The sequence below is a fragment of the Lissotriton vulgaris genome, chromosome 7, assembly GCF_964263255.1.
Source record: "Lissotriton vulgaris chromosome 7, aLisVul1.2, whole genome shotgun sequence".
Classification (NCBI taxonomy): domain Eukaryota; kingdom Metazoa; phylum Chordata; class Amphibia; order Caudata; family Salamandridae; genus Lissotriton; species Lissotriton vulgaris.
The window spans coordinates 1,363,910,460-1,363,982,548 of record NC_141695.1 but is presented as its reverse complement, the minus strand read 5'-3'; the positions used below and the strand labels follow the sequence as shown (position 1 = coordinate 1,363,982,548).

Sequence of the window (72,089 nt, the reverse complement as noted above, 5' to 3'; positions counted from 1 at the left end):
CTCCATTTGTTCTAAATCGTGTCCTTTTTGGACACAATGACCTCAATACCATTTGCAATCTATTTAAATCTAATAAATTAGGCTCTCCTTTCGACCCTCAACCCTCTAAAATGATCAGGAAACTTGACTCTACCTTGTAATCTATGTTCAGAGATCTTCTTAATATCTTTCTTGGTGAGGGGCTGGTTCCCAAGAAGTAGAAACATGCTATGGTCCTTCCCCTCCTGAAAAAAAAACAACTTGGACCCAACCAATATGTCCAATTTTCATCCCATTCCCCTTCTTCAGCCATCTTATCGCGTTTGTGGAGACTCAGAATTTACATCATCATTCTCAGTCTGGATTTAGGGCTGAACACAGTATGGAATTCGCCCTCTTGGTCATTACAGAGTGCTAGAGGCAGCTCCTTTATGGCAGTACGGCTGCGTTCTTTTTGTTAACCTTAGCGTAGCCTTCAATACGGTGTCTTTTTCCATTTTGGAGGAGAGACTGTTTGGCCTGGGCCTTGAGGGCTCAGCCTTGGCCTGGCTTGGATCATTTTTGACAGATGGTACATTTCAAAATGTTCCCCCTATGCCAGATCTGAGACTCATGCACTGAGTTCAGTGCTGAGCCCTCTATTGTTTGACATCTACGTCCACCCTTTGGTTGATGAAGTATAGAGGTGTGGTCTGACACTTTTCTCCTACGCAGATGACACAGAGATCATCTTTATGTTGTCATCTAGACAGAAAAATGGACCCATGGATTTAAGCTCTAGCCTGAGTAGCATCTCCTTATGGATGAACAAAACCTCTCTAAGGTTCAAGACTGAGGTCATGATTCTGGGGAAAAACTCCTCCATCTGAGGACCTCATCACTGTACCAACTCTCTGGGGGCTCTGCCCATTCCAAATCAGAAAGTAAAAAATCTGCGTTTCCTTCAGGATGACAAATTGTCTATGAAGCCTCAAGTGGCTAAGTTGAATGCCACTAGTTTTGGGGTCCTCAAATGGCTTAAAAATATGGTTTGGATGATCCCTACTCCCACTCAAAGGACTGTGATCCAGGCTTTGATTTTAGCCTGACTGAACTACAGCAATTAGTTCTATTTGGGAGCAGACAAAGCTAAAACCTGCCGGCTACAATTAGTTCAGAATGCAGTTGTAATGTTTTACCAACTTCCAAAAACGTCCCCAGTCTCCAACGTTCTTCACGAGCTTCATTGGTTGACAATTCCTAAACGTATCATGTTCAAAGCCTTATGCTACATGTTCAAGCCTAAAGCAGGAACTGGATCAAGGTTATTTTTAAGACTTGATGTCCCTTTATCATCCTTCTCGATAAATGTGATCTATGAATCACTCTCTATTCAGTGTGCCTAGGTTCTACTTGACTCATATGACAGGTCATTCCTTTTCAGATTTGGGCCCGAAACTCTGGAATTCTCTCCCATAGTCATTGAGAAGCTGTACATCTATCCTCAGTTTTCGCAAAGGTTTGAAGACTCAGGGGTTTATTAGGATGGCGGGCAGACTGAAGTCCGCTCGCCACCCTAGCGGTGCTGGGACCGGCCGCCCGGCGTTCCGGCATAGCCAATTAGGATGCGCCTGCCAGCCTGGCAGTCGCATTACGCATCATTTACACAGCAGAACCCACCCTAATGCCAATGAGGCACCTTGTGCATGGCAATGAAGGGGGGCACCATTGGTACCCACCAAGTGCAGCCCCCCACGCCTCCCGGGGTCCCGCATGCAATTTCCGCCAGCCTTTCCATGGCTGTATCGCCGCCATGGAAAGGCATTCAAAATCCCTCATCATAATATGGCGGACGGTGCCTGCTAGGCACCGCCACCATATTATTTCCTAAATCTGCCCGGCCGGCAATTGTGGCGATTGCCGACCGACGGAAAAGCGGCGGGCGATTTTTTCGGCCGCCGCGGTACACCCCCATGGTAATATGGCGGGGGTAAATGGCGGGTTAGAGAGATTGTGGGCGGACCGCCACCGCCGGTCGAGCAGTGGCAATCCACCCGACATCATAATGACCCCCTTAGATCTTTTAATTGAGGAATCTCTCACCTCCCTTCTTTGCCCCGCGAAACCCCTTGAGGTAGCTGTTCGCATTACAAATTCAAATAGTAATAATTAACCGTGAGAGATAGACACACAAATTATAATATAGTCAGGACTTTAACATATAGGCATCAACACAGCAGTAGCCTTGTTAGAGGGACAACAAGGTGATATGTGCATGTACACTAAAAAAGAGGGTAATCAGAGAAGGTCTAGTAATCAATTTGTCAAACTTTGGAAGGCAGAGATCCTGTCAAATGTGTAAAATGATACGGTGTGTGATATTCTCATAATTTGTTTTCTCATAGTTATGCGAATTTAAAGGAAAATTATGTGAAATCACATGCAATTACTCAAAATAAGAATCCATCATTGAGTGCGATATTGGAGCACAAAATACATGCTGTGGTAAAAACAAAGCATAAAAACACAGGCAGCACAAGCAACAGCCGTACATGTTCTGACATTTTCATTATTCTCATGTACTAGCAGTAAAATGTTGCTGCAAATGATGCAATAGCATTTGAAGTGGTGCAATTTTGTACATTTTGCTTAGAAAATTTAGAGCAAAGTTCCAAAAACTATGTGACTTTTGCTGCTTTATTTAAATTTCTTGTGGTCTAAAAATGATGGTAAAATGTAATAATGGGAGTTGGTGATATGAGAAGTAGCAATGCACCTTTTATATAAGGCAGGGCACTGCCTAGTACTGTACGATTATATGTCGTTGACTTGGGGAAGAACACCATGATGTGGAAAGACTAATGCTCTGAAAGATTTTCAACTAAAAGAAGTGCTGCTCAAGCGATGAACTTATAAAGAGTAGGGCATATTATGATAAAAAGAAGGCAATTGCACTATAAAGGACCTGCTTCTAAACATGACAAAAACCTCTCAAACATAGCAATCAGGCAGCATCCGAGGGACCTCAAGAACTTCCGGCCCATCTTCCTGCTCCCGTTCCCACAAAAGGGCCTCGAGAAAACCGCCAACAAACAGCTGACCCACTACCTCGAGGAGAACAACATCCTGGACCCGTCCAGGTCAGGGTTTCCCAGCAACCACAGCACCGAAACTGCCCTCATCGCTGCCACCGCCGCCGCCTCATCCCTGCTAGACAACGGGGAAACCGCAGCCCTCATCCTCCTGGACCTTTCAGCCGCCTTCGACAGGGTCTGCCACCGCACCCTACGCACACGCCTCCACAACGCAGGAATCCGAGACACGGCCCTGGATTGGACCACCTCCTTCATCGCCGGCAGTACCCAGTGCATCCGTCTCCCCCCTTTCCGTTCTGAAGCCTCCAAGATGATCTGCTGCGTAACCCAGGGATCATCCCTCGGCCCGACATTGTTTAACATCTACATGGCCCAGCTCGCCCACGTCCCCAGACTGCACAACCTCAACATCATCTCCTACGCCGACGACACCCAGCTGATCCTCTCCCTCACCAAGGACCCCCTCACCACCAAGACCGACCTCCACGAAGGAATGATAGCCGTCGCCGAATAGATGAAGAACAGCCTTCTGAAGCTGAACTCGGACAAGAGGGAGGTCCTCATCCTCGGCTCCACTCCCTCAGCCTGGTACGACTCCTGGTGGCCGACCGCCCTGGGAACAGCACCAACGCCCACCGACCATGCACGCAACCTGGGGTTCATCCTCAACTCAACACTCTCCATGACCAAGCAAGTCAACGTCGTCTCATCCTCCTGCTTCAACACCCTCCGCATGCTCCGCAAGATCTACAGATGGATCCCCACCGACAAGAAAAACGCTTACCCAGGCCCTCGTCAGCAGCAGGCTGGACTATGGAAACGCCCTCTATGCGGGAGCCCCGGCCAAACTACTGAAACGTCTGCAACGCATACTGAACGCCTCGGCCCGCCTGATTCTCGACATCCGGCGACACAGCCACACCACACCCCACCTGAGAGACCTGCACTGGCTGCCCATCAACAAGAGGATCACCTTCAAGCCCCTCACCCACGCACACACAGCATTGCACGACAGCGGACCGACCTACCTCAACAGACGACTCACCTTCTACAACCCGAACCGCCAGCTTCACTCTGCCGACCACGCCCTCCCCACTGTCCCCCGCATCCGAAGAGCAACCTCTGGTGGCAGATCATTCTCCTACCTCGCCGCCAAGACCTGGAACACCCTCCCCATCCTCCTACGGCAGACCCAAGACCTACTACCCTTCAGGCGGTTTCTCAAGACCTGGCTGTTCGAGCACTAGCAGCATCCCCCCCCCGTGACTTGAGACCCTCACGGGTGAGTAGTGCGCTTTACAAATCCCCTGATTGATTGATTGATTGATTGGGTATGGGTTTTTGGGCAGCCCAAGAATTTTTGGGGTTTAGGGTGGGCATAGGTTTCTGGGTGGCAGGGGAATTTTTAGGGTTTAGAGTGGGTAGGGGTTTTTGGGTGGTTACAGATTTTTTAGGTTTTAAGGTAGGTATGGATTTTTAGGTGATATGGGCTTTTTTAGGTTTTAGGGTGGGTATGGGTTTTTGTGCGGCAAGGGAATTTCTAGGCTTTAGGGAGGGGATGGGTTTTTGGGTGGTAAGGTACTTTTTTAGGGTTTAGGGTGAGTATAGGTTTTTAGGTGATAAGGGCTTTTTTAAGGTTTAGGGTGGGTGTGGGTTTTTGGGTGGCAAGGGCATTTTTAGGGTTTAGGGTGGTTATGGGGTTTTGGGTGGCAAGAGAATTTTTAAGGTTTAAAGTGGGTGTGGTTTTTTGGGGGCAAGGGACATTTTATGCTTTAGGGTGGGTATGGGTTTTTGGGTTGTGAGGTTTGTCTTAGGTTTTAGGGTGAGCATGGGTTTTGGGTGACATAGGAACCTTTAGGGTTTAGGGTGGGCATGGGTTTTTTTGTTGTAATGAATCTTTTCGGGCTTAGTGTTTGAATGGATTTGTGGGTGGCAAGGAATTTTTTAGGGTGGGTACTGGTTTTTGAGTGGCAATAGCAGCATCCCCCACCCCCAGCGCCTTGAGACCCTCACGGGTGAGTTGTGAGCTTTACAACAAATTCCCTGATTGATTGATTGATTGATTGATTGATTGATTGATTGGATATGGGTTTTTGGGCAGCACAGGAAGTTTTAGGGTTTAGGGTGAGTATGAATTTTTTAATGGTTAGGGATATTTTAGGGTTTAGGGTGGGTATTAGTTTTGGGGTGGCATTTGATTGTTTTGGTTTTAGGATGGGTGTAGGTTCTTTAGTGGTAAGGGATTGTTTAGGGTGGGTATGAGTTTTATGGGCAGCAAGGTAATTTTTATCTTTTAAGATGCGTGTGGGATTTTTGGTGGCAAGGGATTTTGTAGGATTTACGGTGGGAATGGGATTTTGGGTGGCAAGGGAATTTTTAAGGTTTTGAGTGGGTGTGGGTTTTTGTGGGGCAAGGGATATGGTATAGTTTTGGGTGGGTATTGATTTTTGGGTGATAATGAATTTTTAGGGTTTAGAGTGGGTATGGGTTTTGGGTGGCAGGTAAACCTTTAGGGGTTAGGTTAGGTATGGGTTTTTGGTCAATAATGATTTTATTAGGGTTTAGCATTTGTATGGGTTTTTGTGTGGCAAGGGAACCTTTAGGGTTTAGTGTGGGTATTGGTATTTGGGTGGTAATATATTTTTTAGGGTTTAGCATTTGTATGTATTTATGGGTGGCAAAGGATTTTTCTGGGTTTAGGGTGGGATTTGGGTGGGTATGAGTTTTTCGGATGGCAACAGAATGTTTTAGATTTAGGGTGGGTATGGCTTTTTGGGTAGTAATGAATCTTTTAGTGTTTAGTGTTTGTATGTATTTTTGGTGGCAGGGATTTTTTTAGGGTTAATGGGCATATGGGTTTTTGAGTGGCAAGGGATTTTTTAGGGTCACGGGTGGGTATAAGTATTTGGGTTGTAAGTGGATTTTTAGGGTTTAGGGTGGGTGTATGTTTTTGTGTGGTAAGGTATTTGTTTTAGGGTTTAGGGAGTGTAGGGGTTTTATGGGTGGCAAGGGAATTTGTAGCATTTAGGGTGGGTGTAGGATTTTTGGTGGCAAGAGATTTTTGTAGGGTTTACAGTGTTTTTGGGTGGCAAGGGATTTTTTAGGTTTTAGCTTGGGTATGAGTTTTTAGGTGATATGGGCTTTTTTAGGTTTTAGGGTGTGTATGGGTTTTTGGCTAGTAGAGGATTTTCTTGGTTTGGGGGTGGGTATGGGTTTTGGGTGGCAAGGGAACCTTTAGGGTTTAGGATGGGTATTGGTATTTGGGTGGTAATACATTTTTAGGGTTTAGCATTTGTATGTTTTTAAGGGTGGCAAAGGATATTTTGGGGTTTAGGGTGAGCATGGTATTTTGGCTGGGGATGCAAATGTTTTTTGTGTAGCAATGGAATTTGTTTAATTTAGGGTGGGTATGGGTATTTGGGTGGTGAGGGATTTTTTTAGGGTTGAGGGCGTGTACATGTGTTTTTGGGTGGCATTGAATTTTGTACGGTTTAGAATGGGTCTGGGTTTTTATGTGGTAAGGGATTTCTTAGGGTTTAGGGTGGGTTATGGGTTTTTGGATGGCAATGGAATAATTAGAGTTTAGGGTGGGAGAGGGTATTTGGGTGGTAAGGTGTATTTTTAGGGTTTAGGGTAGGTATGTGGCTTTGGGTGGCAAGGGTATTATTAGGGTTTAGGGTGGATATGGGTTTTTAGGTGGCAAGTGAATTTTTATAGTTTATGGTGGTTATAGGTTTTTGGGTGGTAAGGGCTTTTCTAGGGTTTAGGATGGGTGTGGGTATTTGGGTGGCAAGGGAATTTTTAAGGTCTATGGTGGGTGTGGATTTTTGGGGCGCAAGGAAAATTTTTGGGTGGCAAAGGATATTTTGGGGTTTAGGGTGGGTATGGTATTTTGGCTGGGGAGGAAATGATTTTTGTGTGGCAATGGAATTGGTTTAATTTAGGGTGGGTATGGGTATTTAGGTGGTGACGGAATTTTTAGGGTTTAGCATTTGTATTGGTTTTTGGGTGGAAAGGGATTTGTAGGGTTTAGGGCGTGTGTATGTGTTTTTGGGTGGCATAGTATTTTTAAAGGTTTAGAGTGGGTCTGGGTTTTTATGTGGTAAGGGATTTCTTAGGGTTTAGAGTGGGTATAGGTTTTCGGGTGGCAATGGAATATTTAGAGTTTAGGGTGGGGTGGGTATTTGGGTGGCAAGGGCATTTTTAGGGTTACAATCAATCTATCACAGCATTTGTATAGCGCGCTACTCACCCGGAAGGGTCTCAAGGTGCTTGGGGGAAGGGGCCCGCTACTGCTCGAACAGCCAGGTCTTGAGTTGTCTCCTGAAGGCGAGGTGGTCCTGGGTCAGCCGGAGGTGGATGGGGAGGGAGCTCCATGTCTTGGCCGCCCTGTAGGAGAAGGATCTGCCTCCGGCGGTGGCTCTTTGGATGCGAGGTGCGGTTGCGAGGGCGAGGCTGGTAGACAGTAGCTGGCGGGTGGGTGTGTAGAAGGTCAGGCGGTCGTTGAGGTACTTGGGGCCCAGGTCATGGAGAGACTTGTGTGCGTGAGTGAGGAGCCTGAACGTGATCCTTTTGTCAACGGGGAGCCAGTGCAGGTCCCTCAGGTGGCCGGAGAAAGGCTGCGTCGGGGGATGTCCAGAATGAGTCGGGCGGAGGCGTTCTGGATGCGTTGGAGTCTTTTCTGTAGCTTGGCTGTGGTTCGGGCGTAGAGGGTGTTTCCGTAGTCCAGTCGGCTGGTGACGAGGGCCTGGGTGACCGTCTTCCTGGTTTCGGTCGGGATCCATCGGAAGATCTTGCGAAGCATGCGAAGGGTGTGAAAGCATGATGAGGATACGGCGTTGACTTGTCTGGTCATCGAGAGGGAGGAGTCCAGGATGGAGCCCAGGTTGCGTGCATGGCCTGTTGGCTTGTGGGCGGTGCCCAGGGCTGGGGGCCACCAGGAGTCGTTCCAGGCGGAGGGTGATGGTCCCAGGATGAGGACTTCCGTCTTGTCTGCTGTCACCGCCGTTATCTTTACAGTCTGCATGCGTTCAATATGGCATTGTTTACAATGATTCTTCATATGTGGTCATGTGTACAGTTACAACAAGCATGCTGTTCGTAATGTCTAATGGACCATATTGTGCATGTTGTACATGGTTGTGTATGTATTCTGTTGCTTGCTACACACAACGTGCGGCCTACAGCTGCTGACGCAGTGTGTCCTGTGCCCGGCTTGGCATTATGGTGACTTGTCCTGTGGCCGTGATGTTTGGTGACTGTTCACACATTTTTAGGCAGTGACCCATGGGTAACCAGCCACTCCAGGCTCACATATACATCTCACTTATTGTCTTGCAAGAATCCTTGTGTTGTGTGCCTGTTTAGCATGTTCTATCGCCCCTTCTGCCGTCATGTGTTTACTCCTCCCAGCTGCAGCATCCCCAGCCACAATGCTGCACCGCGTGGCCCAATCCAGCCACACACACACCTATGAGATACTCCTCCATCCATCCATCCATCCATTATTGAAGCATGCCGCAGCTTGTCTGTGCCACTGTTGCACAACCGCCGTAACAAAGGCAGGTCCGTCAGCATCATCAACATGCACACTGCATGACACTCAGCTCATTTGATGACACATGTGACAGCATCAGTAGAACGTTTAGCTAGCAAGTCCCTCCCCTTTTTAATAGTGGTGGCCGATTGGCTTTGCCTGTCATAGGGTTTCCAGGTGCACACACACTTTAGTTTCACCTTGATATGAGGGGACATAGTGGTTGTTTATTTGTGCACAATATTTATATTAGTTAGGGTATCACTATTTATATTTTCCTTTTCGTTCTTTACTCACACGAAGAGAGAGTGGCTGATGATGAGAGGTGGCTAAACTGCACATTGTCTGTCAGGAACCCCCTCGGGTGTTGCTACCGTGAGGCACTCTCTCTTTTCTCAGTTCATTTTCAATTTGTAGAGTGGGATCAGACCTTGGTGTAATTTTTGTGTAACCGTGAAACACACCATGACCCTATGGATTAGTGTCAAGGTAAACATCTGAGGCAGTAGTATAAATTTCCCATGTAACTCTGACATTTGTCGTAAGGAATTTGGTGTGAGGTGGTATAGGCCTTTTTGTGTTGAACAGTGTCTGAATGTGGGGTGGCATTTTCCCTTTGTTCCCCCTTGAGCTCTTTTTGAAGGAATGACACATGTGACACAACAGACTCATGCCCCAGCCAACCTCCACACAGTGAACACCAGACAATCATCCACCTGTTCACACACTACCACAAACACACCCATGACCTGCCTCTCAGGCTGTGTGTGCAACTCATACTGACAACACGACGCAGACACACTTAACAGTGCGTGTACGTACAACCAGGTCATGTGCCTAGTACTGCACACACACTACTTCCAGCAGCACCACATTGTAGTCTATTACCTCGTTGACACAATAGCACCACACATCGCCTCAAATGCTGTAACGTGGTAGGACGCAACCTCAGAACACCACTTCTGCCTAGCCATCACAGACGGATTGTCAAAATCCAACAGGAATCACACACCCAATCCAGGATTATGATTGGTCAGACTTAACGGGGTACACCCTCAGAGTCACATACAACACCATGGACACAGTCTGCATTGTCAAACGGCTGCACAGCCAGTTTCACACCAGCATCCTGACCAGCCTCATTGTAACTATCATCTACAGCTCTCCTATCCTGCACACAAAATTTGGCAAAGCCATCTATCAATCAATCGATTCATTGGCCAAACGCACTACCTACCCGTGACGGTCTCAATGCGCTGGGGGGGGCTGCTACTGATCACCTGGGCTTGAGAAGTATTGTGAAGGGCAGCAGGTCATGGGTCTGTTGTTGACTTGTAGCGAGGGTGTTCCAGGTCTTTGAGTCGAGGTAGGAGAATGATTTGTCACTGTCCGTGTTTTTTCCGATGTGAGTGACAGTGGCGAGAGCATGGTTGTTAGAGCAGAGGCTCCGGGTGGGTGCGTAGAAGCTGAGTTTGTGGTTGTGGTATGGTGGTCCTGCGTGGTGTAGAGCTTTGTGTGCATGGGTGTGGTTTTTTAAGCTGATGCTGTTGTTGGCAGAGAGCCACTGCAGGCCTCTCGGGTGTCGTGTGATGTGGCTGGGTTCTGGCAAACGAGGATCAGACGTGCCAAGGTGTTCTAGATGCGTTGCAGCAGGCTCAAGAATTTGGTTGTTGTAGCTGCGTAGATGGCGTTCCCTTACTCAAGTCAGCTGGTGGAGAGGGGCAGGGGGACTGTTTTTTGTGTATTTGAGGTGATCCTTTATAAGATTCTGCGGGGCATTCAGAGGGTGTTGAAGCAGAAAGCAGAGATGGCGTAGTCCTGTTTGTTCATGGTGAGTGAGGAGTCCAGGATGCCCTCCAGGTTGTGTGCGTGTTTGGTGGGTTATGGTGCTGTTCCTAGCGATGTTGGGCACCAGGAGTCGTCACAGGCTGAGCTGGTGGGGCCGAGGATGTGTACCTCCGATTTGTGAGGATTCTGTATCAGCCTGCTGTCCTTACTCCATTTTGCAACAGCCTTAATTCCTCTGTGGAGGTTGATTTTGCCAGTGTGTGGGTCTTTGGTGAGGGATATGATCAGCTGGGTGTAATTGTTATAGGAGATGATATTGAGGCTCTGTTGTTGTGCCACATGGGTGAGTTGTGCCATGTGGATATTTCAGCCCGTTGGGCTGTGGGACGATCCCTGTGGGACGCTGTGGATGGTGTCAGTGGTCTTGGAACAGTACTGTGGGAGGCAGATGCTCTGGGTTCTGCGGTGGAAAAGGATGTGGTCCAGACCAGGTCACTCTCTCTGATTCCTGCATCATGGATGCGTACTGTTAGAGTGCCTTGGGAGACCGTGTGGAAGTCTACTGATAGGTCCAGATGGATGTGGGCGTCTGTTTCTCCTTTGTCCATGAGGATGCTGATATAGTTGGTGGCGGCAATGAGGGCGGTGTCCGTGCTCTGGTTGATGTAGGATCCAGACTGTGTTGGTTCTATGATGTTGTTGTCTTTGAGGTAGCGGGTCAGCTGTCTGTTGATAATATTCTACGTGACTTGTTCTGGGAAGGGGGGCAGGGAGATGGGCAGTAAGTTCCAGGGGTATTTGTGGTCCACCTTAGGTTTATTCAGTAAGGCGGTGATCACGACATTCTCCAGGCTCACAGTGAAAGTTGTTGTCTCGAAGGAGGTGTAGGATATTTCTACGGAGAAGGGGTAAGATGGCTTATTTGGCTTGTTCTGAAATGTGGATATGCCATGGGTCAGATGGGGATCCAGAGTGAATGTAGTCCTTGCTCATGATGGTGTATTTATTGCTGACGTTGTAGCAGGCAATCAGGTGAATTTAGTGGGTGTTGGTCGTAGGGGGGTGGTCTCGGTTGTGGATGTGGGGCTAGTGGAGTAGAAGCTATTGTGAATGTCGATGATCTTACCGTGAGTGAAGTTGGCCAGTGAGTCACACAGATCTTGTGATGGAATGTCGTTGGCCATGCATTTGGCTTTTGAGAGTTGAATAGCAATATTGCTGTTCTATTTGCTGTAGTGTGCGTTGCTGTCTAGCCGGTCCTTGATGGCGGTCCTGTTGTCGGTCCTGATGAGTTGGTGGTGTCTGCGGATGGCACTCTTGTGTGCGTTGTAGCTTTCTGGTGATTGTTTGCAGTGCGTGATCCTCTACAGCTTCCGACAGGTGAACTCGGAGGTCCTGGGGTCTTTGGTGAACCATGCAGCAATGTTGTTGTTGTGTTAGGTGGCGGATTACTTGAGTGGGGCGAAGGTGTCTGCGCAGTCGTTGATCCACTGTTTGAGGCAGATGGCAGCGGTGTGGGGGTAGGTGGGATAGGCTTGTGGTCCCAGGGCATGGGTGGCTGTCAGTTAGTCCTTGGTGAGCTTGCACCAGCAGCGACGTGGCATGGTCTGTGTGTGGGGGTGTGTGGTGGGTTTCCTGAAGGTGAAGTGGATGCTTCTGTGGTCTGTCCAGTGGTGTTAGGTGTTGTTGTTGGATGAGGCGTGTGGATTTTCTGAGGAGATGGGGTCCTGTGTGTGTCTAGCGGTGTGGGTATGGGTTGTCTCGAGTTGTTGTAATCCAAGGTTGACAAGGTTGTCCATCAGGGCGGTGGAGTCTGCATCATTGTTGTTATGACGGTAGAAGTAAATTTCGCCAAGGAGGATGTAATTAAGCATGGGCGAATTTTGCACATTCGCGATCTGCGAATTTGAGGATTTGCGAATTTGCGATCCGCAAAATTCGTGAATTTGCGGATTTTTGTTTTTTTGCGTGTTCCTGGAGTTTTTTGCGTGTTCACGGGGTTTTTTGCGTTTTCACGGGGATTTTTGCGTCTTCGCGAGCCGCTTGCATAGCGAAGTTAAACATGCAGTCGTTTATGGGAGAGGGAGAGATAGATAGATAGATAGATAGATAGATAGATAGATAGATAGATAGATAGAAAGAGAGAGAAAGAGAGGGAAAGAGAGAGGGAGAGAGAGAACGAGAGAAAGAAAGAGAGGCCGGATCTCTGAAGGGCCAGATTCCTGAGTTGCCCCTACAGAACATACAGCTTTTTATTTTTAGTAAAATGCATATGAAAATTGTGCTGTAAAGGTCTCTTTTAGTTTAACCCCTCTTGACAACTCAAAATGGGTGTATTTGCCATCCTCTCCCTTCTTCATGTTTTTTATATCTGTAAGTGCTTCCTGATGAGGTTTAATTCCTTGGACAGGTGCCTCATTGCCTACTTGTAACTATTCTCTGACCCTGCTTCAAGGGTCAGAGCAGGGTCAGAGAATAGTTGCAAGTAGGCAACGTGGCGCCAGGAAGCAATTAGCAGCAGGTGTCCAAGTTGAAGTTAATTTGTTTGTAACCCTTTTGTAAAAGGTTACAAAGAAATTAGGTTCAACTTTTGCACCTGCTGCTGTAACCCTTGCTTGGCTGAAAATTCGTCCCCGCTGATTCGCAGATTTTACCGCGATTTCGCGAGATTCGCGGATCGCGAAATCGCAGAAAATACGCAAATTCGCCCGCGAAACAAATTTTACGCCCACCCTTAGATGTAATCTGTGTAGGCAAGGGCGTGCATGCTGATGAGGTGAGCGATGGAGTTGATGAATAGTGGTAGGACTCCAGGTGGTCTGTAGATGAGTGTTCCTCCGAGGGTGGTGTTGGTGTGGATCTGTAAATGCATGTGCTAGGCGGTGGAGAGGGTGTCAATGTTGTTGGTAGTGACTCTGGGAGTGTTAATATGGATGATGGCAATTCGTCCTACCACTCTGTAGGTACGGTGTTTGCAGGAGTTGTCATTGGCTTCTGGTATGGCTATGGTGATGTCTGTTGGCAAGGTGGTGTTCAGCCTGGTTGCCGTCCACAACACCAGCCAGCCCAACAACAGCAACAACCTCTACACAGGAACAAGAACCTGACTTCCAGAGTACTTGTGGAAATCCAGGATGCATGCACACACCTCATCCTCACCATCCCCTGCTACTGCCACATCACCATCCACCTGAGATACCTACAATGGTTCCACAGTCAAATGCAGGTTCACCTCCATACTGAGGAAATAGAAATTTTATGTGGCCAATGTGTCCCCTGCGTGTACCCCACGTTTAGTGCATGTGCATGTCACCCATGCATTTTTTCCCTCTCATGCCTATAATAATAATGCCTCTGTATTTCCGTCCCACATTAGAATGTCAGTTACCAAGTCCTCCATGAAAGAAACGTTAATTCTGCAATGAGGCCCATGTTGCCAATGTATTTGCATGGTGCACGTTTAATAAAAGTCGAGATGAACCCGTTTTGTGGCTCAGCCTAAGCCTCAGGTTTCTTGCCTCCAGACACTCTGAAAGCTGCAGCTCAGCTACGTATCCCTGACCTTTCGCATACTTCTGGCCCAGCCCGGCCTGCCAAGACAGTATTTTGCACACAGTTATCTACTTGCTCCACAGAATCACATTCCTGCTTAGTGAAGAAGGTAAACAGAACCCCGTCTGCAGAGATAGAGCCCAGCCTTCCTGTCTCCGTTAAGTAATTTGCAGAGCTCGCATCCATAGAAAGCCCATGGCCCCCACGCAATGCACGAAGAAATATATGCACACACTGGCTCTTGGTGATGAGCAATCTTTGCTCGAGCGACCTTTATTTCAGATAATACATCCTCCTAACTCAAGATATCAGATAATACCAGACGTACAGGTCGTCCTGACACTGAAGGCTTCTCTACTAGATCGAAAGTCAGCTCCCCCCAGCTTCCCCCAGTTACACATTAATTGCACGTCATGACCAAGTTACGCACACAAGTAGGGTAAAGGTTCCAACTGACCATGCAGACCCCCTCCATGAATCCACTCACCTATGACTCCTCAAGTGAACGAGCGCTCCGCCTTCTCTACGCAATGTAATGTATGTTTAATGTATAAATAATGTACTCTGTGAATAAAGTTTAGAAGACCCTTCCTGAGCCTTAGTGGTGATGGAACCCGATTCTCCCTTAACTCGAGTTACTGAAATAAAGCCCTTTTGAATCGGACACCACGGACTCTGCCTCTCATTATATGCATGACCCATTGTTTAAGTATAGAAATTCCGATAGGGTAATATTTTATTTACCACATAATCTGGCGCCCGAATAGGGACCAGTCCCCTTCCCCACGCGCCGGTGATGTAGGTCCAGCCCTTGCCCCCCTTTTTCAGCCGTGACGGACTTCAAAGTGTACACGCCAGCGGGTCTTCCTGCTTACTCCCTCAGGCCCACGAGGAGGTGGGGATTGCGGATCATCCCGACCAGAGCCCAAGCCGTGAGAGAGCAAGGTCCGAGGTATACAGAGACCCACCTGTTCCGAGGCGCATGCGCAGCACCGCAGTATCGCAGTACCAAGTTTCCGAGGCCTTCAAGTTCTGCTTCCCGGTGAGTACCGTTATAGGGAACGCATAAAGTTCAAGACGGGTTCATTTATTTGATCTCGGTAAAGACGTGTCTGTTCACACAGGCACGGTAAAGACGTGTCTCTTTATGAGACCGGTATGGCTGTACTGAATCCCAGTGCATAAAGTTAAACTGTTTTCGAGTTCATGTTTTTTCCATGTATTAGTTAGAATGTATCTGTTTTAGTGTTTTAGTGTTGTAGTGTGAATGGTTGTTTCAGTCAGTCTATTTTGGTGTATATTGTGTTTTCTGTTAAGACAGTTCCAACATGCCACTGTTTTCGAAATTACGTCAGATAGGGACCAGGAAAGGAATACTCGAAGAATCAGTTCCCGTCCCGCCTAGAGACACACCTGGACATTTTATGTATAACAAACATGGGCTAGATGCCATATTGTTTTTAGACTTATGGGTAGATTACACGAAGGATTTAGAGGAAAAGTACAGATGGCCTGCTTCAGGAACATGGGATTCTGAATGCATTATGAAAGTAGAGGAAGCGCTGTGGAAAAGCAAAGTAAGACCGTCTCAGAAAGATGCCATTGAGTTATGGCGTAAAGAGTCACATAGGAGAGCAGAGAAAGAATTCCACCAAGCAGAGAGAAGTAAACAAGCAGCGGAAAAAGCCAAAGAAAAAGAACTGCGGGAGGAGGGGGAACGGGTCAAGGCAGAACAGGCTGAAAGAGAAAGAAATGCCCTCGTTGCTGGTATTTATCCCATCCTCTCAGAAGAACTAGCTAAAGCGACCCCCTCAGAAGTACCCAGTAAGTTGCCACCACCAGTACCCTTTAGAGTACGTAGAGCGAAGCAGACAGCAGCAGAGGCTTTTATTTCCTCGTATCTAGAAGAGCCCGCACCAGACTATGTGAACGCAGAGTTCCCTCCGCCCCCACCAGCGGCTCAGCTCCAACAGCTTCCGCTCCAGCAGATCGTGAAAGACGACGTAGGGCCCGGGGCAGTGGGAGGGGGGTCACCGCCAATGCCACAAACACCGATGGGGCCGCTGCAAACACCACGAACTCCGCCAGCGACACGAACACCGTTAGGGCTAGGGCCACCACGTACGCCACAACTGACATCAACACCATTTAAGTATGTAGGTGTAACGATCCCACGTTGTATATACGATCCAGTACCAGGAGAAGGTGCAATGCTCGTGTGTTCACTAAGATTAAGACACGCCACCGACTATTTGATCACATTACCAGGCATGAAGGAACACCTAGATAAAATATACCATTTCGTTAGAACGGGGGAGGGACCCGAGAGTATAGAAGAGGCCATGGAACAAAGAAAGGTGGAGGTTAAGAACTTCATTTTACGTTTTTTGATTAACTGTCTGATCAGGGAACAAGACCAACCAGATAAGGAGGTAAAGAAAGGACTGATGGAGTGGAGTGATAACATAGCTGCCGGTCGGCATGATAAACAGGGACAGACAGAAAATATGTACAGGAAAATACGAAAGGCGATCATAGAAATACACAAGGAAGAGTCCGACGGGCAGTATGAGTCATCATCGGAAGATGTTGACCCAGAAAACGAGGAAAAGGACAAAATAAATTACGTAGGCTAAGCACGACAGTTTGACAGGCCAAAGTGTCTCGACTACCGTAAACAGGGACATGCGATAAAAGAAAGATTTTCCCTTGAAAATCTATTCCAAGCTACCAAAAAAGCTCTGAAACGACGGGTAGAGAGTGAGAGACCCCACACTCCACACGAACAGGAATTGGTCCGGTCAGCCGTCCAATAGGTGTCCAATTCTAACATATATAGCAGTGATATAGTGGCCCAGACTTTCTTGAGCCTTCCACCGAACGAACAGCGTTTGGCTGGTATTTACATGGTTCAACATTTGATCACCTTGTATGAAAGTCGATTTTCTGATCCCGGTCCATTGTATAAATTACTGGACGATATCCTTCTAGACAGATGGACAGGCCTGGGTACTGATTTAATTAATGTCATTCTGGACCAACGACATAAGTACTTGACTTCCCTGACCACATGCATGCTTCCTGCCCCACTAATTGGAAAAAAATGGGGACCCCTACATAATGTTTTAGTTTGCTATTGGTAGGGAAGAGAACAATATTTTTAGAGAAGGGAGACAAGTATTAAGCAAACCATTGATAATTCAAACGCCTTTATCTTGACCCACTATAACATATTGAATGCTAACACATAATAATTTACTGAGACAGTGATGTATCAAAATTATGAGTTTTTTTTATTATTTTGTGTTTGCTTAATACTTGTCTCCCTTCTCTAAAAATATTGCTTCCTGCCCCACACCACGACAGAAAGAACTTGTACATAGACAGACAGAATCCCCTACGAGAGGTGCATCCCGTCAAAAATGAAGCGGGTGAGCTTCAACGAGTGTATGTTTACACACCCTTGACAAAAATAGAAATACTGGAAATGAAAAAGATGTTGCCCTGTCATGATAAAGACCCGGGGGGGTTTCACCGAGAATTAAAAGACATTCTCCGCATCGGAGATTACACGTACGCTGATATTATAAAATTATTGAAAGTACTGTTGCCTGCTGGTATTTACGAAAAGCTTAAGGAAAAAGACTGGGAGGTGGGAGAGAAAAAGATAAGTTGGGCAGTATTGGAAACAGAGGATAAAGGCCGGCACCCGGGTGTTGGTCTTGGGGAAAAAGCTAAAGAACTACCTGAACTCCTGATACAGGTTTTGCCGAGACTATTGATTACTAAAAAGGAAGATTGGGATGCTATTTCAGCCTGTAAACAGAAGCAAGATGAGGACACGAGTGATTTCTATTCTAGATTCGAGAAATGTTTTTCTATTAATAGTGGCCTTAAGCCCAGCAGCGAGTCATATCCACATCTTTTCGTGAGCAAATTAGTAGAGAATTCCTTACCCCAGATCAAGAATAGAGTACTGAAGGTTGAGAGTACTTGGCAAGCAAATAGTCCTTCGCAAATGTTGCAAATGTTACAATATCACCAGAACAGAATTAGAAAGGAACAGGATCATGAAAAGAGACGTATGAAAGATACGAAAATGAAAGTGCTGGTTGCCCAAACGGTACCAGCCAATGCGAACAAAAAAGGCACGACACTTGTTACTGGGAACTGTAATTATTGCAAACAGCCAGGTCACTTTGTAAAAGATTGTGCTGTCCTGAAACACAATATAGCTACAGGCAAGACAAAAGAACGACCACACGTTCCAAGGCAGAATAGCACCCCACAGAACACAAACCAGACAGTAGCGACCTTACCACCCCCACCGCCACCTGTTACTGCCCCGACACAAATGTACCAGTACACACAGTCAGACTATCCAGAATACCAACAGTTCTCATGAAACAGCCTAGAGAGGGAAGTTGGCTTGCCCCTTATTAAGGTGCCTGTAGATCAAGAGGGTCCCTATGTACATAGTCGTGTATTGGGAAAGGACAGAAAATTTCTGATTGACACAGGGGCGAGCAAAACTACCATCAGTCATGACGAGGTTCCAGGGGCACCCTTTTCAGGCTCACAGAATGTTTCCCTGGGATTTTCAGGAAAGCCTATTGTTAATGAAGTATCGGAACCAGTTTCCCTAGGAGTTGGTCCATTGTCACGTACCACAGACTTGCTACTTACTAAGTCATGTCCTGAAAACTTGCTTGGTATAAAGACATTGAAAGAACTAGGAGCAGTTATATGTTGTTCTCCGGAAGGAGTACGACTGTTCTTACGTGATTTTAAGGGACATTATGTGTTAAAGGATTTTGACCACAGACTCCAGAATGTACCACAGCATCTATGGGCACAAGGTCCGACTGACGTAGGTTACATGCACATTACACCACACCGTGTCACTCTCAAGACAGGAGTAGTACTACCACGTATCCGACAATACAAGTTACCACCTGATGCCGTAGTAGCCTTACTGAAAATTGTTGACGAGCTCATTGCACAAGGAGTGGTAGTGGAGACTGACTCAAATGTATGTAATTCACCTGTCATCCCTATTCTTAAACGAACAGACCCTAATGCACCACCTGTTTACAGACTAGTTATTGACCTTCGAGAATTCAACAAATGTATAGTACCTCAATATCCAGTGGTCCCCGACATTTCTTCATTACTGACTGCTATTGATTCTGAGGCAGCGTTCTTTACTGTAATTGACTTGAAGAATGCCTTCTTTAGTGTTCCAATTCATCCAGATAGTCAGTACCTCTTCGGATTCAGTTTAAATGGACGCAGCTTTAAATTTACAAGAGCTCCTCAAGGTTTTACAGAAAGTCCTAGCATTTACAGCCAAGCATTAAAAAGACAACTAGACAGTATTCATATGCCTGTCAACACTGCACTGCTCCAGTATGTAGACGATATCCTAATTACAGCACGATCAGAACCAGACTGCGAAAATGCATCCCTGTCAGTTTTACACTTTTTGGCAGACAAGGGGCACAAAGTGTCCCCTTCAAAGTTGCAATTCTGTGCACAGCAAGTGGTATACCTTGGACACTTGCTGTCCAAGAGGGGTAGACAGCTGACACAAGAACGTATTCAGTTAATTGCTAACCTTTCACAGCCGAAGACACAAAAGGAAGTACGGGCCTTCATTGGCCTCACTTCATACTGCAGACAATGGATTCCCCAGTATGCCTATCTAGCCAAACCACTCATACAGTTGACAACACAGGAGGCAGCGTCTTCGACTGTCCTCCCTTGGACACAAGAACATACATTAGCATTTGAAGAATTAAAAAGAGCCTTATGTCAAGCACCAGTTTTAGCGACTCCTTGTTACAGCAAACCTTTTACGCTTTTTGTCACTGAACGAGATGGAACAGCATTATCTGTCCTTACACAAGATCAAGCAGGAAAACACAAGCCTTGCGCTTATTTTTCTAGTACACTAGACCCAGTGGCCCAGGCTCTGCCTGCGTGCCTGAAATCAGTTGCAGCAACAGCCCTAGCTATAAGACAGAGTGACTCCATAGTGTTAGGACACCCTCTGACAGTACAGGTACCACACGCAGTGGAAGTTCTCTTGAACAGGACACAGACACAGCACTTGACGGTAGCGAGACTGACAGGATATGAACTGACGTTATTTCAGCCACACATAGAGATCAGACGATGCAATATTCTCAACCCTGCCACACTCTTGCCCTCAAGCACATTAGACACTGCACCACATGACTGTGTGGAAGTAATAAATACAGTGACGAAACCAAGACAAGACCTGACAGACATTGCACTGCCAGACCCTGACCTGACACTTTATGTTGATGGTTCATGCATGAGAACAAGCACAGGAGAGTTAGTGGCCGCATATGCCGTGACCACTGATACTGAAATCATAGAGACACAGAGAATAGGCACATTGTCAGCACAAGCAGCAGAACTCATCGCTCTGACACAAGCCTGCAAAAGAGCCAAGAACTTGAAAGTGAACATATATACAGATTCACAGTATGCATTCGGTGTTGTTCATGATTTCGGAGTATTATGGAAGGAGAGAGGTTTCTTAACCTCTCATGGGGCTAAAATTCAGCACGGTCCACTCATTCAGGCTCTGTTAGAAGCAATATATTTGCCTACAGCCATAGCTGTCCTGAAATGCAAAGCACATACCAAAGTTACAGACACCATTTCCCAGGGTAATGACCTGGCAGACCGAACAGCTAAAATTACAGCCAGACGCCAACAGACACGACAAAGACAGAGGTGCCATTACTGACAAAACACATGACAGTCAGGGATCCTTCACAAGATGTACTCGACATACAGACACATGCCACTCCAGACGAAATAAAGAAATGGACTGAACAAGGAGGGGTCCAGACTGACCAAGGTTGTATGACTAAAAGCAGAGCTACATGGTTTCTCCCAGACTCTATGGTACAAGTGATCATAAACACAGCACATAGTCCAGCACACTTAGGAGAAAAGGCAATGCTAGACAGCTTACAGAATATCTGGTTTAACAAGCACCTACGTGCAGCAGCGAAACAGAAAGTACGTACCTGTATGATCTGTTGCCAGTTCAATCCAGGCAAAGGCATTCCGGTGGAACAAGGCGGATTTCATCCTCCTGACCATCCTTTTGAAGTCCTCCAGATGGATTATATCCAGATGGACAGATGTAGAGGTTACAAGTATGTCCTGGTAGTTGTATGTGCACTATCTAGATGAACAGAAGCGTACCCAGTCCCAGATTATACTGCTGTGACCACCGCCAGGCAACTGGTGCGTGAGTTTTTTCCCCGATATGGATTGCCTCGTGTCGTGTACTCAGATAATGGCCAGCCCTTTTCCTCTGAATTAATGAAACAAGTATCCCTTCTGTTAGGTTATCAGTGGAAATTTCATTGTGTACGACACCCTGAAGCAGCTGGACTTGTCGAGCGCCATAATCAGACACTTAAGACGAAACTAGCAAAACTTTGTGCAGAAAAAGGCGTGGATTGAATGGTAGCCTTGCCGGTTGCCCTCTTTTACATGCGTATGGTAGCTCATTCCAGAACAGGCCTATCTCCTTACGAAGTGGTTTTTGGAAGACCACCGAATATGTGGGGTACGCCTATGCTTAAGAAAATAACTGATGTTGACATTAACATGCTGACAGATTACCTGGCTTCCTTGATGTCTGCACTACTCTCTTGTCGTTCACAGGTTGCCACCGCCTTCCCTGACAACACCCAAGTCAAAGAGCACGCCATCGTCCCAGGGAATTACGTTTATATTCGGAACTTTGATCGTTCAAGCCCTCTTGAGCCGCGCTGGAAAACACCGAAATTAGTTTTGCTCACCACGAGGACTGCCGTCAAGGTCGAGGAACGCAAGGGATGGCTTCATGCCCAACACTGCAAGAAATTCTTTGGAGATTCTGGAACTTTGATCAAAACTAAAGACAGTCCCGATTGTACTGACTCTAAGCCCCCTTTGCTAGAAAAGACTCTGCAACAAGAATATAGGTCTAAGTTACGATCTAGTAAGTCAGACAGCTTTTAATTGTTTAAGTCCACTAGGTGGTGAATCGGTTAGACAGGTTCCTGACATGTATAAGATCGTAAACCCGAATAGTAAAAAGAGCAAGATGAGAGAGAAATACTGCAAGATATTACGCAGTAGATGTATAGTAACTCTGATTTTCATGTCACTTTTGTGCATCACTATTATATGTATCAGCTTGACGCTACATGTTTTCTTTCCTCCTCTTTCTTCACGTATACGCTTCCCCATTAATAACACTGCAGAACATACATTTAGTGATCTGCCACCTCATGAATTGTCATATCGACTAGCCTTGCGCAACAATACTTTTATTCGAATGTTGCACCGTTCTCATCAGACCAGCAATGCGACAGATTGTTGGGTATGTGGCCAACTTCCACCTTTTCAAAAGACGAAAGGGGTACTGCCCTTCTTCCCTTTTCCGTTCTCGCACAATGGTTAGTGCGGAGCATGGTTTGCCTTAATGACATCACTAGACAGAAAGTCCACAGTTTCCAAGGACGATTGGATAGGGGGAGATTTGAATAAAGTAATGAATGAGGCATGTTTTCCAGACGATGACGGACTTCCCCAAAGGAAGGGGACCGATTTAGAGACTGAAGAGTACGAGCAAGGAAATGCTTCCCTTAACTTTATGATTTTGAATGTTCAGCCCAAGCAAAATATAGGTCCACCGTTCATTAGAGTCCTACCAGTAAAAGGTGATTTGTGCGTCAGAAAGAAAGGATCGGTACATTTGGGACACAGTGAATGTAATACTGTAGTCGAGTTTAATGATCAAGGAAAGTCTTCTTTCAATACATCTCGCCATTCCTATTTCATTTGCGGTCAGACAGCCTATGTACATCTGCCCTTAGACTGGGGTGGTACATGCTATATATCGTTCCTTCTGCCCCCTGTCTTTCTAGCCCCATCCCATTATCATCGTGATTCACGACTAGTGCACGTTAGACACAGGAGGGAGACTAATTCCCCAGTGATTGATCAGACTGAGACAGCTTGGGAGCAATATACAGATTTCAATAGAGGATTCTTTTTCTTCATAGGTCCCGTCCAAAACAGTACACTCATACGTAGGTTAACTAGAACTCTAGAAGCAGTAGTGAATGAGACTACAGCAGCCCTGGCGAACTTGACCCAGGAGCAGTCTGCCATGCGACTTGTTGTTCTTCAGAATCGCCTTGTTCTTGACGTCATCCTGGCAGATAGGGGCGGGGCTTGTAGAGTGATCGGCTCCAGTTGTTGCGTGTTTATTCCTAATAACGCGCCCTCTGTGTACGCAGCAATAACAAGACTCCACAAGATAGCTCACGAGATACATCAAGACCCAGGCACATGGACTTGGTCCGGTTGGCTCTGGGGTGTAATATCAGCATGGGGATGGAAAGTGTTGTCGTTCCTAGGAATGATACTGCTTATGATATTCAGCTGCTGTCTCTGTCTGCAATGTGGCCCGGCGATTTGCAGCTTGTGTGCCACTGCCTGTATTCCCCATCCAAGTATGCAAAAGAAAAAAGACGAACAAATGATGCTGTATGATCAGATATACGGTCTCATGAATATAGATGTGTCCTGAAGGGCACAGTAGGGGACAAGGAGGGAATGAGGAAATAGAAATTTTATGTGGCCAATGTGTCCCCTGCGTGTACCCCACGTTTAGTGCATGTGCATGTCACCCATGCATTTTTTCCCTCTCATGCCTGTAATAATAATGCCTCTGTATTTCCGTCCCACATTAGAATGTCAGTTACCAAGTCCTCCATGAAAGAAACGTTAATTCTGCAATGAGGCCTATGTTGCCAATGTATTTGCATGGTGCACGTTTAATAAAAGTCGAGATGAACCCGTTTTGTGGCTCAGCCTAAGCCTCAGGTTTCTTGCCTCCAGACACTCTGAAAGCTGCAGCTCAGCTACGTATCCCTGACCTTTCGCATACTTCTGGCCCAGCCCGGCCTGCCAAGACAGTATTTTGCACACAGTTATCTACTTGCTCCACAGAATCACATTCCTGCTTAGTGAAGAAGGTAAACAGAACCCCGTCTGCAGAGATAGAGCCCAGCCTTCCTGTCTCCGTTAAGTGATTTGCAGAGCTCGCATCCATAGAAAGCCCATGGCCCCCACGCAATGCACGAAGAAATATATGCACACACTGGCTCTTGGTGATGAGCAATCTTTGCTCGAGCGACCTTTATTTCAGATAATACATCCCCCTAACTCAAGATATCAGATAATACCAGAGGTACAGGTCGTCCTGACACTGAAGGCTTCTCTACTAGATCGAAAGTCAGCTCCCCCCAGCTTCCCCCAGTTACACGTTAATTGCACGTCATGACCAAGTTACGCACACAAGTAGGGTAAAGGTTCCAACTGACCATGCAGACCCCCTCCATGAATCCACTCACCTATGACTCCTCAAGTGAACGCTAACGTGTACGCCTTCTTACACGCCTCTTGCACGCCCATATGCCCTTATCTCTCTCTTTCTCTTGCTCCGCCTGGAGCGCTCCGCCTTCTCTACGCAATGTAATGTATGTTTAATGTATAAATAATGTACTCTGTGAATAAAGTTTAGAAGACCCTTCCTGAGCCTTAGTGGTGATGGAACCCGATTCTCCCTTAACTCGAGTTACTGAAATAAAGCCCTTTTGAATCGGACACCACAGACTCTGCCTCTCATTATATGCATGACCCATTGTTTAAGTATAGAAATTCCGATAGGGTAATATTTTATTTACCACAATACTCCTCAGCCACACTCAGTCTGCACTCCACAGACCCAGGCACAATAAGTGATATGGACGTATACCAGCTAACACCCAATTGCCCACAGTCTGTCTTGGCACCCTTGACCAGGCCATCAATCTTCACATCCAAAGTACAACAGCATGTAGCTGCTAGTTCTCATACCTCATTACACAGATCCTGGTGCTCCCTCCGTGGACACCTACATATTAGCCATGCTCTTGATACCTCAGCACACTCTTCTATGACTGTCAGTCATTGCAGTATTTCAAGCAAACACAATGTTCTGCAGTTAGTAAACATCAAGGGTGAGTATTGCCATCCATGTATGTATTTTTGGCTATCTTGTGACCTATGTGTGTCCACAGCCGGACTAAGATCCCAGTGTGTGGATGGCTAGAGTTTACAGGAGACTGTGGCATTTGAATACATTTGACTTCAAAAATGTATTGGAATCTGGGTTCATACAAATACATCAATGCATTTTGTGCTAGTTAGATTTATTTTTTACTCTTGTGCGGTTAACGTGAGTAGGTGCTGTACAACAAGGGGGGAATCCAAAGTTCACAGCAGGAGATGTGATGCCTTACAGTATGAGTCAACAGAGTCCAGGCACAGTGCTTGGCATCATTTGGCACACTGCGACCAGCAAGTCCACGTGGGAAAGTCTGAAAGTCAATCGGGTGATGCTGTTGGCCACAAAGGCAAGATGCCAGACCAGGTGACCTGGGAGTTGTGCATGGCCCTATGCCTCTCAACGTCTGGACCGTGGACGACCCACCTTCCTTGGGGGACCCTCACGTGCAGGCCTTGACGATGCATGGGATTCTCCGTCTGACAATTCCTCCTCCTCCTCCCTCCCTGTGCCTGTTGGTCTTTGCCTAGATGTGTCTGGCCTTGTACCTCAGGGAGGGCGCTGCATGTTGACAGCGATCAGACGGAGTGATTGGTTAATTTCCCTATGCACCGTCAGGAGCTCATCCAGTCTTGCCTCCATCCGTCCCTGCTGTTGTTCTTGACTGGCATGTAGCTGGGCCTGCTGATCTGTCATTTTGTTGAGGGCCTCCACTACCAGGCTGAACTCGCTGGTGTCCCGCCGGTATACATCCATGATGTCTCTGAGTTCTGCCATACCGGGCCCTGCACCTGGGTGGTCAGGTTCTCGCCTCCGCCTTGTGCCACTCCACCACCCCTGCCCACACGAGCCGGGCCTGCGTTTGTGGGCACATCATGTCGACGGGACCCATGAGTAATGGCAGTAGAGGTGTTGTCTGCCACCTCATGGGTGCCCGGCAAACCATGTCCCTCATTGTCAGACTGGCTCTGTTGTGGATCATGGACAAGGCTCCGAGTTGTCTGCTGGGATGTGGCGGGAATGGGTGTGGTGGTTGGCACAGATGTATCTGTTCCAGCTGCTGCAGGGGTTTGGGATCCAGAGGGGCCTGGTTGGTTGGGGTCATCCACAGTGTGTTAAGAGGGCTCGCTGACGGTGGGGTCAGTGCCGTGCTGAGCCAGGGACTGGGATCCATCTCCCCCCTGGTTGGGGGTAGTTTCCACACATTCACCTGTGGGTGTGAGAGACAAACACTGTTATGGCACCATCATGCAACATCCATATTCAATATACATGGTCGTTAGCAACGTTCCACCTGCTTTGGATTGTTGAAATTGTTCACTTGTGTATGTGTATGTTATGGGGTGAGATTGACATGTGCTCATGGGTGCTTGACATGTTGGGTACTGTTGACGATGACTGTCACAGCCATTGCAGTGGCTTGTGTCGCCAGCACCACACAGATCCAGCTGTGCTCTGTGTGGCCCAATCTGCACAATGCAGTGTCAATTATTATGCCTGGTTCAAGCATGCACAGGGTTTTAATGCAGCATGTTTATGATGGCGACTGAGTGGAATTTTGCTGATTTCATTCAGCAACTTTTGAGAGGTGTTGCTGTGCCGTGACAGCCACCCACTGCCAAACCCCCAGGACCAGTACACCCACTTCAGGCACAGGGCTTCAGTACTTGGCACTTCTGAAAGATGCATTACCTTGTCAATACCCAGGTCTATGGTGCTACTTAAGTGCATCCACATTAGTGCAAATCTGTGGCAACAGAATTGTGGGAGAGTCACAATGGACTTGTGATTCAGCACTGTGCTTTATTTGTTTGGATACGTCTTCAGATCAGTATTTTTGAGGTTGTGTTACATGACAATTGTGACAGTGGTGCACTCCATTGTCTGTCCCCAGGGGCTCAGTTTCTATAAGGGGTGTGTGTGACAGGCCATGTTAGTACTTTGAGTGTGATTGGCAAGTGGGCGTCCCTCGTGGTGTGTCTGTCCCCCCATGAAGCATGCTGCCATGATAGTCGTTGTGAGTTCCTGTGCAGGATATCTGACCTTGTCCTGGTGTTAGTGTTTGCACTGGTCACAGGAGGTCCTTGTGCTGCCTACACTAGGGCCCAGTGCCAGCTATCTTGTCAGTACTTTCACACTCCCTGTGCATTGAGCATGCTGCATGGGTGTGTACCTGGGCAATATGGGTTGAGTGCAGCCTCCTACCCAACACCTTGCACACTCTCACCCTCCCCCTTGCAGCCTTCTGCCACTCCCTTGCACACATACCCATACTCTTAGGCACTGCTGGGAGTCATGTCCACACACTCCCAAACCCCCCTACAGTTAGGCACTGCTGGGAGTCATGACCACCCCCCACATACTGGTAGGCACTGCTGGGAGTCATGCCCACACACCCCCACACACCCCCTACTGTTAGGCACGGCATGGAGTCATGACCACCCCCCACATACTGTTAGGCACTGCTGGGAGTCATGGCCACCCACCCCCACACCCCACCCCTACTATTAGGCACTGCTGGGAGTCATGACCACACTCCCCCACCCCCCTACTATTAGGCACTGCTGGGAGTCATGACCACACACCCCCACACCCCCCTTTTACTGTTAGGCACTGCTGGGAGTCATGGCCACACCCCACACCATCCCCCTACTGTTAGGCACTGCTGGGAGTCATGGCCACACCCCCCCACCCCTACATACTGTTAGGCACTAGTGGGAGTCATGGCCACTCCCCCCATATACTGTTAGGCACTGCTGGAAGTCATTACCACACACCCCCACACCCCCTCTACTGTTAGGCACTGCTGGGAGTCATGGCCACACCTCCTACTGTTAGGCACTGCTGGGAGTCATGGCCACACCCCACAACAACCCCTTTCACTGTTAGGCACTGCTGGGAGTCATAGCCACCCCCAACGATACTGTTAGGCACTGCTGGGAGTAATGGCCACACACCCCACACCCCCTCTTCTGTTAGGCACTGCTGGGAGTCATGACCACACACCCCACACCCCCCTACTGTTAGGCACTGCTGGGAGTCATGGCCATACACCCCCACACTCCCCCTACTGTTAGGCACTGCTGGGATTCATGGCCACCCCCCAAATACTGTTAGGCACTGCTAAGAGTCATGGCTACACCCCCCCCCCACACCCTATCGCTACTGTTAGGCACTGCTGGTAGTCATGGCCACACACCCCCTACTGTTAGGCACTACTGGGAGTCATGACCATACACCCCCACACCCCGCCCCTACTGTTAGGCATTGCTGGGAGTCATGACCACACCCCCCTAATGTTAGGCACTGCTGGGAGTCATGGCCACACCCTACCACAACCACCCCTACTGTTAGGCACTGCTGGGTGTCCTGGCCACCCCCCCCCACATACTGTTAGGCACTGCTGGGAGTCATGACCACGCCCCCCCTACTGTAAGGCACTTCTGGGAGTCATGGCCACACAGCCCCTACTGTAAGGCACTACTGGGAGTCATGGCCACACCCCACCACAACCCCCTCCCTACTGTTAGGCACTGCTGGGAGTCATGGCCACACACCCCCACCCCTACACACTGTTAGGCACTAGTGGGAGTCATGGCCACTCCCCCCACATACTGTTAGGCACTGCTGGAAGTCATTACCACACACCCCCACACCCCTCTACTGTTAGGCACTGCTGGGAGTCATGGCCACACCTCCTACTGTTAGGCACTGCTGGGAGTCATGGCCACACCCCACAACAACCCCCCTACTGTTAGGCACTGCTGGGAGTCATAGCCACCCCCACTGATATTGTTAGGCACTGCTGGGAGTAATGGCCACACACCCCCACACCCCCTCTACTGTTAGGCACTGCTGGGAGTCATGACCACACACCCCACACCCCCCTACTGTTAGGCACTGCTGGGAGTCATGGCCATACACCCCCACACTCCCCCTCCTGTTAGGCACTGCTGGGATTCATGGCCACCCCCCAAATACTGTTAGGCACTGCTGAGAGTCATGGCTACACCCCCCCACACCCTACCGCTACTGTTAGGCACTGCTGGTAGTCATGGCCACACACCCCCTACTGTTAGGCACTACTGGGAGTCATGACCATACACCCCCACAACCCACCCCTACTGTTAGGCATTGCTGGGAGTCATGACCACACCCCCCTAATGTTAGGCACTGCCGGGAGTCATGGCCACACCCTACCACAACCACCCCTACTGTTAGGCACTGCTGGGTGTCATGGCCACCCCCCCACATACTGTTAGGCACTTCTGGGGGTCATGACCACACGCCCCCTACTGTAAGGCACTGCTGGGAGTCATGGCCACACAGCCCCTACTGTAAGGCACTACTGGGAGTCATGGCCACACCCCACCACAACCCCCTCCCTACTGTTAGGCACTGCTGGGAGTCATAGCCACCCCCCACATACTGTTAGGCACTGCTGGGAGTCATGACCACACCCCCCCACACCCTACCCCTACTGTTAGGCACTGCTAGTAGTCATAGCCACACCCCCCACACTACCCCCACTGTTAGGCACTGCTGGGAATCATGACCACACCCCCCATACCCCACCCCTACTATTAGGCACTGCTGGGAGTCATGACCACACCCCCCCACCCCCCTACTGTTAGGCACTGCTGGGAGTCATGGCCACACCCCCCCCTACTGTTAGGCACTGCTGGGAGTCATGGCCACCCCCCACATACTGTTAGGCACTGTTGGGAGTCATGGCCACACCTCCCTACTGTTAGGCACTGCTGGGAGTCATGGCCACCCCCCACATACTGTTAGGCACTGCTGGGAGTCATGGCCACACAACCCCACACCTCCATACTGTTAGGCACTGCTGGTAGTCCCCCCATGTTACATGAATTGTTTGTATACTCACCTGGCTCAATGACTCCTTCGATTCCGTGAACTCCCACCGGTGGTAGCAGGGCCATGACTTCCTCCTCCCTGGGATGGTACTGTGCAGGTCTGCGGGGAGGGCCACCTCCAGTGTGATGAGCGTTGGCGTAGTCCTCATCCATCTTGCGCTTGGCCATCCTCCGCAGATCATACCACCTGTTCTGGCAAACCACCCTGGTGTGCCTGATGGGTGCAACAGCATTGACCTTCTCGACGATCCTCTCCCACAGGCATGTCTTTTCAGCTATGCTGGTCTGTCTGACCAATGCACCAAACAGCTGTGGAAAAACTCTGATGACTTCATCTGTAAGGATCTCCATCTCCGGGTTAGTGAACTTTGGATTCGTTGGTGTGGTCATGGTGTGGGGTGCATGTGATTGGGGGGTGATGCTGTGTATGGCTGAGGATGTGTGGGTCTGATTGTGAAGGGGGTGGTGTGTGTGAATGAGATGGGTATATGTGTGAAGCTGTAGGGCTGCAGCTGTTGGTGTGCTGTCAGTGTCTTTGCACAAATAGGTATGTTGCAAAGGATGATGGGTTATATGTGTGGGCCCTTTTATTTGTCCATTTGTGGGTGTGGCTTACTTTGAATTTTTTGTGGGTGTGTCATAAGGGGTGGTTGTGCCTTGGGCCCTCTGTTTGCCTGTTTGGATGTGCCCAGGACATTGTTTTCCTATGGTGTGTATAGTGTAGACTTGTTTTGTGGGGTGTGCGAGTCGTATTTGTTGGTGCAGCTGGCAGATACGGTCGTTTTTCAGGCCGGGAGTACGTGTACACTTGATTGTGGGGTGTGCGATTTGTTTTTGTTGGTGCGACTGGCAGTTACGGTCGTTTTCGAGCCCGGGGTACGTGTACGCTTGATTGTAAGGTGTGCAAGTCGTTTTTGTTGGTGCAACTGGCAGTTACGATAGTTTTTCGAGTCTGGGGTACGTGTACGCTTGATTGTGGGGTGTGCGAGTCATATTTGTTGGTGCGAATGGCAGTTACGGACGTTTTTTGGGCCCGGGGTACATGTACGCTTGATTGTGGGGTGTGCGAGTCGTATTTGTTGGTGCGACTGGCAGTTACGGTCGTTTTTCAGGGCCAGGGGGTACGTGTACGCTTGATTGTGGGGTGTGCGAGTCGTATTTGTTGATGTGGCTGGCAGTTATGGTCGTTTTTCAGGCCCGGGGTACGTGTACGCTTGATTGTGGGGTGTGCGAGACGTATTTGTTGGTGCGGCTGGCAGTTACGGTCATTTTTCAGGCCCGGGGTACGTGTACGCTTGATTGTGGGGTGTGCGTGTCGTATTTGTTGGTGCGGCTGGCAGTTACGGTTGTTTTTCGGGCCCAGGGTACGTGTACGCTTGATTGTGGGGTGTGCGAGACGTATTTGTTGGTGCGGCTCGCTCATACATGATGTTTTCCGTACGAATCGTGCTTCATGCGGGACTATGTTTGCCCGTACAAATCGAGTACTTTGTCCCTGGTCTGGATCGTACTTGTTAGTTCGTATGGGATGTTTACAAATCGTACAGTTGGAGTTCCGACGACATTTCGTACGGGTCTTTGATTGTGGTCCATACGGGTCACTGACATTCGGACGTCTTTTCGGAATTCAGATCGTACTACCCAATTCGGACGGACTTTTATCATTCGTACGGTGACGGCTACGAATACGAATCGTACGACGGATTTTTATCCCGAATCTGAATCGGCCCCATAATAGATAATATTTATACTTACTTAATAATCAGTTTTAATAACTATTGTAATAACTTATTAATAATAAAAAATATTATGAATTACAACTTCAACTATAAACATAAAATAATAACATAAATAAAAATTGAATAATTATACAAAACAAATTAAAAAAAGTTAATTTACTTTTAATATTTCTAAAGTTAATTATATACTACATTAAGTACAACAAAACAAAAAATATTAAATAACAGAGGAAATAAAATACTATTCCAACTCCAAAAAAAAAACAGTAAAGAAAATGTTGAATAGCGTAGGGGTAAAAATTACTATTCCCACTCCAGAGAGTGCAACAGTAAGGAAAATGTTGGATAGCGTAGGGGAAAAAATGACTATTCCCACTCCAGAGAGTGCAACAGTAGGGAAAGCGTTGGATAGCGTAGGGGTAAAAATTACTATTCCCACTCCAGAGAATGCAACAGTAGTGAATGCGCTTGATAGCGTAGAAGTAAAAATTACCATTCCCACTCCAGAGAGTGCAACAGTAGGGAAAGCTTTGGATAGCGTAGAAGTAAAAATTACTATACCCACTACAGAGAGTGCAACAGTAGGGAAAGCGTTGGATAGCATAGGGGTAAAAATTACTATTCCCACTCCAGAGAGTGCAACAGTAAGGAAAACATTGGATAGCGTAGGGGTAAAAATTACTATTCCCACTCCAGAGAGTGCAACAGTAGGGAAAGCGTTGGATAGCGTAGGGGTCAAAATTACTCTTCCAACTCGAGAGAGTGCAAGAGTAGGGAAAGTGTTGGATAGCGTAGAATTAAAAATTACTATTCCCACTCCAGAGAGTGCAACAGTAGGGAAAGTATTGGATAGCGTAGGGGTAAAAATTACTATTTCCACTCCAGAGAGTGCAACAGTAGAGAAAGTGTTGGATAGCGTAGGGGTAAAAATTACTATTCAAACTCCAGAGAATGCAACAGTAGGGAAAGCGTTGGATAGCGTAGAAGTAAAAATTACTATACCCACTACAGAGAGTGCAACAGTAGGGAAAGCGTTGGAAAGCATAGGGGTAAAAATTACTATTCCCACTCCAGAGAGTGCAACAGTAAGGAAAACATTGGATAGCGTAGGGGTAAAAATTACTATTCCCACTCCAGAGAGTGCAACAGTAGGGAAAGCGTTGGATAGCGTAGGGGTCAAAATTACTCTTCCAACTCCAGAGAGTGCAAGAGTAGGGAAAGTGTTGGATAGCGTAGAAGTAAAAATTACTATTCCAACTCCAGAGAGTGCAACAGTAGGGAAAGTATTGGATAGCGTAGGGGTAAAAATTACTATTCAAACTCCAGAGAATGCAACAGTAGGGAAAGCGTTGGATAGCGTAGGGGTAAAAATTACTATTCCAACTCCAGAGAGTGCAACAGTAGGGAAAGCGTTGGATAGGGTAGAGGTAAAAATTACTATTCCAACTCCAGAGAGTGCAACAGTAGGGAAAGTGTTGGATAGCGTAGGGGTAAAAATTACTATTCCAACTCCAGAGAAAGCAACAGTAGGGAAAGCGTTGGATAGCGTAGGGGTAAAAATTACTATTCCAACTCCAGAGAGTGCAACAGTAGGGAAAGTGTTGGATAGCGTTGGATAGCGTTGGGGTAAACATTAGTATTCCAACTCCAGATAGTGCAACAGTAGGGAAAGTGTTGGATAGCGTAGGCGTAAAAATTACTATTCCAATTACTATTCCAACTCCAGAGAGTGCAACAGTAGGGAAAGTGTTGGATAGCGTAGGGGTACAAATTACTATTCCAACTCCAAGGAGTGCAATAGTAGGGAAAGTGTTGGATAGCGTAGACATTAAAAATAACATACTTATAAATACTTATAAATACATTTATATTTCAAAATATATATTTCAAAATATTAAAACTATTATTTATTAAATAAATCTAAACTATTTACAAATCCCAATAAATAATTATTTAAAAAATAACTACCAATTAATAATTATTTTCCAATAAATTAATTACCAATACACAAATATAAATGTAATAACTACTTAATTACATATCAATTACTTTACACACTATTCCCCTATAAGCACACAACAAACACCAATAATAAAATAATACACTTATCATAATTATCAATTAATACATTCATAAAAATTAATTACCAATTAATAAATAATATTTCCCAATTAATTATTAATTAACAATAATATAATTACCAAAAACAATTAATAAAAAAAGTATTACTTAATTACATTTAAATTACTTCCCCCCATATTCCCCTATAAACCCATAACCCGCTACAGAACATAATTATCAATTAATCAATTAATTGAAATAAATGACTGATTAATAAAAATGAATTACCTATTAATTAATAATTAATTTATAATTCCTAATAAATTACTAATTAATTTACTATAATTAAATTACTTCCCACCCTATTCCCCTGTAAACCCATAACCCGCTACAGAACATAATTATCAATTAATCAATTAATTAAAATAAATTACTAATTAATAAAAATGTGTTACCTATTAATTAAAAATTAATTTATAATTCCTAATAAAGTAATAATTAATTTAGTATAATTAAATTACTTCCCACCCTTTTCCCCTATAAACCCACAACCCGCTACGGTACTAAAATACAAAATTTACTTAAATTACATAAAAAAAAGACATATTAAATACATAATCATATACATACAAATCATATAAAAATCGATATTAGTAACATCGATATTGCTAACATAGACATTAGTAACATCGATATTACTTACATAGATATTAGTAACATCGATATTACTAACATAGATATTAGTAACAACGATATTACTTACATAGATATTAACAAAATCGATGTTACTTACCTTCGATATTACTTACATTCGATATTACTTACCTTCGATATTACTACTTCGATATTATTATACTTCGATATTAACAATTCGATATTTTGACTGCCTACCCTCCGATTCACCCTTGGATCCATCCCGACACTGTTCTTCTGGTCGCCTGCAGCACTTCTTTGCAGCTCTCAATTGGAAACTACGACGAAACCCGACACGAAAAGACACCTATGCACCCGGCTTCCCTGGGTGAGGTAACATGGGTACTTCGGTGCTCTTGTGGGTCTTGACTCTTGAAGTGTCCAGTATTGAAAGGGTTTTACTGTAGTCCATTTCTAAGTGTCCTTATTCTTTCAAATTCTAACTTAAACTTCCTCCATAGAAGTCAATGGTGATTCATGGCTGTGTTTAGGCACGGCACACGTCCCCCGTGGGTTTCCGGCGTCCCTACCTTGGGCGGGTCCTGGTTGCCCCAGCGGTTCTACAGGCCCTAGGCCTTCTCTCTATGCTGAGACCGGTACTTATACCACTTTCTTAGTATATGGTTTGTGAGGCCCCTAGGGCAAAACGTATTCTGTGCTAATTTACTGTGTGCCATTATAGTTCTTGTATTGTACTTTTGCCTCTAGCCTCATAAAGAGACTAGAGGGGTGTGTTTAGAATCTATACATATATTTTATATTTATACCTGGTGTGGTTCTGCTTTCATTTGGTCATTCAATAGATTATAGACTGGTAAAACAAGCTGCTTTACATTCCTTCAAGACTTAGCCTGAAGGCTGCTCTCCACAGCTACCACTAGGATAGCTTTCTATAAAGGTTGTCTAAACCTACCATCAATAAGGGTAATTTTGACTGGTGCAAGGTGTCCAATAGAATAGTGGACATCATATGCCAGTCCAACTTCTCACAACTGGGTACCAAGCGTGTGCTTTTTAACATGGGGAAATCAATATCACCTCCACTGTTTGCATGCGGATTCGTGCCAATACTCTCTGAATCATGGCAAATGGGGGAAAGGAATAATGCGAACCCTTCGTCCCCGATTGAAGGAATGCATCCAAGTTGATTGGCAGAGGACCTGGTTGCCAACTGTGAGGGAGTTGTGTGTTTAGTCTGGATGCAAACAGGTCTATTGAGCGCTGCCCCTGGCAGTTTGCCAAGATATGGTCCAAATGGAGGGATGTAAAAGGCGATGATTTGGGAATCTGAGGTAGGGAGTGGGGAAGAGAAGAATGGATGGGGAATGGGAGGGACATGGAGAAAATGACAACACCACAGGCATGTCATAATGCAAATAACACGGCTGGGCGGTGTCCCCTGCTCAACCAAATGTAAATACAATAGGCGGGTGATGACTAATCCCTGTAAATATGGAAATATAGTGTACCGAAAATTGTCATATATGATGTTATTTACTGGTGGTCTAGTTGTGATGTTGGGAAAAAAACAATAAAAAGAGTTAAAAAATATATGATAATCCTACACAACAATGGCCTTCCTGTTAAATGGGCATATTATTTGACACATGATAGCCAGAAGTCAGGCTACCACAAGCTAAGCTGGATTCATCTTGTGAGGAAGTCAGATCTGCCTTTGGGGTGATAAGAAGAGCATGATGCAATCCCAGTCTCGGTGGGTTATTGAATGTTGTATCATTACCAATGGTAATCGCTTTGGAACAGAATGACATCACAAGACAAAGAGCTTTAAACAAAATATGCACGCCTTCACTTGACAAAAGTGCTGAAGTTGATGCCTGAAAGATTCAGCAAAGTTTAGTCTGAAGAAAGGGCAAGAGAAGATCTCTATAATGATAGAGCGGACAGCACATTTTTCGGGGTTATCTTGGGAAACCGGCAGCGCAATGCAGTGCCCATGAAGCAGACATCAGTGTAAAGTTGAATCAATGTTATTCCATGGACAGCCAAGCGTCACACAAGTTAAGCCATGCCTCAAAGCCACTTAATACCTAGAAATAAATACCTCCTGGTAATGACTGGAATTATGAGCATGGACTTCATGGAGATAAGATATAGACCAATGACGATATGTGTTAATGAGGTAACCTCGAGCCATGGTACATAAAAGTCACTCATTTATCTTTCATTCAATTCTTATTATGGCTTCTGGTCCAAAAGCCCCTCAGTCAGGTCCTCTGATTTGGCACAGAAGTGTGATGTGATTTCCTGTGAATCCATGTTTGGAACTAAGGCTGTGTGATGTCATTTTTGGTGACTGCTCCACTATCCTAATTTGAGCTTTGAAGCCCAAGAATTCCTATCTATTCGTGGTCCTTGAAAGTTACCAAGTTATATGGTAAACAGAGGACAGCAGTGTGCATTTGTATGTGTGATTAAGTCTATGCCAGTTCTCTAACTGAAGAACCTGACCCCTGAGAGTCCAATGTTTTGGCCCAGGGACCATGCAGGAAACCGTTCATATAGGGCTTTGTTAAAGGGTGCAAAGATGATTGCTAGTCATTGTGGGGGATGGGGGGCGGTGAGAGCTACTGATTGGATTTGTTAGCACCTGGTTTCATGTGAGCGCCCCGACCGTTATATCTGAGCATGTTCACATGATGTTATGTTGCATACATTTATATGGCTCTGTATTGCCATTAGTATGGCCTCAAAGCGCTGCCCTGATCTTGGGGATTTCTTCTTTATTTTTATTGTTTGAATTGGATCGCCGATAGGTGTTTTCGAATGTATGCGTGGTTGTGTGGGGTAATGTTTATTTTAATGTGTTAATGAGTGTACATGGGTAGCTGGATATTCGGTACTTGGTAGCTAGGAAAAGTGGTCTGTCGACTGGCCAGATTGAGGCATCCGTCTGGGGGAAATAGGCTAATAATGCTATGTTAGGCTTTTTCTACCCTATGGGCGCCAGTGGGACACATGTTGTACAGACCACACAACCACAGCCAACACCAGAACTGTGCAAGTCAGATACAAACTCATAACTACTCAAGTGAGTGATGTGCTGGTCTGAGACATGCATATCATAGGAGGCACAGAAAGATGCACAATCTATATATTTTCTGGTTTGATGTACTGTTATTGATCTGACCCGATATGGAAAGCAAGAAGCCAGGCTCTGGTGTACGGAGACCAGCAAAGAAAAAATAAGTTCCAGAAGACTTTACGGACCACGTCTGTCAAAGAGCACCTCGGTCTCTGCCTTTAAATCGCCCACAGGCTCTGGGGTCATTTGCTCACTTTCCTGGCATTCTCTCCTGGGTCTAACCTAAATTCATAGGGATATGTGCTATGAATCTTGGCCACATAACAAGATGCCTCCATCTCACCAGGCCCACACAACCAGGTTCTGCAGCAAAATTGGTGATATTTCTCAGAATGTCCCATGAGGAATAAAAGCTTCAGGTTCTAAAGATGACACGATTGGAGAATCCATCATAAATAAATCATGACAGCAAAGAGATTGAACCTGCTGTGCGCCATCAATGTGCCTAAGACCTTGTTCAAGGAGCCTAGCGGTGCAGTGCAATCAGAGGATGCTGATGGACATAACAAGAGCACACAGCCTGAGAATGCTGCACCTAGGTCTTTCCTGGGCCCTGTGATCTAGGTTGGGTGCCATCAAAGACCCAAATCTGATAGCAATACTCCCAAACCCTTGTGAAAGTCTGGAAAATATTCCTAAAGTGAGACTCCTTTGTGCTGCAATTATTCTTTCTTGGAATTCAACCCAACACCTTAATTCCTGGGCACCCTTTCACTTGACCCTTGCCTAGCACATGTGTGGCAGAGGGGTACCAATTCAGGTGCCCCATGTCACTCTGAAGCAAACACATCATGTTTGTAGAAGGCAGATCCTACAGTGGTGGTTCCGATTGTTTGAGGTCAGCAGCCTTTCATTTATGATGTCACTGGCCTTGCTTAGTTACCTGGTCTTCCCTTTACCATTGATGAGTCCAGGTATCGTTGCTTCACTGAAGAGGACCTGGCTCTCATTTCTTTCCTCAATGTGGAGTTGTTTGGTTGAGGAAAAGCTATAAGGAGAGAGATGGAGCATCATCTCTCTTGGATTCTAGTCCTGTTGCCAGGTGAGAGCTCAAGGAGCCAATATATATCAATGAACCTCTTGGTTTTGTTGTGTTTAAGACTCTAATTGCTACCATAGCACAACATTCATTTATGTAACTGGCATTATTAAGGTTATATCACTCTGTTTTATGCCCCCATCGTTAATGCAGATGTATGGACCCAATTGAACTATATGGGTAAATGTAAAATTGGAAAAAAGTAGAATGAAGAAATTTAGCCCATACTCCCTTGAATATTATTTTAGGTGCTTAATAATTAATTTAGAATATATATTGTAACTGCAGTCTCTTTGAACTAGGACGTAATAAAACACCAACTTCAAAAAGTAGTTGTGACTTCTTGATAAAGTTTACAATTATTTTTAAGGTTTACTTGATTTACTTTTTGGCTTGCTTTCAGAATACTGTATACTGGTGCGTTGCAAAGTGGGTTTTTTAGGTATCAAAAGCTTTCTGGTATGTTAAATTAACTATTATCTTGTGTTATTTTCTGTATATTTTATAGTCAGAATAAAAGTATTTACCACTATTAGATACATCTTTACAAGTCAAATCACCAGCCACAGCATCAACAAGCACAGGGATCAACACCAGGACTGTGCAAGTCAGATACAAACACATAGCTACTCAAGTGAGTGATGTGCTGGTCTGAGACATGCATATCATAGGAGGCACAGAAAGATGCACATTCTATATATTTTCTGGTTTAATGTACTGTTATTGCTCTGACCCGATATGGAAAGCAAGAAGCCAGGCTCTGGTGTACGGAGACCAGCAAAGAAATAATCAGTTCCAGAAGACTTTACGGACCACGTCTGTCAAAGATCACCCCGGTCTCTGCCTATAAATGGCTCACAGGCTCTGGGGTCATTTTTTCACTTTCCTGGCATTCTCTCCTGGGTCTAACCTAAATTCATAGGGATATGTGCTATGAATCTTGGCCCCTTAACAAGATGCCTCCTTCTCACCAGGCCCACACAACCAGGTTCTGCGGCAAAACTGGTGATATTTCTCAGAATGTCCCACGAGGAGTAAAAGCGCTTCAGGTTCTAATGATGACACGATTGGAGAATCCATCATAAATAAATCATGACAGCAAAGAGATCGAACCTGCTGTGCGCCATCAATGTGCCTAAGACCTTGTTCAAGGAGCCTAGCGGTGCAGTGCAAGCTGAGGATGCTGATGGACACATCAAGAGCACACAGCCTGAGAATGCTGCACTTAGGTCTTTCCTGGGCCCTTTGATCTAGGTTGGGTGCCATCAAAGACCCAAATCTGATAGCAATACTCCCAAACCCTTGTGAAAGTCTGGAAAATATTCCTAAAGTGAGACTCCTTTGTGCTGCAATTATTCTTTCTTGGAATTCAACCCAACACCTTAATTCCTGGGCACCTTTTCACTTGACCCTTGCCTAGCACATGTGTGGCAGAGGGGAACCAATTCAGGTGCCCCATGTCACTCTGAAGCAAACACATCATGTTTGTAGAAGGCAGATCCTACAGTGGTGGTTCCGATTGTTTGAGGTCAGCAGCCTTTCATTTATGATGTCACTGGCCTTGCTTAGTTACCTGGTCTTCCCTTTACCATTGATGAGTCCAGGTATCGTTGCTTCACTGAAGAGGACCTGGCTCTCATTTCTTTCCTCAATGTGGAATTTTTTGGTTGAGGAAAAGCTATAAGGAGAGAGATGGAGCATCGTCTCTCTTGGATTCTAGTCCTGTTGCCAGGTGAGAGCTCAAGGAGCCAATATATATCAATGAACCTCTTGCTTTTGTTGTGTTTAAGACTCTAATTGCTACCATAGCACAACATTCATTTATGTAACTGGCATTATTAAGATTATATCACTCTGTTTTATGCCCCCATCGTTAATGCAGATGTATGGACTTAATTGAACTATATAGGTAAATGTAAAATTGGAAAAAAGGATAGTGAAGAAATTTAGCCCATACTCCCTTGAATATTATTTTAGGTGCTTTAATAATTAATTTAGAATATATATTGTAAATGCAGTCTCTTTGAACTAGGACGTAATAAAATACCAACTTCAAAAAGTAGTTGTGACTTTTTGATAAAGTTTTAAATTATTTTTAAGGTTTACTTGATTTACGTTTTAGCTTGCAGTCAGAATACTGTATACTGGTGTGTTGCAAAGTTTTGTTTTTTTAAGTATCAAAAGCTTTTTGGTATGTTAAATTAACTATTATCTTGTGTTATTTTCTGTATATTTTATAGTCAGAATAAAAGTATTGACCACTATTAAATACATCGTTACAAGTCAAATCACCAGCCACAGCATCAACACAAGGCACACAACCATAGAAAATAGTTCAGATGGTCTCCATAGTCAAAAGACCTCTGAGAATCACTTCAACAGCTCCTACACCACCATTTTATTCCACGATACATAAGGCACACACATCTGGCAGTGCTTAATTTGAGTTGCCAGCTGCAGGTGAGGGCCACAGCACTCCTTTTTGGTGACCATCGCTTATTATCCTAATCAAACTTTGACCCACAACAAGAGAGAGAAAAAAAGTACAACGGGAAAGAAGGAGTAAGAGAAAGATAGAAACCTGTGACAAAGGAAACAAGCATTGGCATAGCCAATAGGCCTCGCTTTTGGGGCCTTACAAGTATTTAGTTATGCAGCATAATATCCTAGGGGCAACAACATCAACTGTTGCGTCGCTAAACACTTATAAGGTCCCAAAGGCGAGACCTATTGGCTGTGCCAATGCTTGTTTTAATAATAACTTCATGCCATTTTCATACATTTTGCCCAGCTATCTCCTTTCATCAAGAATATTTAGATTCAAATACCTGCTACTAATGGCGGGGCTCTCCTGGGGGACAGGAGGGCCCGTCAGTGGTTCTGCCTCCACCCCCCTCCCCCACACACACAACACGGTGGCGGGGGAGGGGCAGAATGTTTACGAAATAACCTCGATTCTTAGCACGTGAGGGGGGGGGGGGGTCGTTACTATTTATACGATTAACTGTGTACAATGGCTGACCTGCAAAAACCACATTTGAGTACAGGGAAAAAGGTGATTCACGCAGCGGCCATAAACTGAGAGGTGGACATTTTTCCAACTTTTACTTCCAATTTTGCCCTTGATTTGGTTCTGTAAAATAGTGGGGGGGTGTCATTTAAATATAAAAAGTATTGACGCATTTATGGATCATATCCAAAGGAAGAGGCTGATGACCCTGTATTTGGTTTGTTGTCATTTTAACACAAACCTGAAAGAAAAACAAAGGGCAGATTATTGGTCTGTGGATGCATATGGTTTGAAGATATAGTTTATATTTCTCGCGGCCATCCTTGTGGGGACTATGTGTGAATACCTGCGTTGTGGGGACTAACCTTTCCCAAAGTCTTTTAAAACACACTAATAACAGAAAAATGTTATGAAAAAATTCATGATACAGGATTCTGCTTCAAATTTGCAAATATATTGTTATTTAATCGTGCGCACAGCACCATCCTCGTGGGGACTTCAACACGTGCTACCATCCTTGTGGGGACCTAGTCTGAAACACTATTTGTGATTGAATACAGTTGAAGGCACATGGCTAAATGTTTATTTTATCAACAAAATACACAAACAACATTATAATTATTCATATATGAATTGCTGCATATATACTAGGGATATACATTAAAGACTGATTATGTTAATGTGCCAGAAGATATCATATCATGCTTAGAAGAAGACACTTAAAGCTGTATTTAACCCATTTATTAGTGCTTAAAATCTTAGGAGATAAGGGAACAAACACATAAATAAATTAACATATGCAACCGAGGAACATGGTCGAGTGCAACCCAGAGCTTGATTAGCTGCTTTCATTTTTGCCAAAATATATGTTCAAGTCTCCACAGAGATAGTGGGTGAAGACCATTGTGTTTAAGCCTCCATAGAAATAGTGAGTACATTAAAAGCTTAAATCCCATTATAAAGAGTATGAAGCTAATGATGTTCAAGTCCACACAGAGTTTGTGTGTAATTATAGGAATGTTCAAGTCCCCACAGAGATGATATGTTATTATAGCGATGTTTAAGTCCCCACAGAGATAGTGTGTTATCATAGAGATGTTCAAGTCCCCACAGAGATGGTGTGTTATTATAATGATGTTCAAGTTCCCACAAAAATAGTGTGTTATTACAGTGTTGTTCAAGTCCCCACAAAGATAGTGTGTTATTACAGTGTTGTTCAAGTCCCCACAAAGATAGTGTGTTATTATAGCGACGTTTAAGTCCCCACAGAGATAGTGCATGAAGATGATTGTGTTTAAGTCCTCATTAAAATAGGGCCTGATTCACAAAGTTAAACTTAGACAAAAAGTCTAAATTTACTACTTTTCAGTATTCACAAAGCCCCATACAGAGAATGTGAAGCTGATGATGTTCAAGTTGAAGCAAACACATGGAGATGATGGACGGAGTACTGAAACCTTTCAATCACTCAGCCCCAGTCACAGATCTGGGTTGAATCCATCATCGTTCTTTAGCTCACTTCACCACCCCAGTTCGGACCTAGCTATATGTAAATCAGTCTTGACCCTGTGCCTCATGGGAACAGTCCAGCCCGAACTGCCAAGCCATGTCTTCCCGGGACCGAAAACAAGAATCATGGGACCGGTTTCGGGGTAACACCCCCTCATCAGACAGGCTAGTGTGAATCCAGTGACAAAGTGAGCAAGGGACCCACGTCTGGGCACACCCTGCCAACTTAGGGCAAACAAAGCAGACACAAGAAGATGGTGGACGGAGAGCTGAAACTTTTCAGTCACTCACCCCCAGTCACAGATCTGGGTTGAATCCATGATTGTTCTTTAGCTCACTTTGCCGCCCCAGTTCAGACCCAGCTATATGCAAATCAGTCTTGACCCTGTGCCTCATGGCACCCCCTGGTGCTTCAGGTCGAAACAGAGCTTGCGTTTAAATACAGGAATGTTCAAGTCCCCACAGAGATTATATTTATAGTGATGTTCAAGTCCCCACAAAGATAGTGTTTTATTCTAGTTTTTTCAAGCCCCCACAAAGATAGTGTGTTATTAAAGCAATGTTTAAGTCTCCACAGAGATAGTGCATGAAGATGATAGTGTTTAAGTCTTCATTAAAATAGGGCCCGATTCACAATGGTAAACTTAGACAAAAAAATCGAACTTTTCTACTTTTTGTTTCAACAATGTTAACTTAGACCAATAGTCTAACTTTACTACTTTTCAGTATTCACAAAGCCCGATCCAGATAATGCAAAGCTGATGATGCTCTAGCCAAAACAGAGCTTGCGTGTAATTACAGGAATGTTCAAGTCCCCACAGAGGTGGTGTATGACTATAGTACTACCACAGTCACCAAAGAGATTGTGTATGATTATAGACATTCCCAGGTCCACACAGAGCTCGTGTGTGATTATAGACATGCCCAGGTCCCCACAGAGATATGTGTGTTTATAGACATGCCCAGGTCCCCACAGAGATAGTGTGTGATTATAGACATGCCCAGGTCCCCACAGAGATAGTGTGTGAATATAGAGATGTTGAAGTCCCAACAGAGCTAGTGTGTGATTATAGACATTCCCAGGTCCACACAGAGCTCGTGTGTGATTATAGACATGCCCAGGTCCCCACAGAGATAGTGTGTGATTATAGACATTACTTGCACATAAACGGGTGACAAGTGTTTTTTCCTTCAGGAAAGGAAAGGATGGAATATTGTACATTAAAAGATCGGGATGATCAACAGACCATGACGCCCCTGAAGAAGGGAATGCACTTCCCGAAATGAATTAGGCTGTTACAATAAACGTCGTGGTTTGAGAAACCTGCTTTGGACTCCTGCGCTTTTGTGAAAAACCAGAGTCAAGATGAAGATTGAATAAAATGTATTAAGAAAAAGTTAAGAGTGGATTAAACTAAATAGTTAAACAAAGAAGAATAAATGAGAGTAAAGAATGAAACTGATTCATTGGATTCAAACCAAGTCAGGGCTGTGCAGCCTGGTGGAATTAGTAAAAGGGTTCCTTCGTGGATTTGATTATAGACATGCCCAGGTCCCCACAGAGATAGTGTATGATGATAGACATGCCCAGGTCCCCACAGAGATGGTGTGTGAATATAGAGATGTTGAAGTCCAAACAGAGCTAGTGTGTGATTATAGACATGCCCAGGTCCCCACAGAGATAGTGTGTGAATATAGACATGCCCAGGTCCCCACAGAGATAGTGTGTGAGTTTAGAGATGTTGAGGTCCCCACAGAGATGGTGTGTAACTATAGTATTGCCACGGTTGCCAAAGAGAATGTGCGTGATTACAGACATACCTAGGTCCACACAGAGATAGAGTATTATTAAAAACATTCCCAGGTCCTCACAGAGATAGTGTGTGATTATAGACATGCCCAGGTCCCCATAGAGATAGTGTGTGTGATTAATGGGATGCACAGGGATAGCACACAGAGATAGTGCATGATTTTAGTCATGTAAAAGTCCTCACAGAGATATTGCGTAATTACAGTCATGTTTAAATCCCCACAGTGATAATGTGGGATTACGGTCATGATTAAGTTGTCTCCACAGTGATGTGTGTAATGATAGGTATGTTGAAGAACCCATACAGATCGTATTAGTCTGGTGGCTTATTAAATGAATTAATCCACTTGAGGGATATTTGTTTAACCACTCTCTCACATGTTTGAATCATGGTGCTACTACTCATCCTTTATTCCTTCTAAGGTTTATACAATAATTTCTATTTGCTTGAATAACAAAAAACAGTTGGTAGCCAGTAACAAGACACCCTCAGGTGTGAATATGCACCTTATATATGCACATGAGATGATATGGTGTGATAATAGTGGTACTCAAGCAGCCACCACTAGGGATAGACTGGAATTATCCCATATCTATGAATCCCACTTCAAATGCAGCATTAACTTTTTTAAACTGTGTTCATCCAGGAAGGTTCGCACTTCCTTAAAAATCCAAGTATCTGAGTTCTCATTTTCTTTTCTAGCCCCCATCTTATCAACTCTAGTCTCCATTAAGAAGATAAAGCTGTATTTCTGATGGCAATAAACTCCCCATACTGATTCATTCTGACGTTTTAGGATTATTACAATAGAGAAAATTATTTAAGTGCTTTCTTTTCTCTTTGGAAGTGTAATGTTCTTGAGTATGGAGTAACAGGAAAGGGGGCTCCTATTCTTAAGCTAGGGCAAAGGTATATTTCTGCACATTGAAAGATTTATGTGGAAATTGCTTTTAAAGATGTCTGTAAGCTATTTTTTAGGAGAATAATTAAGAGCGCTTCTCTAGCAAAACAAAAGATGCCATTTTAAATCTGAAAATATTTTATACATTCTCTACTCGCATTACTTCGAGAGGGCATGTCTGATAAACACACACATTGAACAGTTTTGGACGTGCTTGCGCTTTTAATATTATTAAGCCACATTATGTGTAATTGTTTGCCTATCAGCCCATCATTTGGTCAAGTCGGTTTCTGTTTAGAAATATCGATTTACCTGGGGTCTAAATCTCGGGCTATTAAGTCACATACAAATATGTGCAATATACTTAGCCCTCTAACTAACACTGCACAATTGTGCAATATATAGAGCCCGTAAGCATTTATGTACTTTTTTCTCAGTGTGAAATTATGACAGCTATTGCCTCATTTTTAGGGCCTCTGTAGTTTTCATTCAGTCTCAAACAGGTGTTGTGCTTAAATCAGCATTATAAATTGAATGTACAGTTCAAACTGAATATTGACTTTTCTCTGTACATATTTCTCTGGCTTAAACATGGTAAAAGTGTTGTAGCTCAGAATTAGAGAAAAAGTGTTATTACCATGCTATTTTCCAGATTTACTGCAGCCCTCAAAATGAGGGCCTAATCGATGTAGTAAAAGAAGCATTGACAAAGCCAATATAATCAGGGTTACCTTTACAGAAATGATTGTGCTTAATTGGCAAGTTAGGTTTGTGCATGAGTGTGAAGCTATTGCTAAGCACTGCGTGGGGTGCATACTCTGGTTGCAGTTCTAACAGGGGGGGGCGATACGGGTGCACAGACTCAAAAGAGATGCAGGCTTGGAGCAGCATTTCTTAGAATTGTTCATGACCTTCTGTGTGTAGGCGGCTGACTGCTCTTTGTAATGTGGCCACGAAAGATACAAGTTAAGCACAGACAAAGCCGATAGTTTTGACTTTTCTAAAGGAATGTCTATTGAGTTGCTCATACTATGTGGCATGTAAGCGAGGAAAACAACATGCATGCTGGGCCATGAATATATTGGTGCAGTTACTTAGGCTTGTAACCAACAGTCTATAGAGATTCCTTATACTTTCGGTAAGCGAAGGTTACCCAAAAGTTTGCTTACAAGCTGTACAGAGACCCACAATGTGTGCAGTCCATCAGCACAAGCACAGACCCCATGGTGAATATGGATCTCTGAAAATGACAACTGTGAGACCCTTGATATGTTCACATCAACTGCAATGTCATGAAGAAAGAGAGGCACCCACAGCAATGTATAATTTGTAGTAGTGCTTCTTCATGCTCTGGTGGTATATAAAAAGGCAATATTACCTATAGAAGTGGCAGCAATATGGTTCCTATATTATGAGCTTATTTTACAGAGAAATATAAAAATTCCTATTGTGTGTCTGTTTCTTTTAAAAGGGTTGTCACACTGCCAGCATTTTTTACTGATCATATATGACTTTCTCTAAAGTATCAAAAGAGGTGGCAACACAATGGGAGTAAGAGAAGCAAGAGACATGTGGTATTAGGAGCTCAGTTTGTTGCCTGTCTTTTATTTGAGGGTACTATGCAGAGTTGAATGGGCCTTATTTACAGTATGGCTGATATGACAGATGCAGCGCAGCAGATGGGTGTGAAAAGCCAAATGCAACCTACTTTCAGGACTCAGAAGGCTAAGGATCAAAGTGGAAACTGGTTAGGACAGAGCACAGGGGCACATCTATTGTTATTGCAGGAGGCACAGTAGCACCAGGGCTGAAGGAGGTAAAGAGCCGAGGGAAGCCTGCTCTATGACCATGTATAGAGCTTAAGCAGGGCCACTGGAAATATGTGGCAGGATTGAGTAAATTATGTGGCAAGAAAAGACAATTTATGCGGCAATATGTGTCACATTTTAGGATAGTATTACTTCATTATTTTGTCATTCTGAAACTTGTTAAGACTGTCAGTTGCAATCCACTGCCCGGCAACATGGATCACTGTGTTTTTAGTAACTTTTGAACCGTTTGAGCTGGAAACCAATTTTTTTTGTTAAAATCTGAAGATTATGCAACAGATGAGAGTTTGTGTGGCAAATGCAGCAAATGTATAATTGTACGGAAATCGCAGCAGCGGCACAATTGCATAATTGCAGTGGGCCTGAGCATATGGACCTAGCTATCATTAGCGTAGTAGGTGCAGTGAAACTGGGAAAAGGCGGGGTGAAGAGCCAACAGCAGCCAGTTCCCGAAATTAAGGATTGAGGTGCTGCTTTTGTATTGCATTGTACAGTGCTTCATTTGTGGTGCCAAAGTAAATTTTTGGATAAGGTAGCATGTGTGGCTGGCAGAATGTTGTATTTATAATCTTCTTTAGTGCGAAATGTTTTGATTTCAAAGATGTGCGACCACAGAGGTGCTCTTAATATATCTTGGGGGACAGTGCCTATGAATGTAAGCATTTGCTTTAACAACAAGGTAGGGGCTTGTTTCTTCATTAAAGTTGCCTCTTCTACTGTTTGTTCTTTCTATATTCTCATGTCTGCTAGTTCCTTTTAAAAATATAGCTTTTCCCCGCATTCCCCGGTATGTTGGCTAATATCGTTTGATTACTCTGTTTTTTATTTTGCTTGCTTTGTGTTTTTTAAATCCTTTCTTGTTGTGGTAACAAAGGATGTTTCGGGGGGGACTTGGAGCTTGTGTGTTATTCTTTTTAGACTGCAGGAAAAGCATGTGTTCATGTGCTGTTTCCTCGCCCGATGGACGTTTTTGTTGTGCCATGACTTCCCTGCCACCTTCGGTCTAGCTCCAAGTGACACAGCCCTATTTAAGATGCCTGAGGAGCAGATGCGCAGTGGCTAGGTAGGGGCTCATGTCTTGGTTAAAGCTGCCTCTACTACTGCGCGTTCTGCTTATATTATGTCTGATATTGACTTTTTTTTTTTGTTTAAGAAATTTTTATTAAGCATTGAAAAGTAATACAAAAAACATGTCATAAGAAGTTAGAAGATATTGACTTTTAATAATATATATTTTCCCCATGTTCCTCCGTACTTTGGCTATTACTGTTTTTTATTTTGCTTGCTTTGTTTTTTTAAAATCCTTGCTTGCTGTGGGAACAAAGGGTGTTTCAGGGGGACTTGGGGCTGGTGTGTTATTCTCTTGGGCTGCGGGAAAAGCATGTGTTCAAGTGTTGTTTCCTCACCAGATAGCCTTTTTTGTTGTGCCATAACTTCTCTGCCGCCTCCAGTCTAGCGCCAAGTAACACAGCCCTTTTTTAAAATGGTCTGGGAGTGAATGAGCTACGGACGCGAGCAGCAGGTGTGCCGCTGGTGCACCAAAGACGTGCCAAAGTCAAGCCCGTCTGTGCCCATCCATGTCTCACCGGGGCCAGGGGCCACTAACCCTGGTCCCCGTCTACTGGAGACGTTAGCTTAAACTCCGAACCAATTAAAGGCTTTACAGCTTGTCCGCCCCACGGATTGTCAGATTATTGTGCCTGGGGTGAGTCCTTTAGCCTGTAGCAACTGTAATTATGTATGTTCTATCTATGTAACCAGTAATGATAGTAATGCCTGTTACTCATCTGCAGCCAACGCCTTTGAGGTTTCCCCCACTATGGCTGACCATATCTCTGAGTCTTCTGGAGGAACTGGTAAGGCCAGGGAATTTCGATTCTTCAGTTTTAACTGTCAGACTCTCCCTAAACACCAACAACATCTATTCAACTTTTTACGGGCTTCTCCGCCTGATGCACTGGTTTTACTGAGACATGGCTTCGCGAGGGCTCTGCACCAAATGTAATTACGGCCTTCCCCCTAACTATTCTATAGTAAGGAAATATAGACAAGAAAGGACAGGCAGGGGGATTGCCATTATTTTTAAAAACGACTTCCAGTGTAAAACTGAAAAATTCTCTGTTCCTGACTAGATATTTCTGAATTGCGATCTCGCTTACACCGACATTCATGTTTTCAGAAGCCCTGTTGTATCGTCTACCTTGTTAAACAGGAAATTGGTGTACCTCCTTGCCATACTGGGTAGATCTACACATTAACACTACTTGCTGATATTAATCTTCATTTAGAAGATCCCAGTTGCACCTTGAGTTCCACTCTCATAGTGGATCTTGGTGTCTTTAGCCTGACTTTGTGCAACACTGGCCCTACTCATCTGGCCAGCCATTTGTAGGATGCAGTTTTTTCCAATGTCTCGGACTTGGTGACTACTCACCCTATGCTACTATTGTTGTCTGACCATTTTGCTTTGCCCTTAACTATTAGAATTCCACCATGTCTTTTAACATCACCATGATTAATGTTGATGTAACACCTAAAGGATTTAGTCCTTGTTGGACACGATGACCTCATTACCATTTGCAATCTATTTAAATCTATTCAATTAGGCTCTCCTTTTGACCCTCTACCCCCTAAAATGATCAGGAAACTTGACTCTACCTTGTAATCTATGTTAAGAGATCTTCTTAATATCTTTCTTGGTGAGGGGCTGGTTCCCAAGAAATAGAAACAGGCTATGGTCCTTCCCCTCCTGAAAAAAAAAACTTGGACCAGACCAATATGTCCAACTTTCATCCCATTTCCCTTCTTCAGCCAGCTTATCTCGTTTGTGGAGGCTCAGAATTTACATCATCATTCTCAGTCTGGATTTAGGATTGAACACAGTATGGAATTCACCCTCTTGGTCATTACTCCTTTATAGCAGTACGGCTGCGTTCTTTTTGTTAACCTTAGCGTAGCCATCAATACGGTGTCTTTTTCCATTTTGGAGGAGAGACTGTTTGGCCTGGGCCTTGAGAGAACAGCCTTGGCCTGGCTTGGATCATTTTTGACAGATTGTACATTTCAAATGTTTCCCCCTATGCCAGATCTGAGACTCATGCACTGAGTTCAGTGCTGAGCCCTCTATTGTTTGACATCTACGTCCACCCTTTGGTTGATGAAGTATAGAGGTGTGGTCTGACACTTTTCTCCTACGCAGATGACACAGAGATCATCTTTATGTTGTCATCTAGACAGATAAATGGACCCATGGATTTAAGCTTTAGCCTGAGTAGCATCTCCTTATGGATGAACAAAACCTCTCTCAGGTTCAAGACTGAGATCATGATTCTGGGGAAAAACTCCTCCATCTGAGGTTCTCATCACTGTACCAACTCTCTGGGGGCTCTGCCCATTCCAAATCAGAAAGTAAAAAATCTGCGATTCCTTCTGGATGACAAATTGTCTATGAAGCCTCAAGTGGCTAAGTTGAATGCCACTAGTTTTGGGGTCCTAAAATGGCTTAAAAATATAGTTTGGATGATCCCTACTCCCACTCAAAGGACTGTGATCCAGGCTTTGATTTTAGCCTGACTGAACTACAGCAATTAGTTCTATTTGGGAGCAGACAAAGCTAAAACCTGCCGGCTACAATTAGTTCAGAATGCAGTTGTAATGTTTTACCAGCTTCCAAAAACGTCCCCAGTCTCCAACGTTCTTCACGAGCTTCATTGGTTGACAATTCCTAACCGTATCATGTTCAAAGCCTTATGCTACATGTTCAAGCCTAAAGCAGGAACTGGATCAAGGTTATTTTTAAGACTTGATGTCCCTTTATCATCCTTCTCGATAAATGTGATCTATGAATCACTCTCTATTCAGTGTGCCTAGGTTCTACTTGACTCATATGACAGGTCATTCCTTTTCAGATTTGGGCCCGAAGCTCTTGAATTCTCTCCCATAGTCATTGAGAAGCTGTACATCTATCCTCAGTTTTCGCAAAGGTTTGAAGACTCAGGGGCTTATTAGGATGGCGGGCAGACTGAAGTCCGCTCGCCACCCTAGCGGTGCTGGGACCGGCCGCCCGGCGTTCCGGCATAGCCAATTAGGATGCGCCTGCCACCCTGGCGGTCGCATTACGCATCATTTAAACAGCAGAACCCACCCTAATGCCAATGAGGCACCTTGTGCATGGCAATGAAGGGGGGCACCATTGGTACCCACCAAGTGCAGCCCCCCACGCCTCCCGGGGTCCCACATGCAATTTCCGCCAGTCTTTCCATGGCTGTATCGCCGCCATGGAAAGGCATTCAAAATCCCTCATCATAATATGGCGGACGGTGCCTGCTAGGCACCGCCACCATATTATTTCCCAAATCTGCCCGGCAGGCAATCGTGGCGATTGCCGACCGGCGGAAAAGCGGCGGGCGTTTTTTCCGGCCGCCGGGGTACACCCCCATGGTAATATGGCGGGGGTAAATGGCGGGTGGGAGAGATTGTGGGCGGACCGCCACCGCCGGTCGAGCAGTGGCAATCCACCCGACATCATAATGACCCCCTTAGATCTTTTAATTGAGGAATCTCTCACATCCCTTCTTTGCCCCGTGAAACCCCTTGAGGTAGCTGTTCGCATTACAAATTCAAATAGTAATAATTAACCGTGAGAGATAGACACACAAATTATAATATAGTCAGGACTAAAACATATAGGCATCAACACAGCAGTAGCCTTGTTAGAGGGACAACAAGGTGATATGTGCATGTACACTAAAAAAGGGGGTAATCAGAGAAGGTCTAGTAATCAATTTGTCAAGATTTGGAAGGCAGAGATCCTGTCAAATGTGTAAAATGATACGGTGTGCGATATTCTCATAATTTGTTTTCTCATAGTTATGCGAATTTGCAGGAAATTATGTGAAATCACATGCAATTACTCAAAATAGGAATCCATCATTGAGTGCGATATTGGAGCACAAAATACATGCTGTGGTAAAAACAAAGCATAAAAACACAGGCAGCACAAGCAACAGCCGTACATGTTCTGAGCATTCGCATTATTCTCATGTACTACCAGTAAAATGTTGCTGCAAATGACGCAATAGCATTTGAAGTGGTGCAATTTTGTACATTTTGCTTAGAAAATTTAGAGCAAAGTTCCAAAACTATGTGACTTTTGCTGCTTTATTTAAATTTCTTGTGCTCTAAAAATGATGGTAAAATGTAATAATGGGAGTTGGTGATATGAGAAGTAGCAATGCACCTTTTATATAAGGCAGGGACACTGCCTAGTACTGTACGATTATATGTCGTTGACTTGGGGAAGAACACCATGATGTGGAAAGACTAATGCGCTGAAAGATTTTCAACTAAAAGAAGTGCTGCTCAAGCGATGATCTTATAAAGGATAGGGCATATTATAATAAAAAGAAGGCAATTGCACTATAAAGGACCTGCTTCTAAACATGACAAAAAACTCTCAAACATAGCAATCATGCAGCATCCGAGGGACCTCAAGAACTTCCGGACCATCTTCCTGCTCCCGTTCCCACAAAAGGGCCTCGAGAAAACCGCCAACAAACAGCTGACCCACTACCTCGAGGAGAACAACATCCTGGACCCGTCCAGGTCAGGGTTTCTCAGCAACCACAGCACCGAAACTGCCCTCATCGCCGCCACCGCTGCCGCCTCATCCCTGCTAGACAACGGGGAAACCGCAGCCCTCATCCTCCTGGACCTTTCAGCCGCCTTCGACAGGGTCTGCCACCGCACCCTACGCACACACCTCCACAACGCAGGAATCTGAGACAAGGCCCTGGATTGGACCACCTCCTTCATCGCCGGCCTTACCCAGTGCATCCGTCTCCCCCCTTTCCGTTCCGAAGCCTCCAAGATGATCTGCGGCGTAACCCAGGGATCATCCCTCGGCCCGACATTGTTTAACATCTACATGGCCCAGCTCGCCCACGTCCCCAGACTGCACAACCTCAACATCATCTCCTACGCCGACGACACCCAGCTGATCCTCTCCCTCACCAAGGACCCCCTCACCACCAAGACCAACCTCCACGAAGGAATGATAGCCGTCGCCGAATGGATGAAGAACAGCCTTCTGAAGCTGAACTCGGACAAGAGGGAGGTCCTCATCCTCGGCTCCACCCCCTCAGCCTGGGACGACTCCTGGTGGCCGACCGCCCTGGGAACAGCACCAACGCCCACCGACCATGCACGCAGCCTGGGGTTCGTCCTCAACTCAACACTCTCCATGACCAAGCAAGTCAACGTCGTCTCATCCTCCTGCTTCAACACCCTCCACATGCTCCGCGAGATCTACAGATGGATCCCCACCGACAAGAAAAACTCTTGCCCAGGCCCTCGTCAGCAGCAGGCTGGACTATGGAAACGCCCTCTATGCAGGAGCCCCGGCCAAACTACTGAAACGTCTGCAACGCAAACTGAACGCCTCGGCCCGCCTGATCCTCGACATCCCGCGACACAGCCACACCACACCCCACCTGAGAGACCTGCACTGGCTGCCCATCAACAAGAGGATCACCTTCAAGCCCCTTACCCACGCACACACAGCATTGCATGACACCGGACCGACCTACCTCAACAGACGACTCACATTCTACACCCCGAACCGCCAGCTTCGCTCTGCCGACCACGCCCTCCCTACTGTCCCCCGCATCCGAAGAGCAACCTCTGGCGGCAGATCATTCTCCTACCTCGCCGCCAAGACCTGGAACACCCTCCCCATCCTCCTACGGCACACCCAAGACCTACTACCCTTCAGGAGGTTTCTCAAGACCTGGCTGTTCGAGCACTAGCAGCATCCCCCCCCCCGTGACTTGAGACCCTCACGGGTGAGTAGTGCGCTTTAAAAATTCCCTGATTGATTGATTGATTGATTGGGTATGGGTTTTTGGGCAGCCCAGGAATTTTTAGGGTTTAGGGTGGGCATAGGTTTCTGGGTGGCAAGGGAATTTTTAGGGTTTAGGGTGGGTAGGGGTTTTAGGGTGGTTACGGATTTTTTAGGTTTTAAGGTAGGTATGGATTTTTAGGTGATATGGGCTTTTTTAGGTTTTAGGGTGTGTATGGGTTTTTGTGTGGCAAGGGAATTTCTAGGCTTTAGGGAGGGGATGGGGTTTTGGGTGGTAAGGTACTTTTTTAGGGTTTAGGGTGAGTATAGGTTTTTAGGTGATAAGGGCTTTTTTAGGGTTTAGGGTGGGTGTGGGTTTTTGGGTGGCAAGGGCATTTTTAGGGTTTAGGGTGGTTATGGGTTTTTGGGTGGCAAGAGAATTTTTAAGGTTTAAAGTGGGTGTGGGTTTTTGGGGGCAAGGGACATTTTATGGTTCAGGGTGGGTATGGGTTTTTGGGTTGTGAGGTTTGTCTTAGGTTTTAGGGTGAGTATGGGTTTTGGGTGACATAGGAACCTTTAGTGTTTAGGGTGGGCATGGGTTTTTGTGTTATAATGAATCTTTTCGGGCTTAGTGTTTGTGTGGATTTGTAGGTGGCAAGGAATTTTTTAGGGTGGGTACTGGTTTTTGAGTGGCAATACCAGCATCCCCCACCCCCCAGCGCCTTGAGACCCTCACGGGTGAGTTGTGCGCTTTACAACAAATTCCCTGATTGATTGATTGATTGATTGATTGATTGATTGATTGATTGGGTATGGGTTTTTGGGCAGCACAGGAAGTTTTAGGGTTTAGGGTGAGTATGAATTTTTTAATGGTTAGGGATATTTTAGGGTTTAGTGTGGGTATTAGTTTTGGGGTGGCATTTGATTATTTTGGTTTTAGGATGGGTGTAGGTTCTTTAGTGGTAAGGGATTGTTTAGGGTGGGTATGAGTTTTATGGGCAGCAAGGTAATTTTTATCTTTTAAGATGCGTGTGGGATTTTTGGTGGCAAGGGATTTTGTAGGATTTACGATGGGAATGGGATTTTGGTGGCAAGGGAATTTTTAAGGTTTTGAGTGGGTGTGGGTTTTTGTGGGGCAAGGGATATGGTATGGTTTAGGGTGGGTATTGATTTTTGGGTTAGTGGGTATGGGTTTTGGGTGGCAGGTAAACCTTTAGGGTTTAGGTTAGGTATGGGTTTTTGGTCAATAATGATTTTATTAGGGTTTAGGATTTGTATGGGTTTTTGTGTGGCAAGGGTTTTTTCAGGGTTTAGCGTGGTTGTGGGTTTTTGGGTGGCAAGGGAACCTTTAGGGTTTAGTGTGGGTATTGGTATTTGGGTGGTAATATATTTTTTAGGGTTTAGCATTTGTATGTATTTATGGGTGGCAAAGGATTTTTCTGAGTTTAGGGTGGGATTTGGGTGGGTATGAGTTTTTGGATGGCAACAGAATGTTTTAGATTTAGGGTGGGTATGGGTTTTTGGGTAGTAATGAATCTTTTAGTGTTTAGTGTTTGTATGTATTTTTGGTGGCAGGGATTTTTTTAGGGTTTATGGGCATATGGGTTTTTGAGTGGCAAGGGATTTTTTAGGGTCACGGGTGGGTATAGGTATTTGGGTTGTAAGTGGATTTTTAGGGTTTAGGGTGGGTGTATGTTTTTGTGTGGTAAGGTATTTGTTTTAGGGTTTAGGGTGTGTAGGGGTTTTATGGGTGGCAAGGGAATTTGTAGCATTTAGGGTGGGTGTAGGATTTTTGGTGGCAAGAGATTTTTGTAGGGTTTACAGTGTTTTTGGGTGGCAAGGTATTTTTTAGGTTTTAGCTTGGGTATGGGTTTTTAGGTGATATGGGCTTTTTTAGGTTTTAGGGTGTGTATGGGTTTTTGGCTAATGTTAATGTTAATGTTATATGGGCTTGTATAGCGCGCAGCTGCCCCAGCCAAGGGGCGTCCCGGCGCTTTCTGTATGAGGAGTGGACAGATGGTGGGATCGGGGAGGTAGGAAGGGAGAAAGAAAGTTTAGCAGAAGAGGTGAGTTTTTTATAGCTTTCCTAAAGGTCTGCAGATCCTGTATCCCTCTGATCGGATCAGGGAGGTCATTCCAGAGCTTGGCGGCCAAGTATTTGAAGGAGCGGCTGCCCATCCTGGATAGTTTGATACGGGGTACTGTTGCGAGATTTTGTCCTTCTGAGCGTAGGGTACGTCGAGGGACGTATGATGACAGAAGTGGGCAGAGCATGGGTGGAGAAGCCATCTTTAGGATTTTAAATGCTAAGCACAGCGTTTTGAAATGAATTTGTTTCTCCATTGGGAGCCAGTGGAGTTTGGCGAGAGTATTGGCTACGGACGCATGGCGGGGGATTCCTACCAGCGCCCTAGCGGCGGCGTTCTGTACTCGCTGGAGTCTAGCTTTTTCAGCTACGTTCGTTCCTAGCAAAAGGGAGCTGGCATAATCCAGCCTGGAGAGGATGGCTGCCTGTACTATCGTCTGACGGGTTTGGTTGTCGAAGAATCCTAGGATGGGTCTGAGATTCCTTAGAATGCCGAAGCAGGTTGCTGCCACTTTTTTAGTGTGCTGAGTGAATTTAAGGGCAGAGTCTACCAGACTCCCAGGTTTTTGACACAGTCCTTGGGTTCCGGTGGTTGTCCTAGGTCTTCTGGCCACCGGTTTTCCCCCCAAGTGTTAGTCTTTTTTCCTACCACCAACACCTCGGTTTTGCCGGCGTTGAGCTGTAGGTAGTTCGCTGTCATCCATTCTGTGATGTCAACGAGAGTGCGTTGGAATTTTTGGGTGCTAAGCCCACTTTCATCGTTTAGTGCCACCACCAGCTGAGTGTCGTCAGCGTAGGATACGAGGGACAATCCGTGTCTCCTGGCCACCTCTGCCAGGGGCTGGACATACACATTGAACAGGTTGGGGCTAAGAGCTGAGCCCTGGGGTACGCCCTGTTCAATGGGACATTCCCTGGAGAGGTGGGGGGGGGTGGAGACTCGGAAGGACCGGCCAGATAGAAAGTCTCTGAACCAATCAAGGGCTAGTCCTGATACCCCGACCTCTTTTAGCCTGAACAGCAGAACCTCGTGTGACACCGTTTCGAAGGCAGCACTGAGATCAAGTAGAATCAGTGCTGCCGTTCCACCAGAGTCTAAAATGGTGCGGAGGTGTTCAGTCACACTTAGTAGGGCTGTCTCAGTGCTATGACCAGCCCGGAAGCCATGTTGTGACCAGTCTAAGATGTTATTAGATGCCAGGTGTTTGGTCAGGATGGTGTTTACATGGGCTTCTGCTACCTTGGCTGGCCATGGGAGGAGGGATATTGGTCTAAAGTTTTCGGGTTTGTTAGGGTCCGGTGTAGGTTTTTTAATGATTGGTGATATCCAGGCTTGTTTCCACTTGGAGGGGATTATAGCAGTAGAGAAGGATTTGTTAATGATCTCTCGCAGAGGGCCCAGAACAATTTCGTCAGCTTCTCTGAAGGTTTCTGGTTTGAGAGGGTCTGCTGGTGAGCCGGACTTGATTTTATTGCAGATTTTAGAAAAGTCTTCTTGGCTAAGGGCCAGAATGTTAGCGAGGTTAGATTTGTTAGGGTCATTAGAAGAGGTAAGTTCTGAGGTGGGGGGAAAGGTGCTGTAGATTTTTCGAATTTTTTCTAAGAAAAAAGAGGCCAAATTGTCGCATAGTGCAGGTGAGGAGTTTAGGTTGGCCATTGTTTTTTTGGTGCTGAGTTCTTTAAGAATTTTAAAGATGGTTTTTGATGCATTATGGCTATTCTTGATCTCCGTGGCCTAGTAGGCTGCCCTGGTCCTGCATATGCTACGATGGTAGGTTTTTTGAGATTTTGTGTATAGGATCTTGAGGGCGGGGTCGTAGTTTTTTCTCCAGCATCTTTCAGCTTTTTTGCACTCTTTTTTTAATGCGGAAAGTTCTTTGTTATACCAGGGACTGGATTCATGGGCACGTGCTTTGATCCATTTGGTTGGGATCAAAGTGTCTAGGGCTTGACTGATCCAATTGCAAAATTGGTCGTATCCATGATCAGGATTTTCACTAGGTGGGGGGGACACGTAGTGAGGAGGGCGTGGAAGTCCTCAACACGGAGTTTCCTCCAGGGTCTTTTCCGGACCTGCTGGGTGGGCACATTGAGCAGGATGTTTTTACAGGGAATTGACATGGTTACTAGATAGTGATCAGTCCAGGTCACGGGGATGGGCATTTTGACCTGTGCATTAGTGATATTCGAAAAAATGGGGTCCAGGAGATGACCACCATTGTGGGTGGGGCCCTTTATAAGTTGGTCTAATTGTAACGCTGCCAGATCAGCTAATAGAGTATTAATCTTAGAATCTTCCGTCCGATCAAAGTGGATGTTCAAATCTCCAATAATAGTAAAGTTGGCGGTATCAGTGATCTGAGAACACAGGTTCTCAAGGAGTGAGTCAATGAATTTACCGTCCTTTCCTGGGGGCCTATAAATCAGGAGTCCTACCAAGCTAAGCTGGGGATTGATTTTGATGTTGTAGCGTGTACATTCGCTATCTTTGATGTCAGCTTTAGTTAGCTGGCACGTAATATGAGTTTTGGTCATTACGGCAATACCACCGTCTCTGGAGTTTCTGTTGAGAGTGTGAGTAGTATAACCTGTTGGAGTGGCCAGGTTTAGGACGGTGTCCATGTCATCTTGGAGCCACGTCTCAGTTAGGAATAGGATGCCCAGGGCATGGTTAGTGACCAGATTGGAGATTTCAGTGTGATGTTTAGGCATAGATCGAACGTTCAAATGGCCGATTTTGATTGTTGAGCATTCGGCTCTGACGTGGGAGGTTTGCCGGTGCAGAGTCGGAAGGGAGAACCCACATGGACATAATTGGGGCGTATTTATATGGGAAGGGTTGAGGATAGCGCATCCTTGCCTGGGGTGACGTAAATTAAGTAGCTCAGTTTTAGAGTATGTTGCCTTACCACTTTGGCGTGAGGCATGGTGTCTGGCGTCTGGTGCTGTCTCGGCGCTGACGAGCGCAGACGGGCAGGACTCTGGCTTGACTCCGGCGCGGCACTGGCGCGCCCGCTGTACGAGTCTGCTGCGCGGAGTCATGCCTTTCCCTTTTTACAGTGTCCACTGGGGTGCCCTGAGGCTATTCCCAAGCTAAGAAGGCCGCCGCGTTTTTGAGTGACGAGGTGCCTTCAGCTCTTAGACAGCTGGGACAGTATAGGTGAGTGCGGGGAGCGAGGGGCTTATTGTATCAAGCCGATTGTACTTAGCGCTGGGGGAAGCTGATGGGTAGCGGAGTTTCGTTTTCAAACCCGCGTGCGGTGTAGGATTTTTGGTGGCAAGAGATTTTTGTAGGGTTTACAGTGTTTTTGGGTGGCAAGGGATTTTTTAGGTTTTAGCTTGGGTATGGGTTTTTAGGTGATATGGGCTTTTTTAGGTTTTAGGGTGTGTATGGGTTTTTGGCTAGTAGAGGATTTTCTTGGTTTGGGGGTGGGTATGGGTTTTGGGTGGCAAGGGAACCTTTAGGGTTTAGGGTGGGTATTGGTATTTGGGTGGTAATACATTTTTAGGGTTTAGCATTTGTATGTTTTTAAGGGTGGCAAAGGATATTTTGGGGTTTAGGGTGAGCATGGTATTTTGGCTGGGGATGCAAATGTTTTTTGTATGGCAATGGAATTTGTTTAATTTAGGGTGGGTATGAGTATTTGGGTGGTGAGGGATTTTTTAGGGTTTAGGGCGTGTACATGTGTTTTTGGGTGGCATTGAATTTTGTACGGTTTAGAATGGGTCTGGGTTTTTATGTGGTAAGGGATTTCTTAGGGTTTAGGGTGGGTTATGGGTTTTTGGATGGCAATGGAATAATTAGAGTTTAGGGTGGGAGAGGGTATTTGGGTGGTAAGGTGTGTTTTAGGGTTTAGGGTAGGTATGTGGCTTTGGGTGGCAAGGGCATTTTTAGGGTTTAGGGTGGATATGGGTTTTTAGGTGGCAAGTGAATTTTTATAGTTTATGGTGGTTATAGGTTTTTGGGTGGTACGGGCTTTTCTAGGGTTTAGGATGGGTGTGGGTATTTGGGTGGCAAGGGAATTTTTAAGGTCTATGGTGTGTGTGGATGTTTTGGGCGCAAGGGAAATTTTTGGGTGGCAAAGGATATTTTGGGGTTTAGGGTGAGTATGGTATTTTGGCTGGGGAGGAAATGGTTTTTTGTGTGGCAATGGAATTGGTTTAATTTAGGGTGGGTATGGGTATTTAGGTGGTGAGGGAATTTTTAGGGTTTAGCATTTGTATTGGTTTTTGGGTGGAAAGGGATTTTTAGGGTTTAGGGCGTGTGTATGTGTTTTTGGGTGGCATAGGATTTTTAAAGGTTTAGAGTGGGTCTGGGTTTTTATGTGGTAAGGGATTTCTTAGGGTTTAAAGTGGGTATAGGTTTTCGGGTGGCAATGGAATATTTAGAGTTTAGGGTGGGGTGGGTATTTGGGTGGCAAGGGCATTTTTTGGGTTTCAATCAATCAATCACAGCATTTGTATAGCGCGCTACTCACCCGGAAGGGTCTCAAGGCGCTTGGGGGAAGGGGCCCGCTACTGCTCGAACAGCCAGGTCTTGAGTTGTCTCCTGAAGGCGAGGTGGTCCTGGGTCAGCCGGAGGTGGATGGGGAGGGAGTTCCATGTCTTGGCCGCCAGGTAGGAGAAGGATCTGCCTCCGGCGGTGGCTCTTCGGATGCGAGGTACGGTTGCGAGGGCGAGGCTGGTAGACAGTAGCTGGCGGGTGGGTGTGTAGAAGGTCAGGCGGTCGTTGAGGTACTTGGGGCCCAGGTCATGGAGAGACTTGTGTGCGTGGGTGAGGAGCCTGAACGTGATCCTCTTGTCAACCGGGAGCCAGTGCAGGTCCCTCAGATGGCCGGAGATGTGGCTGCGTCGGGGGATGTCCAGAATGAGTCGGGCGGAGGCGTTCTGGATGCGTTAGAGTCTTTTCTGTAGCTTGGCTGTGGTTCCGGCGTAGAGGGTGTTTCCGTAGTCCAGTTGGCTGGTGGCCAGGGCCTGGGTGACCGTTTTCCTGGTTTCGTCGGGATCCATCGGAAGATCTTGCGAAGCATGCAAAGGGTGTGAAAGCATGATGAGGATACGACGTTGACTTGTCTGGTCATCGAGAGGGAGCAGTCCAGGATGAAGCCCAGGTTGCGTGCATGGCCTGTTGGCTTGGGGGCGGTGCCCAGGGCTGGGGGCCACCAGGAGTCGTTCCAGGCGGAGGGTGATGGTCCCAGGATGAGGACTTCGGTCTTGTCTGCTGTCACCGCCGTTATCTTTACAGTCTGCATGCGTTCAATATGGCATTGTTTACAATGATTCTTCATATGTGGTCATGTGTTCAGTGACAACAAGCATGCTGTTCGTAATGGCTAATGGACCATATTGTGCATGTTGTACATGGTTGTGTATGTATTCTGTTGCTTGCTACACACAACGTGCGGCCTACAGCTGCTGACGCAGTGTGTCCTGTGCCCCGCTTGGCATTATGGTGACTTGTCCTGTGGCCGTGATGTTTGGTGACTGTTCACACATTTTCAGGCAGTGACCCATGGGTAACCAGCCACTCCAGGCTCACATACACATCTCACTTATTGTCTTGCAAGAATCCTTGTGTTGTGTGCCTGTTTAGCATGTTCTATCGCCCCTTCTGCCGTCATGTGTTCACTCCTCCTAGCTGCAGCATCCCCAGCCACAACGCTGCACCGCATGGCCCAATCCAGCCACACACACACCTATGAGATACTCCTCCATCCATCCATCCATCCATTATTGAAGCATGCCGCAGCTTGTCTGTGCCACTGTTGCACAACCGCCGTAACAAAGGCAGGTCCGTCAGCATCTACAACATGCACACTGCATGACACTCAGCTCATTTGATGACACATGTGACAGCATCAGTAGAACGTTTAGCTAGCAAGTCCCTCCCCTTTTTAATAGTGGTGGCCGATTGTCTTTGCCTGTCATAGGGTTTCCAGGTGCACACACACTTTAGTTTCTCCTTGATATGAGGGGACATAGTGGTTGTTTATTTGTGCACAATATTTATATTAGTTAGGGTATCACTATTTATATTTTCCTTTTCGTTCTTTACTCACACGAAGAGGGAGTGGCTGATGATGAGAGGTGGCTAAACTGCAAATTGTCTGTCAGGAACCCCCTTGGGTGTTGCTACCGTGAGGCACTCTCTCTTTTCTCAGTTCATTTTCAATTTGTAAAGTGGGATCAGACCTTGGTGTAATTTTTATGTAACCGTGAAACACACCATGACCCTATGGATTAGTGTCAAGGTACACATCTGAGGCAGTAGTATAAATTTCCCATGTAACTCTGACATTCGTCGTAAGGAATTTGGTGTGAGGTGGTATAGGCCTTTTTGTTGTTGAACAATGTCTGAATGTGGGGTGGCATTTTCCCTTTGTTCCCCCTTGGGCTCTTTTTGAAGGAATGACACATGTGACACAACAGACTCATGCCCCAGCCAACCTCCACACAGTGAACACCAGACAATCATCCACCTGTTCACACACTACCACAAACACACCCATGACCTGCCTCTCAGGCTGTGTGTGCAACTCATACTGACAGCACGACGCAGACACACTTAACAGTGCGTGTACGTACAACCAGGTCATGTGCCTAGTACTGCACACACACTACTTCCAGCAGCACCACATTGTAGTCTATTACCTCGTTGACACAATAGCACCACACATCGCCTCAAATGCTGTAACGTGGTAGTACGCAACCTCAGAACACCACTTCTGCCTAGCCATCATAGACGGATTGTCAAAATCCAACAGGAATCACACACCCAATCCAGGATTATGATTGGTCAGACTTAACGGTGTACACCCTCAGAGTCACATACAACACCATGGACACAGTCTGCATTGTCAAACAGCTGCACAGCCAGTTTCACACCAGCATCCTGACCAGCCTCATTGTAACTATCATCTACAGCTCTCCTATCCTGCACACAAAATTTGGCAAAGCCATCTATCAATCAATCGATTCATTGGTCAAACGCACTACCTACCCGTGACGGTCTCAATGCGCTGGGGGGGGGGGGGGCTGCTACTGATCACCTGGGCTTGAGAAGTATTGTGAAGGGCAGCAGGTCATGGGTCTGTTGTTGACTTGTAGGGAGGTTGTTCCAGGTCTTTGAGTCGAGGTAGGAGAATGATTTGTCACTGTCGGTGTTTTTTCCGATGTGAGTGACAGTGGCGAGAGCATGGTTGTTAGAGCAGAGGCTGCGGGTGGGTGCGTAGAAGCTGAGTCTGTGGTTGTGGTATGGTGGTCCTGCGTGGTGTAGAGCTTTGTGTGCATGGGTGTCGTTTTTTAAGCTGATGCTGTTGTTGGCAGGGAGCCACTGCAGGCCTCTCGGGTGTCGTGTGATGTGGCTGGGTACTGGCAAACGAGGATCAGACGTGCCAAGGTGTTCTAGATGCGTTGCAGCAGGCTCAAGAATTTGGTTGTTGTAGCTGCGTAGATGGCGTTCCCTTACTCAAGTCAGCTGGTGGAGAGGGGCAGGGGGACTGTTTTTTGTGTATTTGAGGTGATCCTTTATAAGATCCTACGGGGCATTCAGAGGGTGTTGAAGCAGAAAGCAGAGATGGCGTTGTCCTGTTTGTTCATGGTGAGTGTGGAGTCCAGGATGCCCCCCAGGTTGTGTGCGTGTTTGGTGGGTTATGGTGCTGTTCCTAGCGATGTTGGGCACCAGGAGTCGTCACAGGGTGAGCTGGTGGGGCCGAGGATGTGTACCTCCAATTTGTGAGGATTCTGCATCAGCTTGCTGTCCTTACTCCATTTTGCAACAGCCTTAATTCCTCTGTGGAGGTTGATTTTGCCAGTGTGTGGGTCTTTGGTGAGGGATATGATCAGCTGGGTGTAATTGTTATAGGAGATGATATTAAGGCTCTGTTGTTGTGCCACATGGGTGAGTTGTGCCATGTGGATATTTCAGCCCGTTGGGCTGTGGGATGATCCCTGTGGGACGCTGTGGATGTGTCAGTGGTCTTGGAACAGTACTGTGGGAGGCAGATGCTCTGGGTTCTGCGGTGGAAAAGGATGTGGTCCAGACCAGGTCACTCTCTCTGATTCCTGCATCATGGATGCGTACTGTTAGAGTGCCTTGGGAGACCGTGTGGAAGTCTACTGATTGGTCCAGATGGATGTGGGCGTCTGTTTCTCCTTTGTCCATGAGGATGCTGATATAGTTGGTGGCGGCAATGAGGGCGGTGTCCGTGCTCTGGTTGATGTAGGATCCAGACTGTGTTGGTCCTATGATGTTGTTGTCTTTGAGGTAGCGGGTCAGCTGTCTGTTGATAATCTTCTACGTGACTTGTTCTGGGAAGGGGGGCAGGGAGATGGGCAGTAAGTTCCAGAGGTATTTGTGGTCCACCTTAGGTTTATTCAGTAAGGCGGTGATCACGACATTCTCCAGGCTCACAGTGAAAGTTGTTGTCTCGAAGGAGGTGTAGGACATTTCTACGGAGAAGGGGTAAGATGGCTTATTTGGCTTGTTCTGAAATGTGGATATGCCATGGGTCAGATGGGGATCCAGAGTGAATGTAGTCCTTGCTCATGATGGTGTCTTCATTGCTGACGTTGTAGCAGGCAATCAGGTGAATTTAGTGGGTGTTGGTCGTAGGGGGGGGGTGGTCTCGGTTGTGGATGTGGGGCTAGTGGAGTAGAAGCTATTGTGTATATCGATGATCTTACCGTGAGTGAAGTTGGCCAGTGAGTCACACAGATCTTGTGATGGAATGTCGTTGGCCATGTATTTGGCTTTTGAGAGTTGAATAGCAATATTGCTGTTCTATTTGCTGTAGTGTGCGTTGCTGTCTAGCCTGTCCTTGATGGCGGTCCTGTTGTCGGTCCTGATGAGTTGGTGGTGTCTGCGGATGGCACTCTTGTGTGCGTTATAGCTTTCTGGTGATTGTTTGCAGTGCGTGATCCTCTACAGCTTCCGACAGGTGCACTCGGAGGTCCTGGGGTCTTTGGTGAACCATGCAGCAATGTTGTTGTTGTGTTAGGTGGCGGATTACTTGAGTGGGGCGAAGGTGTCTGCGCAGTCGTTGATCCACTGTTTGAGGCAGATGGCAGCGGTGTGGGGGTAGGTGGGATAGGCTTGTGGTCCCAGGGCATGGGTGGCTGTCAGTTAGTCCTCGGTGAGCTTGCACCAGCAGCGGCGTGGCATGGTCTGTGTGCGGGGGGTGTGGTGGGTTTCCTGAAGGTGAAGTGGATGCTTCTGTGGTCTGTCCAGTGGTGTTAGGTGTTGTTGTTGGATGAGGCGTGTGGATTTTCTGAGGAGATGGGGTCCTGTGTGTGTCTAGCGGTGTGGGTATGGGTTGTCTCGAGTTGTTGTAATCCAAGGCTGACAAGGTTGTCCATCAGGGCGGTGGAGTCTGCATCATTGTTGTTATGACGGTAGAAGTAAATTTCGCCAAGGAGGATGTAATCTGTGTAGGCAAGGGCGTGCATGCTGATGAGGTGAGCGATGGAGTTGATGAATAGTGGTAGGACTCCAGGTGGTCTGTAGATGAGTGTTCCTCTGAGGGTGGTGTTGGTGTGGATCTGTAAATGCATGTGCTAGGCGGTGGAGAGGGTGTCAATGTTGTTGGTAGTGACTCTGGGAGTGTTAATATGGATGATGGCAATTCCTCCTACCACTCTGTAGGTACGGTGTTTGCAGGAGTTGTCATTGGCTTCTGGTATGGCTATGGTGATGTCTGTTGGCAAGGTGGTGTTCAGCCTGGTTGCCGTCCACAACACCATCCAGCCCAACAACAGCAACAACCTCTACACAGGGACAAGAACCTGACTTCCAGAGTACTTGTGGAAATCCAGGATGCATGCACACACCTCATCCTCACCATCCCCTGCTACTGCCACATGACCATCCACCTGAGATACCTACAATGGTTCCACAGTCAAATGCAGGTTCACCTCCATACTCCTCAGCCACACTCAGTCTGCACTCTACAGACCCAGGCACAATAAGTGATATGGACGTATACCAGCTAACACCCCATTGCCCACAGTCCGTCTTGGCACCCTTTACCAGGCCATCAATCTTCACATCCACAGTACAACAGCATGTAACTGCTAGTTCTCATACCTCATTACACAGATCCTGGTGCTCCCTCCGTGGACACCTACATATTAGCCATGCTCTTGATACCTCAGCACACTCTTCTATGACTGTCAGTCATTGCAGTATTTCAAGCAAACACCTTGTTCTGCAGTTAGTAAACATCAAGGGTGAGTTTTGCCATCCATGTATGTATTTTTGGCTATCTTGTGACCTATGTGTGTCCACAGCCGGACTAAGATCCCAGTGTGTGGATGGCTAGAGTTTACAGGAGACTGTGGCATTTGAATACATTTGACTTCAAAAATGTATTGGAATCTGGGTACATACAAATACATCAATGCATTTTGTGCTAGTTAGATTTATTTTTTACTCTTGTGCGTGTAACGTGAGTAGGTGCTGTACAACAAGGGGGGAATCCAAAGTTCACAGCAGGAGATGTGATGCCTTACAGTATGAGTCAACAGAGTCCAGGCACAGTGCTTGGCATCATTGGGCACACTGCGACCAGCAAGTCCATGTGGGAAAGTCTGAAAGTCAATCGGGTGATGCTGTTGGCCACAAAGGCAAGATGCCAGACCAGGTGACCTGGGAGTTGTGCATGGCCCTATGCCTCTCAACGTCTGGACCGTGGATGACCCACCTTCCTTGGGGGACCCTCACGTGCAGGCCTTGACGATGCATGGGATTCTCCGTCTGACAATTCCTCTTCCTCCTCCCTCTCTGTGCCTGTTGTTGGTCTTTGCCTAGATGTGTCTGGCCTTGTGACTCAGGGTGGGCGCTGCATGTTGACAGCGATCAGACGGAGTGATTGGTAAATTTCCCTATGCACCGTCAGGAGCTCATCCAGTCTTGCCTCCTTCCGTCCCTGCTGTTGTTCTTGACTGGCATGTAGCTGGGCCTGCTGATCTGTCATTTTGTTGAGGGCCTCCACTACCAGGCTGAACTCGCTGGTGTCCCGCCGGTATACATCCATGATGTCTCTGAGTTCTGCCATACCGGGCCCTGCACCTGGGTGGTCAGGTTCTCGCCTCCGCCTTGTGCCACTCCACCACCCCTGCCCACACGAGCCGGGTCTGCGTTTGTGGGCACATCATGTCGACGGGACCCATGAGTAATGGCAGTAGAGGTGTTGTCTGCCACCTCATGGGTGCCCGGCAAACCATGTCCCTCATTGTCAGACTGGCTCTGTTGTGGATCATGGACAGGGCTCTGAGTTGTCTGCTGGGATGTGGCGGGAATGGGTGGGGTGGTTGGCACAGATGTATCTGTTTCAGCTGCTGCAGGGGTTTGGGATCCAGAGGGGCCTGGTTGGTTGGGGTCATCCACAGTGTGTTAAGAGGGCTCGCTGATGGTGGGGTCAGTGCCGTGCTGAGCCAGGGACTGGGATCCATCTCCCCCCTGGTTGGGGGTAGTTTCCACACGTTCACCTGTGGGTGTGAGAGACAAACACTGTTATGGCACTATCATGCAACATCTATATTCAATATACATTGTCGTTAGCAATGTTCCCCCTGCTTTGGATTGTTGAAATTGTTCACTTGTGTATGTGTATGTTATGGGGTGAGATTGACATGTGCTCATGGGTGCTTGACATGTTGGGTACTGTTGACGATGACTGTCACAGCCATTGCAGTGGCTTGTGTCGCCAGCACCACAAAGATCCAGCTGTGCTCTGTGTGGCCCAATCTGCACAATGCAGTGTCAATTATTATGCCTGGTTCAAGCATGTACAGGGTTTTAATGCAGCATGTTTATGATGGCGACTGAGTGGAATTTTGCTGATTTAATTCAGCAACTTTTGAGAGGTGTTGCTGTGCCGTGACAGCCACCCACTGCCAAACCCCCAGGACCAGTACACCCACTTGAGGCACAGGGCTTCAGGACTTGGCACTTCTGAAAGATGCATTACCTTGTCAATACCCAGGTCCATGGTGCCACTTAAGTGCATCCACATTATTGCAAATCTGTGGCAACAGCATTGTGGGAGAGTCACAATGGACTTGTGATTCAGCACTGTGCTTTATTTGTTTGGATACGTCATCAGATCAGTATTTTTGAGGTTGTGTTACATGACAATTGTGACAGTGGTGCACTCTATTGTCTGTCCCCAGGGGCTTAGTTTATATAAGGGGTGTGCGTGACAGGCCATGTTAGTACTTTGAGTGTGATTGGCAAGTGGGCGTCCCTTGTGGTGTGTCTGTCCCCCCATGAAGCATGCTGCCATGATAGTCGTTGTGAGTTCCTGTGCAGGATATCTGACCTTGTCCTGGTGTTAGTGTTTGCACTGGTCACAGGAGGTCCTTGTGCTGCCTACACTAGGGCCCAGTGCCAGCTATCTTGTCAGTTCTTTCACACTCCCTGTGCATTGAACATGCTGCATGGGTGTGTACCTGGGCCATATGGGTTGAGTGCAGCCTCCTACCCTACCCGCCTTTTCGGAGCTCTCCCTAGTGAGAGTACTAGGGCTGCGAGCTAGTCGGACCAAATCTACAACTCTGCTGATATTATTACGCTGTGTAAATCGTTTTTAAGGTCATTTTAAATTGTGTCACTATTTTCTGTTGGGGGCTCTAAATTACTTATTTTAAGGGGAATTTTACTGAGGCACACTGACACCCCTCCACACGCTACTGCTTCTTTTTCCCTGCCTCGCCCAGCCGTTTATGGTCCCGGTGTAAGCGACGGTGGGCGCCATCTTTGGTGTGGCTGGGGCTGCGCTCTAGTCGCGCCGGCCTCCCGCCCTCGCAAGCTATTTAGCCTGGCTTGTACTCTGCTTCGCTGCCTTTTCAGAGCTCTCCCTAGTGAGAGTACTAGGGCTGCGAGCTAGTCGGACCGAATCTACAACTCTGCTGATATTATTACGCTGTGTAATTCGTTTTTAAGGTCATTTTAAATTGTGTCACTATTTTCTGTTGGGGGCTCTAAATTACTTATTTTAAGGGGAATTTTACTGAGGCACACTGACACCGCTCCACACGCTACTGCTTCTTTTTCCCTGCCTCGCCCAGCCGTTTATTGTCCCGGTGTAAGCGACGGTGGGCGCCATCTTTGGTGTGGCTGGGGCTGCGCTCTAGTCGCGCCGGCCTCCCGCCCTCCTCACACCCTATATAACTGGTACCATGACCAGACGGCGCAGCGAGCTGGCGCAGCGGGCGCGCCGGATGCGCGCCGAAGCCGCGCCTAAGCCAAGCCCGTCTGCGCCCGTCCGCGACCGGACACGGCCCAGGGCCATAACCCCTGGCCCTTTAGTGCGCTATTCTCCCCTGCAATTAAGACAGTTGAGCCCTGGCTACATTCACCAACACTGTATCATCCTGCCTCTCTCTACTGCAGTGGGTGCTACCCCTTCCCCTTGTCCTGGGTGCCAATACCAACTTCCGCAACCTCGTCTGCCAGACTCCTCAGCCTCAGACGTCCCCAGTAATATATGCTCTCATGAAGTGGATATCACTCATTTTCATGGCTGTCGAGCAGCGCTTATTAACACGCGCTCCCTTCCATGCCACAGTTTACACATTAGTGAGTTTATTATTGCTCACGATCTTGACTTCCTTTTTGCCACTGAAACCTGGGGAGACGCTGGCTCAGGACCGGACTTCTGCCAGGCAACCCCTGAGGGCTACAGTGTTGCGAGACATGATAGACACATAGGAAGAGGTGGAGGACTCGCCATTATCTATAAGAATCAGTACCGCACTACGCTTGATCCCATACAATCCTCCAACTGTGAAGCAGCCACTTTTGCTATCAATATTAATTGCAAACAAGCCCTCAAAGGAATTCTGCTATATCGACCTCCTGGACCTCGAAACTCCTTTCTTGCTACACTCTCTGAGCTAAATGACCACATCATATGCTCGACGGAATACATGATACTGGGAGATTTTAACTTCCCTTTGGAGGAACAGGGCAACCACAACACCATTCAACTCACTGCTGATCTCCTAACCTTAGGACTTCAACAATTGGTAAAGGGAACTACTCACCAGGCGGGACACACACTAGATGGTTTGTTTACCAACAACCCACACATCTCTGTATTAGATATTCTTCCCCTCACGTGGACTGATCACAGGGCCATTATCTTTGGTATACCTACTCGGCCTGTTAACCTTCCCCCCTCCAGGCCATGTACTAGGATAGGGACCCGTGCCTGGAAGAATGCAGATATCCCTCAGATGGTAGACATCCTGACACTATCCTCCCCCACGGGAGGAGCCCACCCTGCTCTCTCAGCCTCCGATTTCCAAGACTGGATTCGGAACGCTGCTGATCAGGTGGCCCCGGAGAAGCTTATGCGACCCAACAGAATATCTCCGTCGGCGGTTTGGTACACCGAAGAGCTCAGGCTCCACCGACAACACTGTAGAAACTTAGAAAGGCGTTGGAGGAAATTTTACTGCCCCATAGCCAAGCAATCCTACAAAGATGCCCTGACAACATATAAAAAGGCTATTACTGCTCGAAAAACTACCTTTTTCTCGGCCCAAATAGAGAATGCCAGGAACTCTGCCAGAGAACTGTTCTCAGTGGTCACCACCCTGCCACCCCTTCTTCAGGTCCCGGGGCTGAACCCTCTCAGCCTCTCTGCAACGCTCTGTCCAACTTTTTCATCACTAAGGTGGTAGATATCTACTCATCTTTTGCTGGGGATGTAGGGACAAGATCCAGAATCTGCAGTGGGGAAGAGCCAGTCACTGACCATGATTCCTTCTCTTCTTTTGTCCCCACCACGCAAGATCAAATTAGCAGACTCGTTTCTACTATCTAGTCTGGCTCCCCCTTGGACCCCTGTCCCCCTTCGGTGATGGCCAATCTAAGTGAAGTGATCTCTCGCCCACTTATGGAAATTTGTAACACCGCATTTCAAACTGGTCACTATCCTGCCCCGTGGAAGAAGGCAGTGATTAAACCTCTTCTGAAAAAACCCTCCCTGGATCCCACAGCTCTGGCCAGCTACAGACCTATTGCGTGTCTCCCCTTTCCCGCCAAAATATGTGAAGCACTGATGAATAAACAACTCTCAGAGTTCGTCGATACTCACCAACTTCACGACGAAACGCAGTTTGGCTTCAGGAAAGGGCATGGAACCGAGACCGCTTTAATAAAGGCCTCAGATGAGATCAGGGCCATTATGGACCAGGGAGGTGTGGCCGTTCTGATTCTTTTGGACCTGTCCGCAGCCTTTGACACGGTCGACCATGCTATTCTGGTCGACCGTGTCACAGCTCTGGGGATAAACGGCATGGCTAGAGATCTTATTTCATCCTTTCTGGCCAACCGTACCCAGACAGTGAAGTTGGATAATTTTTACTCTCATGTCTCTGCACTCCCATGTGGAGTCCCACAGGGCTCCTCGCTAAGTCCTACGCTATTTAATATCTATGTAGCGGACTTAGCGAGGGTAATAAAGGCCCATGGGTTGCGACTTACATCTTACGCA

General features: G+C 46.3%; 2 pseudogenes; both read right to left on the bottom strand.

The window, feature by feature from the left end:
• Positions 1–25,450: 25,450 nt before the first annotated feature.
• On the bottom strand, positions 25,451–59,298 carry LOC147703707 (uncharacterized; annotated as a pseudogene).
• Positions 59,299–67,259: 7,961 nt separating this feature from the next.
• LOC147703706 (uncharacterized) overlaps positions 67,260–72,089 on the bottom strand; it is a 12,406-nt pseudogene continuing 7,576 nt past the window's right edge.